The sequence below is a fragment of the Diceros bicornis genome, chromosome 8 (assembly GCF_020826845.1).
Source record: "Diceros bicornis minor isolate mBicDic1 chromosome 8, mDicBic1.mat.cur, whole genome shotgun sequence".
Lineage (NCBI taxonomy): Eukaryota > Metazoa > Chordata > Mammalia > Perissodactyla > Rhinocerotidae > Diceros > Diceros bicornis.
The window spans coordinates 55,467,280-55,539,368 of NC_080747.1; the positions used below are offsets into that span (position 1 = coordinate 55,467,280).

The 72,089-nt window shown below is 35.2% G+C and overlaps 1 protein-coding gene across 1 annotated transcript; it reads right to left on the minus strand.

Annotated features, from left to right (window-relative positions):
* Nucleotides 1–23,414: 23,414 nt before the first annotated feature.
* On the minus strand, nt 23,415–50,821 carry LOC131409660 (UDP-glucuronosyltransferase 2C1-like). The gene is made up of 6 exons (XM_058547205.1): nt 50,101–50,821; nt 44,396–44,544; nt 36,985–37,116; nt 29,383–29,470; nt 27,819–28,038; nt 23,415–23,694 (listed from the first exon to the last, which is right to left on the minus strand). Exons 1-6 carry the CDS (start codon nt 50,819–50,821, stop codon nt 23,415–23,417), a joined length of 1,590 nt encoding a protein of 529 aa, XP_058403188.1.
* Between the last annotated feature and the right edge of the window lie 21,268 nt (nt 50,822–72,089).

Genomic DNA, 72,089 nt, shown 5'->3' on the forward strand with positions numbered 1-72,089 from the left:
GGAAGATTAGCCCTGAGCTAACTTCCGATGCCAATCCTCGTTTTATTGCTGAGGAAGACTGGCCCTGGGCTAACATCCATGCCCATTTTCCTCCACTTTATATGGGACACCGCCACAGCATGGCTTGACAAGCGGTGCATTGGTGAGCGCCAGGGATCGGAACCTGTGAACCCTGGGCTGCTGAAATGGAACAGGCGAACTTAACCTCTGCACCACTGTGCTGGCCCCCTCATGATTTTCAACACATCACTACTACTAATTCCTGAGAGAGGCTGATTTCCACAAATTGTGTTATCAGGCTTCAGTAATCTCCGCTCTGTTTTGTGCTGTGAAGTTCTTTGATATCATGTAGGACCAGATCAAAAGCTGGAGTGCATTCAGAAATGTTTCTGGAAACCCTATCAGGAGTTAGCCAGTAAACACTCAGATATAAATACGTATGTATATCTCAGAAGGAATCCCTCCAGTCTAGAAACTGGTATGACTGCTTAAAGCTTCAAACAGATTTTAACATTTTCATCTGCTTGCTTTGTTTTCTAAAATGAATTCCCTTTGTTAAAAGGGTCACTAGTTGAATTGAAATCACAATAGCTAATATTTATTAAGTACAATGTGCTTGACACTGTGTAAGCTTTACATATTTAGTCGATTCTTATTATTCCCAGTAATTATGTTCTATGAAGTTTCCACAAACATGTCATTAGTGAATACTCAACCATTGCTCCCAGCAGAAACACAAAGTTAGTTTTCTGCAAGCCTCTCCTTACAGCATTTTCATCAAGTGATCAACACACAACCTTGTTTCATGTGTGTCTGCTAAAAGACACCTTATTTAACATATATTGTTGGTTCATTAGCATTGAACTCACAGTCAACAGTGTTATAACTCATGGAACTAAGTGAAACTTATCCCACAAACATATTTTCTCCCTAAGGCACGTCACAGCCTTCTTGCTTCCTCTGAGGAACACTAGAGAGCACTTCAGCACTATCCTTGAGGGCCATTCTAAACAGCGCAATCACCAACAAAAAGCAAAATTGCAAAAAAATGCAGCATTAAATAGACTGAGAAAGGGACACTTGTTTACAGTATGAGAGCTGTACAACAAGGCAGAACATTACCTTGTGTGACCTCAACTGGGAACGTGCCTCTCAGGTGAATCAGTTTTTTGCTGCTCTGTGCACAATCATGAATGATTGTGAAGACAATGCTTACATTGATTTTGGGGTTACAAGTAAATTTTAGTGAATAGGAAAATTCGAAATATGGAGTGGGCAAGTAAGAATAACTGTTTAAGAACTTTTTATTTTCACACCAATTCAATGAGATACGTAAGTATCTTTTTTTCCCCTTTTCTCTCCTTTTTTCTTGTACATCTACATTTTATAAAAAAGATATTAGTGGCAGAATTGGGGCCTTTGTTTATTTGCTGGTTATCATAATATCATGCATTAAAGCACCAGGATGGGGAAAGAAAAACTCTTTTCAAGAGACCAGTGTTTTACCTTAGGAAGGGGTTTGGCAGGCTTACACCGGAGTCCTCCAACAAATTCAAAATTAGGTAAGAGTGGATGAGGAAATTCAAAATCCCAATAGGTTCGTATCAGCCATATATCAGCTTTCCCCATCAATTCACACAATGTAGTGAGTCTTCCTGAAATAGAATATAGGGAAAGAAAAATAGGTGTATCTGTGAATTTATATCCATATTTTCTTAGAATATATAGGAATAAAGTTTCAGGTCTCTGTAGGTCAAGATGTTCAAAATATGCCAATGTTTTAAAATTTAAACAAGCATTTATACACCACCACCAAAAAAAAAAAAATCAAAAAGAAAACCATGTGAGAGACTTAATAGTTAACAAGATACTTTTACCTTTATAGCTTTTCTAAGTTCAAATATTCATTAAAGATTCTTTCTCCTTTTCATGTATTACAAGTTCAAGATAACTGATACATTTTCTTTCTATATTTCTCTGTCAACATTTCTCTGTAATAGTTTCAGAATATAGGATGAATATTACATTTTCAATGACCATCTTCTCATTTTGTCTTCATAGTCTTGGGTTTGTATCTCTTTTAGGATATTTGTGACTTTTTGACTTAATCTTATGGCATTTTAAACCTGCTTTATTTTCTTTGCTAACTGATGTTCCTCAGTCTCTGGCGAAGGCCCATGTGACAGGGTTTTGCATGGGACACGGAACAGGCTCAGAACCCACTTTGCTGCTCATTGAAATGAAGAAATGCCCCAAGATCGATGTAAGTTGGTTGAATAAGAAATTATTTTCTAAACATCGTGATGATTTTCCACGTTAAATATGGATCTGCAGCATGAAGATTTGCATTGGTCACACTTGTCTCAATGTAGTCTCTAGGTGCACCAGAGAATAAAGAGGTTACTCATGGGAAGCTGAATGTCCTGTAGGGGTATAGAGAGAGGCAAGCAGAGAAAGCCCAGTGGCTCAACAGACCTCCTTAATGATGCAGATCTCTCCAGGAAAACAACAAGCCTTCCCTTCCATAGCTTCAAGAGTCTCTCCCTGGTGTATTTTACAGAAGAAAGCTTATTACAGGACCAAAGTCCCTAACCATCTGCGATCAGGAAAGTATAAGAGGAATGAGATGCACTAAATGAAATGATATCTTTCACCTCCATCTCCATGTCATTTATTTGTTTTGTCCTGAGAAACTGAAATATTATGCCATGGATTGATTATTATAATTTAGTTACAGGGAAGGCTGCTTGATATCTGCACGGAATGAATGGGGTCCTGAGGTACTATCCCATCATTCAGTCTATCAACTATCTTCCCATACCTAATTTGTGTCTCTTGTCTAGAGAAGAATTATAAATATTGGAAAAACTAAGTATTACCAAGTATGTGGGAATATGTGGTAAGGGAGATTCACCCGCAAAAAGCTGAAAATTCTCTGACAAAGGAACTTGGCCAAGGGATCTCTTTTGTCAATTTCTATTCCTAGAATAATTCAGCCCTGCTGTGATGGGTGCCTGTTCAAGGAATGACATAAAACTTCTGGAAAGTCAGGGTGGGACACTTTGTCGTAAAATTTTATTTGTATCAATCTCTTGCACAGGTGTCCCTAATTTACCTAAAATGTTCCCTAAGTTTCTCTGTAGCTTTGAATAATTTCTTTGGTCTTACATTTCCACAGACCCTCCAACCCACTCACCAATCCCATTTACCATCCAGCTTTCTACTTTGTTTGCTATTTGATCCCTGTTTTCCTTCACATTACTGTGCATGACCTTACTATGGAATCTCATCTAAGAGCGTATTTTCTATGACCTGTGATTCTTGATTAATTTTTAGCAGATTCGTTTTTGAGACTTTGGTTTTGGGTTTTATTCTCCAAGTCACTGTCTCCTGTATTCTCATACAATATATATAGTCAAAGGTAAGTGTTTTTATAACTTGGATATTTATTTTCTCTGTAATCTTAAATTAAGCTTACATACCTTCTTATCCATTGATAATAATTATTACATTTTGCTAAGTATAGTTAAGTTCCCAAAGAGATTTTTTTTTAGGTTTCCAAATTTTTACAATACAGTCCAATGAGAAGATGCTTTATATATATGAATAAGTGGTGATGAGGGAGCACTCCTCTCAGCAAAGTTAAGTTTGGATAATTGAAAGATATATACTGGCAATGGAAAGCGTCTGTTAAAAAGATCTCCCAGACCAAGAAAAACTAACTTTCCTGGTCTTCTATATTGTAGTGTACTTGGTGCTTAGCACAATGTCTATACAAGTAGTATGTGGAGTGTCGAAGTCAGAGTCTCTCTGTTTTCCATATGTTAATGCAATATACAAATGGGTTAGGTTCAGGGGCTAGACTGCTGTGTTTCAATCCCATTCCCAACACTTCTCTCCCATGAGAACTTGAGTAAGTTACCTGAACTTTCTGTACTCTAGTTTTCACATCTGTAAAATGAGGAGAGTAATAGTGCCTATAAAAAGCATTTCTATGTGAGTCTTCTATGAGTTAATAAATATAGAGGACATATAAGATATCCTGGAAGATAGTAAATTGGCAATGAATGTTGACTTATTTTCTTCCATCTCCTGGAAACAGAAATCATAGCAGAAGCTCAAGAAATGTTTGTTATTGAATGAACTTGCTCACAGAATCATGATTAGATACCATTCAGACATGAAGGATACACTAGACCCTCATATTTTGCTTTATTTTTAAAGCTGAGTGGAAGTAGTAATTGTGGAATCAGAAAACAGACATTGATAATTCTAAAGAAATTCCCAAAGTTTTAGGTTTACTTAGGAGATGATTTTTAATGGGTGGAGAAGGAAGGAGTAATTCTAGATAATGCTCAGAGACAACTGATCCATAACTAAGCACTTTACCTTTTAACAGAGATATTAGATTATTAGACCAAGGGAAAAATTCAGATATAATAATAGATAAAATGAACCTAAAAGAGAGATATCAGAGACTGATTCTGAAAGCTAAAAGGAATCTTCGCTGTGAGCTCACAGAAGTATTTAATTTTAAAGACAAGTAACCATAAAGTTGACACAAAGTAATCATTCTTTCTTACATATAATGTAGATTTTTTACTAAAATCGGACTGGTAAAATATGTTTCTTCATGGCTGACCTCTTGATTTTTAACTGTATTTAATGAAGTTTCTTACTGTAATATATTTAAATGTCTACATATTCTTTGCAACTTCTCCTATTAAGAGGTGGAGGCTATTTTTCCATCCTTTGAATTTGGATGTGCCTCATGACCTGTTTCACCAATAGAAGATGGCAAAAGTGACATTCGTGTTCTAGGCCTAGAACATTCATGCAAGCTGTTCTGGAATTACTGCTGTCATCTGAAAAAGCACAAGCTTGCCTATGGGAGAGGCCACATGGAGGAGACAAATTGTCCTGCCAATCTGCCAAACTCCAGCCATATGAGTGACACTTTCTTTGACCATTCAGCTCCAGGTAAATTGATAGCTCCATGTAGCCTAATGAGTGAGCCCAAGCAAGGCCCAAAGAAAAAACATTTCGCTGAGGGCAGCCCAAATTGCTGAGCCACAGGTTCATGAGCAAATAATCTGGTTGCTGTTTTAAACTGTAAGTTTTAGAATGGTTAGTTATACAGAAATAAATAACAGAGACATTATGATTTGTGAAAAATATAGTTCATATGGAGCTCTTTAAATAAACAAGCCCTAAAAATATTAATAATGTAGATCAACGTCAAATGTAGTTACATCTCCCGTGTCACAGAATTCGAGAACAATTTGCAAAATCCTCTTGAATGATTGCTAAATTTTGACTGAGAAATTATCATATGTCCATTTCGATGCAAAACCTAAGAAAATATGAATTCTCTTTACTTTTATATATATACATATCCGTATATGTGTGTATATATATATATATACTCTAAAACACCCAAAGAAAGGAAGATTTCTTTCTACCTACTGTATGGAAAATATAATAAATAAACCTTGACTAACCTAATATCTTCCTGTAAAATTTATCCCGGTTCTTCTTGTTAACGGTCTGAAATGCAAAGGTGAAATATGGGAAATATAACATATGTACCACCCACTCCATAAATGTGATTTTGCCACTAAGTTCTGATATGACAACAGGTTCATAGGAAGAAGGTAATGTAAGCCCTCCACAGAGTTTTTCATATATATTGCCAATGGTAAATCAAAGATTGTAGATCAAAGGTAGGTTAAGTAGTTCAGACAGCTGCTCACCACAAGGAGAAAGGCATCTCCAAGAACAACATCAAATTTAGATTCTTGTGGTTTCTTGATTAGTTTCTTGTGTAAAACTGCATCCTCACAGAGCTTTTGAATAGAATCAGAATACTCATAATTTATTTTTTGCATCTTTGAATCATATGCCCACAATGTGCTCTTCAGTAACTCATATGACCACATCTTGATCCATTTCATAAAAAGCAAATCAAGTTCATTCTGAGTAAAGGGTGTAGGATAAACCTCAAATTTAAGAGCAGATTGATTGTTGGGATCCATGAGGATGGAAGCTGAAGATACAGCACAGTCATGTCTCCTCTGAGCAAGTTCATCCAGGATCATCTTTATATTGATCCAGGGACTGTATTGCAATGGCCACACCAGCACCTTTCCATAGAACCCACAGGTGAAATACCAGTGCAGTGCAAGAAAAGAGGCTCACTCTTAGACATCTTGGTAAAATTCAGTCTTTATAAACTTCTTTTGAATTTGATGTGGCTCTCATTTATATCCAGGAAAGAATCAATTAAGTAGTTAAATCATAACTGGTACACACCAAGTTCACAGTGACTAAAAGAGCTCAGGGTAGATGTTTTGGAAAGCAAAGAAAGAAAGAAAAATGTAAATGATCTTGTGCTTGTATGTACATATAATCAGTCCCAGGATCATTGTAAATATTACTGCCTCTAGGCTAAAAGGACATTACCTCACATGTAGGGAGTCTCCTGATAAGAAAGCAGTCAACACAAATCTATTCTGATTTATTTGAGCATTTCCAAGCAGGCTTTCTGAATTTCCTCCTCCATATTTTCACACCTGTTATATCAGCTCCATTTCATTTCCCTTTCCTTTGTTTTTCTGACTGTAGATACTCCTTCTCTTTTTTCCTTTTTATCCAAACGTGGGTGACTGTAGAGTACCACTTTAGTTTCTTTCTTTTATTTGAAAATATTGCCTCTAAATTATGATCTTCTTCTTTTCTTAACATTTGCAATATCCCTTATGTTACTCTTCCTTCCTCAAACACTTTCTCTTAGAAAGTATTTACCCTCTAAGTATCTTCTTTCGAACTTTGTTTTTTAGATTCCATTTCTCACCCAGGTAAATTGTATTTTTTTAAAAAAAATTGTACCAGGAATTCCCATCAAATTAGAAGTAGGAAGGGAGAGATGGATGTCATGCGATAGATTTGTTTTCATGCTATTAATAATCTTGACCTGAAATGAGAGGTGAATGTCTCTGAAAAAGAATTTGAACACAGATTTTAAGCAAAACATTGCCAGCAGAATTACAATACCATTCGACCCTGTTAATGCCTTTTGGTTGATGTTTTGATGTGTCACCCAGATTCTCCTTTTAAGATTATAGAAATTGTTCCCCAGCTGATGAGAAGATTGTCAGCTGACACCCTTCTTCTACCATTTTTTCTTTGAAGAGTGCCTCTGCTGAAGAGAACTATCTAGTCTCAAGTGATGTGTCCTTCCTTGGGAAGCCCATATCCAAAGCCCAGTCTCTTCATTTCAATTTGGGACAACTCTTAAAGGTGATCTTAGCTTCAAAGCTCCCAGTGGATTGGTTGAGACCTATGCTGAAACTTTATTATTTCCCTATTTTTTTCACTGTCCAATCTTGTTTCCTACCCTTCACCATCACAGACTTTATTTCCAAGGGCACTCCTTACTACTCTCCTTGCAAGCTAATATCCAGCTCAGAGTCCACTTTCTTGGGGAACTCAACCTTTGATAATTGATACCAAGGGCGGAATAAGAGAGTACACACTGAGATCAGATTTTGGAGCTGGATCATTCACCACCAGTTATAATACATATTCTATCACTGATGGTAGAATAGCCTTGTCCCACTGGTGGGACACAAATAGCCTTGGAACTCTGGTAACTGTGAAATTTTTACTATATTCAGTGGTGGTGAATTGGGACAATATACTGTTGAAAGAAAAGTCACTAGTGGTGGTGATATATCAGGTATTTGATAAATATGGGGAAAGTAGAAATTGTGAGAATGATGCAGCTGGATGATTGTTTCTGCTAAATTCATGTTTTGGAGAATATAATGGAAAAATGGCAGCTATTAAGCATCAAATTAAGGCTAATTATGAAAGAAAGAGAGACCTCCTTTGCAGCATATAAAGAGATTCTCATCCTTTTCAGAATGCCAATAAAAATCTGTATCATTCTAAAAATAAAACATTTCCAATTCTACTTAAATTCCCAACTTCATCTGATCTCTTACCAAGGTCAGGGCCCTAGTTGAGAAACAGCAGAATCCCAAGACATCTGATAAATGGTTAATGTTTAGAACAATAAAATTAAGATGGGCAAAAGCACAAAGCTGGAAAAATAAAATAAGTGGTTTGAAATACTTCACTTGATTATTAGAGTAACGATTTCTTCACATTTTTAACCCCTGTTTTAGGGCACAGCCCTATGTTAGTTGGGGGCTGGTCAGTAAGATACACGGTCATGGTCCTCTAGAGCTCTTCAGATGTTCTGACTAAGAGAAAGAAATCAAAACCACAATATCATGTAGTGATGTGTGTGTGTGTGCGTGTGTGTGTGTGTGTGTGTGTGTGTGGCTGAACAGAGCTTAATAGGGTGCTTTATTTCTGTCCGAGTTTTGTGCCTATTTTCTTGTCTCCTTGTGTATGGAAAATCTTATGTCAGACATCCTCAAGTGTAAGTACATTTTTCATTAGATGTTCTGGTTCCTTTGACTTTGAAGTTTATATTTTTTAATAAGGTGAATAATTTTACATATACTTCTCATTCAAAACTATTTCTTAAAATATGGAATTGGAATTTTGCCAAATGCCTAATCACTTTAGAAGACAAGAAATGTTAAAGGATGACTAGTTAGGAAATAACTTAATGACATTGATATTTAGAAGGCATTCTTAAGGATAATCTTTGGAAAGATCTTTAATCAGCTTAATTAAGAAGAAAATATTAAGAAACTGTCCTTTATCTTATGGATTTTATTATAGTTAATACTTGAATGAAATAATTTTTACTGATAATTTTAATTAGGAAATAGGTCAAACATATATTTCAGTTTAAAGATGTTATTCTTCTCTAAAATTACCCCATACTTTTTAGATGAACTCATGCAAATCCTGCTATAAAGTTTCCTGACAGATACATACCATTATAGCTGTATTTGAAATGAATTGGGCTGTGAGATGAAAACTATTTTGTTAGTATAGGCTGTAGATTATGATCTCCTTGATCAATTGAGATATCTGCATTTATCTCATTATAGAATTCTCATCATAAAATGTTTTTTGTGAGGAAATGTTAAAACTTTGCGAGATGGTTTCTAATTTTCCCAATACAGGGAGTCTACATTTATAATTTTCTATTTTTTTGTTTTGTTTTGTTTTGTTTTGTGAGGAAGACCAGCCCTGAGCTAACATCCAATGCCAATCCTCTTCTTTTTTGCCGAGGAAGACTGGCCCTGGGTTAACATCCGTGCCCATCTTCCTCTACTTTATATGGGATGCCGCCATAGTGTGGCTTAACAAGCGGTGTGTTGGTGCCTACCCAGGATCCGAACCGGAGAACCCTGGGCCGCTGCAGCGGAGCGTACACACTTAACCGCTTGTGCCACCAAGCCGGCCCTATAATTTTCTGTTTTTTTATTGATTACAGACATATGTTACTTAAAATTAAAATGGAGAGGATGTTATTAATATCACCTCCTCTGAAGGACTCAATGTTTATGTGTTAAAGTGGTAAGAGAGAAGAAACAAAGGTCTTCGAGAAGATATAGAAAGAACGAGAAAAGATTATCTAAATTTTGTTTATGTGGAGTAATAGCTTCATATACAACCATCTTTCAAAAACACTTTCAATAACACAACAAATCCTAAAGAAGCTAAACATTTCTCTTGTTTCAATGTGGGAAGGTATACACATACGTATATTTTGAAAGAATAAGCATTCAAAGACATCAAACTCATTAGATGAACTACATTTGAGAATATGCACAATTAAAGGTTCTGTGTAGAGGAGGAACACCAAAATAAAGAATCTCTAGAGCCATTAGGAAAAATTAAGTTGTGAAACACATGACTTACCCAAACAGCTCTATTTTGTTGTAAAAACAGGCAGGTATCGCAATAAAATTTAAAGTTTAATATAAATTTTCATAGGATATGATTTACTCTTTAAACACAAAATTCCAGCCATAGCCTTTGAAGAGATTGCCCTGAATAAAGAGTGATTCTAAGGATGGATGTAGCACCATGAGTCTCCCTGCACAATACATGCACAAAATGATGAGTTTAACAAAGAGATAGAAATCAGAACAAAGAACCAAACAGAAACTCTGGAGCTGAAGAATTCAATGAATGAAAAGAAAAATGTAACAGACTCAATAGCAGAATAGACCAAACAGAAGATAGAATCAGTGAGTTATAGAATAGAAACTTTGAAATAACCACATCAGAGGAGAACAAAGAAAAAAATAAAGACAGTGACGAAAGTCTATGTAATCCATGAGACATCATCAAAAAAATCAATATCTGAATCACTGGAGTTCCAGAAAGAGAAGAGAAGGAGAAGGAGGCAGCAAGTTTATTTAAAGAAGTAATAGCCAAGACCTTCCCAAACCTGGGGTGAAATTTGGATATCCAAGTTGACAAAGCTAATAGATCACCCCAATACTGCAGTTCAAAACAATCTTCTCCAAGACATATTATAGTGAAACCATCAAAAATCAAAGACAAACAGAGAATCCTAAAAGCATCAAAGGAAAGGAGAATTATAACCTACAAAGTAACCCCCATTAGACTCACAGCAGATGTTTCAGCAGAAACCTTACAGGCCAGGAGAGAGTGAAATCATATATTCAGAGTGGTGAAAGAAAAAAATAGCCATCCAAGAATATTCTATGTGGTAAGGTTATCCTTCAGAAACGAAGGGGAAATAAAGACTTTCCTAGATAGCTAAAAGCTAAGGGAGTTTATTACTCCATACCTACATTAGAAGAAATGCTGAAAGGATTTCTTAAGCTGAAATAAAAGAGACCAATTAGTAACATGAAAATATACAACACAATGGTAAAGGTAAATATACAGTTAGATTTGGAAAACTCTAATTCTGTAATATGATGGTGTGTAAACCACTTCACTATAGTATGAGGTTAAAGGAAAAGAGAATTAAAAAAAATACAGCTACTGTAATTTGTTAACAAGTAGACAATATAAAAAGAGATAAATTGTGACATCAAAAACATAAAAGGGCGTCTAAAAGGGTAGAGCTTTTGTATGCAATCAAAGTAAAGTTGCTATCAGTTTAAATGAACTATTTTATCTATAAGATGTTTTATAGAAGCCTCATGGTAACAATGATGCAGAAACCTCTAGCAGATTCAGAAAAGATAAAGAGAAGGAAATCAGAGCACACCATCATGGAAAATCACCAATTCACAGAGATAGGCAGAAAGAGGAAAAAGGAAACAATGGAACTAAAAAATAGTGAGAAAGCAATTAATAAGATGGCATTACTGAGTCTTTACACATCCTTATGTCCTCTAAATGTAAATGGATTGAATTCTCCAAACAAAAGGCACGGAGTGGGTGGATATTGAAAAAATAAATAAAAACACACAACTCTAGCTGCCCACAAGAGACTCACTTCAGCTTTAAGGACACACATGAGCTCAAAGTAAAGGGAGGGAAAAGATATTCAATGTAACTGGAAACCAAAAGAGAGAATGAGTAGCTATACGTATATCAGACAAAATAGATTTTAAGCAAAAAGTGGTGACAAGAGACAAAGAAGGTCATTATATAGTGAAAAATGGATCAGTTAACCAAGAAGATAGAACAAGTGTAAATATATATGCACCCACAATCAGAGTACCTAAGTATATTGAGTAAATAGTGACAGATATAAAGGAAGAAAGGGACAGAACAATAATAGTAAGAGATTTCAATGAACCACTTTCTGCAATGGGTAGATAATTCAGACTGAAAATCAACAAGAAAATGTTGTACTTGAACTATATGTTAGACCAAATGGATATGAAATCATATACAGAACATTCCATCCAACAGTTGTAGAATACACACTCTTAAGTGCACATTAACATTCCCAGGATTGATCATCTGACAGGCCACAAAACAAGTCTTAGCAATTTTGGAAGACTGAAATAGTTCCAAGCATCTTTTCTGACCACAATGGTATAAAATTAGAAATAAATAACAACATCTGCAAAGCTCCTTTTGCCATGGGTGCTCACATATTCACAGATTCTGAGGATTAGAGCTGGGATATATTTGGCAGATATTATTCTGCTCATAACAATCCTTGGCTCTCTGGGCCCAAAGATTCAAGTCCATCGTAGATGCAAAATATATTCACTACATCCTAAGTTCCCCCAAAGTCTCAACCCACTGCAACACGAAGTCAAAGTCCAAAATCTCATCAGATCAAAATCCCAAATCTCATCATCCATATCATCTAAATCAAGTATTGGAGAGGCTCTTGGTATGATCCATTATGAAACACAATTCCTTTTCTGTGAAACTAAAGAACAATTTATCTGCTCCAAAAATATAATGGTGATAGACCCAAGAAAATAGTTATTCACATTTTGGTTCAAAAGAGGAGAAAATAAAAAAAAAAAAAGGAGTTGTTTGTCCAAGCCATTGTGAAATCCACCTGGGAAAACGCCACTAGATTTCAAGACTTGGGCATGATCGTTTGTACTTTATGACTCTGTGCTCTGGCATTGTGACTCTCTCTTCTGGGCAATCCTTCCTTTTTCGTGGAAGATAGCATGTATTTGCAGCCAAGTAGTTTTATTAGCCCTTTTGCTGCATGTAGACACCAGATCAGCCAGCTTTCTTTCAGTTTTTACTCTCTTTAGGTCAAAGCTGAGAGTGTTTCTGTTGATGTGAAATTCTCAGTAACATTGTGGATCTCTAATGTATGTCATGGAGATTCACTCCCTTAGATAACAGGCTTATTCTTTCTTAGATACATCTTACTTTGCTAATCCTCTCTCTCTTTTGACTTTAACTGACATGGCTGAGGAGTAACTTCCTAGATGTTCTCTGGATCGATTGAGTCACACCCCCAATCTCTTCAAACATTCTTTATGTGACTGAATACTCTAACCCTTTGATTTTTCTGAAGTGTTAGCAAAAAATTCCATAGCCACATCCTTGGTTTTTCCTCTAGAACATGTTTTTCTCACAGTGAATCTCTTCATATAAGCATATTTTACAATTTGGACAGCTCTGAATTTTACAAATCATCAGGCCCAAATTCCTTGTATATCAGTTCTTCCATCAGTTTATCTCTCTCCTCTCACATTTTACTACAAGCAGCAGAAGAAACCAGGAAGTATCTTGAAACTTTGCTGGGAAATATTCTCAGCTAAACATATGTGTTCACCACTTACAGGTCCCGCTGTCCACATCATAATGGAACACAAGTCATCAAAGCTTTCTGACACTATCGAGCAAGGATTCCCTTTCCTCTAGTTTCCAATAACATATTTTTCGTTTCTTTGTGAGCTTTCACTGGCAGTAACTTCGATGCCCGTATATCTGTTTACAGTCTATTTTTATGATTTAAGTATTCTCTAAGGCAATTAGGTTTCTCTATCACATTCCTTGTTAAAACATTTTTTTGAAGGAAATAAAGGAGTGATTTCCTTATATTTTATTACCCATAGATATTTTGCTGAAGAGTTACATCTTTCTATGTTATATAGTCAATAATATAGTGTTGTTGACATGTAGAAAGAGGAAAGCCCATAGAAATGTAATAAATCATAATATTGTCATTGATATATCCACAAGAATGAGGATCCCACATTGTAGTCAACTGATCACCATTAACTAAAATGTGAAAATTATTAGGCTATCTTATTAGGTGATGTAATCCCACTTTATAATATGGAAAAGATTGAAAAGATGTGAATCTAACTAGAGCCTGATTCTGCAACCATATCAATGGAATAAAATTCCAAGGAATCCTAGATTACTGGAACATTTTTTTTTTTTATGGCAAGTTACTATGTACTATATTCCAGGTCAATTCTCAAACAACAGTGTTATAAAAGTAGTGTAGGTTGTTTGGAAGGAGTTCAGATAAGGCAGGAACCTAGCCTGTAGCTCAAAAGCAATAACAGAGCTGATTTTATAATTTTAGCAAAGTGATAAGATTTTAAAAGAAGGGGACATTTTTACTTTTTTGTAGGTTAGACTTGATTCCACTTGCTTTTTTCCCAAATTTATACGTATCTATTTCCACCACATTTCCAAAATTTGGAGTTGTTTATCTGATTATTCACAGGCAATTAGAGTGACTAAGTCACATTCTGAATGTGTAAGTGATGAGACATTAAATTTAGGAACCTATGTCCCAGCATTTCTGTTGCTATTTCCCAATTGAAACTAGAAAAAGTAGTAGCTAATTTGAGACTGGATTTTGGTCTCTCTCTTCTACTCCACAATCAGAGTAAAAGAGGATTCACGGTACCTATGCCATGTCTCCCAGAAGACACTTTAAGTATGCTATTCTCAAATTTTACACTGTAGTCAGTTTGGAAAAAGAGGGAATAAAAGCAGGGGTGGGAGTTGGAGATCATTTTTTACCTGGAATTAGAGCTTGTCGATTCAACTTTTGTAACAATTCTACACTGGGTAACAAGTGTTTGGAATGATAACATGTCTCCGTCTGACGTTGCTTGCAGGTTCCACACATTGTTTAGAAAATCCAGTGGAATGAAGCCTGGTTGATGAATGAATCTAGAAATTCTTTTATCCTTGGCCATATTATCCAAATCTCATCCTTAATTTATATTCATATAACTTTCCGAAAGTAATGAAAATCAAGATTTGCAAAATTTAAGCCATTGGGTAAAAATAATGCAAAAATATGTAGGAAGATTTTTGGCTACACATGTATTTTGAAATTTTACCTCCCATTTTGGAAAGCAATTTATAGATGTGATAAAGAGTTTAAAGTTTATCCTACTTTCTGTGGGATCTGAGCAAGGGACACTGCAATCATGTTCATGTTTTTTTCTGTGAGATTTTTGATCACTGATCCCAATGAAAATACCACAATACCAGATTCTCCAAAGCTCTGAACAAATTCTTCCAGTTCTTGTAAAGAAAAAATTTGCTTCTCCAGGAAAGAAATGTATTTAGGGATTTTTTTTTTTTTAATGGATGACTACACTTGTAATTAGAGATAAATGGTTAATATACTGCTAGATTCTCATATGCCAAACCATTAAATACCTTCAGAAATGGTTGATACAAAATCTTTATCCCCTAAGCTATAGATAAACAGGACTAGTAGACAAGTTATGGAAATGAAGCATATTTACCAGGAATTGATAAAGATGAGTTATTTTTCCTTGAAAGTAAGAACAAGAGATTGTCCACAGTCTGGCCCCTGGCTTCACTTGTATGCCTTTCTATGTCTGATAAATTATGATTACACTTATTATTTTTCTTCTGAGTAGCCTTTAGGGATTCTCTTTTAGTGAGTAGTTATTACGTATTTCTCTAAATAACGAAAACCAGAGAGTTTATATCCCTTTGCTTTGTTTTAAGAGGAGAAGTAGCTTTGTTAAATCACTCTGATGTATATAAGAACTTTATCCATAAATGCTCTTTCTGATGTTTCAAATTTCCACATTTCTGACACATTAAATACCCTGAATTTCTGTCTATGTTAAGAGTTCAATTCACTAACTGTTTTCTTATGATAATACATTAATTGCCTTAGAGAGACATACAATTTTGTAAATGCTTTTTTGCAGGTGAAAGAGTTAAAAATGGGCATTTCATTTAATTAACTGCTTCACATTTGACAAATGTTTTTAACAAATCAGTGGTTTGTTTCATTCATATAATTAATGAGATAACAATTTGACCATATGTCCCATGACTGGCCTAATTATTACATGGGACCTGAATTATGTTTGTGAATGACTGACACGTTTGTCCATAGATCATCAGGATGGTGGATTTCACACCTTTGGTATGAATTACTGGGTAAATCATCTAGCCAACTTTATCTCTGGACTAATATGAGTTTTGTAAGACAAATATAAGGGAAACCTGTACCTTATTTCTCACTTCAGATCCACTTTTATAGACAATTAAATATTTAACTAGACATTTCCTCTACAAAGACTATAAAAATTATGTGTTTCCAAGTATGGTAGTGGAGATTGTGTATTTTAAAGCTTAAAGTACTATTATGCATTTTATAAATACACATGACAGGAATTTGGTAATGCATGCATTTTTCCTTTTTATATTATCTTTGTTGTGGTATAATTTACAGACAATAAAATGCACCTCTATCTGTGTACAGTTCGATAACTACTAACAAACACATTCATTGATGTTACCACCAGCACAGATGTCTTCAGTATCTTGGTCTATCATAGTCAATTAGAATGCCTGTTAAACAGTGTAAGGAGCAGTTACATCTGGACTAAAGGTACTCATCGTCTACCCAGAGAGCTATGTATTTGGGTTTATAAGCACAAACACACCTAATGATCTTTCTTTTTTTTTCATTTCACTATTTTTTCTTGTGCATATTGCCTTGACATTCCTTATTCTCACAAGCAAATATTTGTCATTCAGGGTAGGATTTGGAGCTTGTTGCATCCACTAACCATAATTGGGTCCTATTATCATTGAACAGAACCCTAGACACATGATTATCTGTAGCAGAGCTTTTAACTATAGATACTCATTTTGTGTAAAGGGCACAAGCCCACATAGTATTTTAATGCCTTCTTTGATGTTTGCTTCTTTTCAGTATTTTGATTGCAAATGTACTTAATCAAAAATTTAATGTTACTTAGGTAACTATTTTTGGGCATAGGAGCAGGGTTTAGGGGAATCACCAAGGGATAATGCAGAATTTGGGGAATGGGAACTGGGGGAGCTATTATCAACCCAAATCTAAAGATCAAGAGAAGGTAGTGGTTATAACGCCCAAGTTCTTAGTGGTACCATCCTTACTGGGTGCTGCAGCTTCCCATTGGAAAGTACTATTGGGCGGGGTAGTATTAAGAGGCATCCCAGTGAATTTTTTGGATTCCCCAAATAGTGCTCACTGTTTATTGCTGAGCAACATCCTAATTTCCTTTCTTTGTCTGTTGGCTCAGGCAGAGGACAGAGAACACTCTCATCTTCCAATTTCACAGAACTACTTCCTGATGAATACATTCCTTCTTCAAGCAATAGGACCTTCCAACCCATTGAGCCCTAATGTCATGGAGACTGGAAGCAAAAATTGCTGAAAGATTTATTTCTTGTAATAGTATAAGGGGCTACTTCCACCTCTTGGTTCCAGACTTATATATTTTTGTTGTGGAGGCAATGGTATCCTATACTGACCCCAAGAGTAAAATCTTCACCACTTCCTGAATGACAGACCTCCAGAAGATGCCATCTTTCAGCTTTTTATTGACCTCTCCACTAATGTATTAAGTCAATTGTTTCAAGTTAATTGACATATTGAGGTATGTGTATTTCAAAAGATGACTCATCCTGTTTGCTTGTCATCATTTATTTATAATTGCCTTACGTGAAAGATTGCTTAGAAATGAACTTAATTTGGCCATAAGCTCATTTACTGATTTACATCACCCCAAGTGAATCTGACTATCCTGATAAATAGATGACAACCTCTCAATGGACAGTTAAGAATATGACAAGCACAGGTGCATTTAAGGAAATGACACATGTCTAATGAGGTAACCCAATTAGTAAATTTTGAACCAAAGAACGTGAGATGTCACAACAACATCTAGTGCCTACCTAATATGAAAACTCAACCTGCTACAATGTCACCAACCTATTTCCATTGAGCAATCTGTGTACTCATCTCTCTGTGTCTAAGAAACATCAATAAACAGAGGACACCTCGTGTCAGTCAAAGGGGAGAGACCAATTCGGAGATTTGACTCTCATAATTTTGTCCTGTCTTTTTGGTTTATTTAGCAACTTAGCTTTCTAAAGAAATACATTCTTAAACTGTAAGTGCTTACCATGTAGTTTGTGTGGTTTCTTACATCTGCTGTTTCAGGCAGTTAATTGATTTTTTGCTGCAACCTGAGTAAAATTAAAATTGAAAGCTCAATGTAACACATACATTCAGACCAGGTAGTCCATTTTCATGCTTCCTTTGTTGTAAAATATGCTCCCTATTCAGAGCGGATCTGTGGTACACCATCACAAGTGAAAAGGCAGTCACTAAGTTCATGAATAATGGTCCTGGAAGAAAAGCTGAAGGTAGGGAAGGGCAAATATGTACTTTGAATATGTGTATCACCCTATGACGGCCAAACGATGCACCGTCCATTCTGGAAGGAGTCCTACGTATCATTTTAATACCAATGTGTGGCTGGTCACCTCAGAAAATGATGCTCAACCTTGGTGGCTCAATATTGGTGTTAGCTATTAGAATATTAGACATATGCAATGCCAGCAACTAGTTCAGTCCTGAAAAGGGGAAGTACATATTAAGTAGCCTATGCTCTCATGACCATTTTGTACATGGGCCTATTCTCAAGAAACACAGAAGACAGGGAAAAACCTGCCTGAAATCCACAGGATGGGCTGTCATGTCCATCTAGTCACTGAGTTTCTTTTATATTGAATGCCCTCTGATAAGCATTTACATGGGCCACAAATATCTTCACACTCCAAATGTTGTATACGGTGTATATTGCCAGAATAAATCCAGACACTTATTATCTTTGTTGATAGGGATAGGAGAGAAAAGCATTTTCCAAATTAATAGCTGTATACCTGATGCCAGGGGCTGTGTTGATTTGCTTGAATAAAGATATCACATCTGAACTTGCACCAGTGATTAACTTCATTAATTAAGTTTGTGATAAATTATAGTCATTTCTATGACCATCTAACTTTTAGTACTCCAAACAGGTGTGTTGAATGAGGTGTTAATAAGATTCATCACCTCTCTATCTTCCAAGTCTTTGATGGTAGCACGAATATTTAAAAATCCCTCAGAGTTATGACAGTGCTTCTGATGTATTATCTTGCTGGAAGGTGAGGAGTAGGCTATTCCAGTGGACTCCACTTGGCCTTCTGTGAAGACCTCTATCTTGAAAGGACTTACAGGGCTCCACAGAGAATACTCATGTAATATTTTTAATACAGGAAAATTGGAGCTTATGGAGTTTAAGTAGGAGACTGAGAGTAAAGGTGAGCATCAAGAGTCCAAAAGACTTCCAGGCACAGATACCCGGGATCCTTTCTCATTTGTACCGGACACACTTTGTCTCAGGATATGAACCAAGAAGATTTGTATGATGAATTTTGATTGGTTGTACAAGACAAAAATGATTAATGGGGTCCTTTGTGCTCCTCTGGTCCTTTAACTCAGCCAGTCTATCTCATAGATTACAGCAGTTGCAAGCCATCAATAAACAAACTGGCTTGTTGACTGATGAGAAAAGTGGGGGAAGTCTTTCAAACTGTAAAGGCAAAATCATAAATCATATTAGCCACTGATCTTGTCTTGGCCCAGAATTAATACTAGACTCTAAACCTACAAGAAGATAACCATAAGGCTGTCACCATCCAGGTGAGATGAACCAAATGGAGATTCTGTCAGCTACTAAATCTACCTACATTTTGGTTTCAGAGAAATAACATAAGATGATTCCATGATCCTACTGGATTCATTGCAAGAAGAACTGAGGGTAAATCTTTACCTATCACTTGACCTTCATGAACTCTCACTCTTCCTTTTGTACCATAGTGGCATTTTGGGTTTCCAGAGATTAATGTCAGTTCAAAGTGATTATTGAATAACCTTTAGAAGATCTAGCTATTTCTCTTTCTCCAGAATGCAACTACCATGGTAAATAGACTTTGTGTAATTTAATCTAATAAAGAGATCTCATCTGGAATTGTAATTGGAATCAACTTCTGATTTAGGTTGAGATAAATTGCTGCATCACAAAGGAGCTAAGCAGTTAGAAGAGAGATGTCATAAAAGATCCTCCGAGGAAGAACTGGGAAGAAGTGGGTCAGGATTGCATTATATTCTAGCAAGGAGAAAAAAAATGAATAGTACCACATAGCAAGCTATCTTCTGGACTCAGGAATAAGGAACAGGTCCATGATTGAGTCCATGTTTGTAACCCTTCTGAGATGGGCATGATTGGGTAGTGGGGCCGTTGATCTGTAATAAACTCTGCCAGATAATGTATTCAACATACGTTTTTGAGGCTCTAAGAGTAGCAACTACTTGGGGATCAGCCTTGTAAACATATAAAAGTAACAGGTGAACTCATATTTCGAATTTTAGGATTCTCCAGAAGTATGGAGTTGGGTTTTGTGAAGATCTAGAATTGAAGCTCGCCACTAACTGCAAAGGCATGGTGCAAGAGTAGTACTAACAGAGGTGGTTTCTTCTACCTCTCACAGAAGCAATATGACACCATTATGACACCTAGAAAGTGTATCTTCCTTCAATTCCTACTAGCTATTGATGAAATAGCAGTTTTATATCAATAAAGGAACAAAGATCTAGTTTATTCTAAATTCTCCAGGAATTTTATGATCCCCACCCTAATCATTACCTGTGTGATGAGAACTTATCTCTAGGAGTTCCTGGAAAAGAGACAGGAACAATAATGAAGCATGTTAATTAGGGCAAAAGATCTCCAGGACAGTGGGGTGGCTTCCCTTCATGGAAAAATTATGAATTTATGATCTGACAATTGCTTTAAGAGTCAAAGAGATAGGTGCCTGCATTTTATGATGTCCTATGGATTACTGTATCCTTTATGAAAGGATTTTATCTTAATGAATGGAAGGACTGTCTCTGGGGGAAATGATTGGGAGGAACTGAGAGTGAGAGATTAGGATTTCAGCTTCTTTGGCTAGGTTTAGAGAGAGAAGCCAGAACAAATGCAGAATTGGAGTGGGATTCAGAAACCAAGAACCCAGGGCGAAAATGAAAGTGAGAAGTAGAAGGTAGGTAGTGATTCCATGTGCATTGCAGAACTTAGGTTCTCTGTTTCATAGGCAGCAGACTCTTCTCAGTACCAGCTGTATGATAGCTTAAAATATCACGGATACTATTCCATTAATTTAGAGAATATGGTAGATCTGGGTCTACAGGTGAATCATTATTTTTGGTAAAATACGGAAAACATAGAAACAAATATTTCCCTTATTGTAAAAGGCAAGCAAGTTCAAAAGTCAAAACATAAAACAATATAACTCATGTTTTATTTATAACATATAGAACATAATTTTCTGTTCACATATATATGCATGTGAATATGTACAAAACATTGGAATCTACCTATTAGATTTTGAGTTAAGTTATGATACCAAAGAATCGTGCACAGAGTTTCATTATATAGTCACATAAGAATTGTAAATAGTTTAAAAATAAAGTATTTTAAAATGTTATTTTAACTGACTAAGAAAGCCAGAAGTCATTAAACTCCCAATAAATGTGTTCTTATTAAAATTTAAACTGGAAAAAATACAATAATTTACAAAGGTTTAGCCTCTGCAAACCAAAAATTATCAGAATGGTAACATATTTAATATAATGATATATAGATGATTTAAATAGGTGAATATTTCAAAGAAAATAATTTGTCTCTACAAGATAGAATATATTCATCTATTTGTCAGTGTAATTCTTTTGAATAAACTCAGAAATTGCTAACAAAGTATCCAAATCTTGACTATAGTTTAACTATAGATTAACAAGATTAATCAGTTTATCTTGATGAAAAAGTGAAGCTAAATCTTGACTTTGACATAAAATGACTAAAGATTAAACTGTGATTTTAAAGATTATGACAGGAAAGAACATAATCTTACTGCCAGAATAAGTAATTTAGCACCATTGTAAATTATTGCTCTGATTACATTAATTAGATCTTACACCAAATGGCATTAGTGTTTACATGTTTTAAACTCTACACCTGAAATCATTATAATCATTTAATTATTTCAAAACCTCATAAAATTGAAGAAATATATTTTTTCTCCCATATTTCCTTAATTTCCCAGCTAAGAATAAATTTTTTACCTTCCTCTTATTTGTGTCACAGTTCCTGTAAAAAACAGATGTCTCACTAATGATTTATATTGTTCTAAAGTAGAGCTATAATTTTAGGTCTATTAAGCTTGGGTTATAAATATCAAACTCTGTGGTAAATCATTTACTGAACTTGTTTAATAGATAATATTATCACAGTTAGATTGAATGATTCTTTGACCTCAAGGATAAAGAATTAGCAAATTTGTTGGAAGAGAGTCTTTTTATAAAAGAATGGAAGAGAAAGTCTTACTTCTATTAAATTTCGTCTTATATCTTCAAGATGACTGCAGATTTCTAGCTAACTCTAGTTAACAAGAAGCCTAAGTAATTGTGTCTGGTATAGCGGTCATGGTACAGGTTACAAAAGGACCAAGAGAAGTGAAGGGGGAAAGGAAGAGGAAAAAATGGGCAAAATCACAGAGTTTCTGATTAGATGGAAGCATCACCCCCATAGCAAATAGCATTTCTGAGAAATGCATTTCCCCCCCAAAGTATCTGTAGTGTAGCTAAGTAGTTTTGCCCCTTCTTTCCAAATATGGATATTATAAGTAAAATTGATGTAGGAAAGAACTTTTGAAAAATTTCAAGTTACTTAAAAGGGTAGATATTAAATTCCAATCATTTACTTTTGCTCCAGCACACCATCAATCATGCTAACTTGCCAAAATCAGCTAGTTCTCTGAAGCCACAAAATGTTACAATATAAATCAGGTAGCATTATTAATTTCTAAATCAAAGGCAATCTTCAAATCAAAGACAAAAAACAGTGTTTTGTATTCCAGGGAGGACAAAGTCAGACGTGTCATATGAAAGTAAACTGGCGGTATAAAATGTGCTTCACAGCAGGGTAGAAACCTTGACAGTCTCCTGATAGTCTCAACTGGAAGTGAAGCTCTGTCTTGAGCGTTCTCTATCCTACTTGTCTAGTTGCTTTAGAGAATATGCGGTAATTTTAACATACAGGAACCAAAGTGACGTTAAAAGTTTAGAAAATGTTCAATATGATTGATAATGAATACAGAATTGATCATTATGTTCTTAAAGCCTAAAGCAATATCTCAATTTGTTGAACTGAAAAAAATGAATAAGTAAAGCACTAAGGTTTCAATAGTAGCAACTTCCATGCCTTTATTTGTTTATCTTCTCGTTTTAAAGAATAGATTACTTTGGGCGCTGGTCCGGTGGCTTAATGCTTAAGTTCGCATGCTCTGCTTCAGTGGCTCAGGGTTCACGGGTTCAGATCCCAGGCGTGGACCTATACACTGCTCATCAAGCCATGCTCTGGCGGCATCCCACATACAAAAAATGGAGGAAGATTGGCACAGATGTTAGCTGGGGGCCAATCTTCCTCACCAAAAGAAAAAAAGATTATTTTACACCATAATTATAAATCATGTGGCAAACTCCTTGGGGGTGTCTTTAATCTCTGACTTGATAAACTGAGGAATGGACAAGAGCTTAGAAGAGTAGGAGAAAAAGCTGTTCAATGGCTGAATTAATTTGCATGGGCCCTATCAAGATTTCTGGCCAAACTCAAAGAAAACTACTCTCTCTTTTTCTTCTTTCCTGTCTTACCAAACTTCGAGCAACAAAATAGGCAACATTTTGTGACCAGAAATATAATGGTTGCCACACACGCTAGCAGGAACCCAATCACATCCAAAGAACGGTACTGGTACCAGCTGAGATTGTGGGAGGCTGGCCGCAGGTGTTTGGCTCCTTTGTGGCGCATCACAAACTCAATCCAGAAGACTGCTCGGTCCAGGGGCTTCAGAGGCTGATCATGGTGAATTCTTGATAACTTCATAGCATTCTCTTTATAGCTAAAGAGATTGGATACATAGAAAGCAACTTGTAAAAATCATTGAGAACGTATACCTAAAACCATGTTATGTTATTAAAAGTATACTACATAATTATATAATAAATGTGTCATAGGTGATATCACCAAGAGCACAGAATTCATAGACAGTTCATTTCCTCATGAGAAATTTCTAGATGTGATGGCCTATCAGCTGGAATTTGTTGGATATTTTGTAGTCTAAGTAGTACTTGCAGGTAAGGGAGAAAAATAATTTCTATTTGGAAACAGCATTTTAAAAGTTCAGAAATAAGAACGTAGGCTATGTAGGTTGAGAATACAGAATTTCGTTCTCATTTGCTAAGTATGGTATTAGGAACAAGATAGCAACAGGAAGTACCATTGAGAGGCAGATCTATGATAACGAGATCTGGCTCTTCTCCCCACAAGGTTTGGTCTGGAGTGTTAGTGTTAACAAAAAGCTAGTCTTCAACGTGGCAGTCAATGGTGTTTGTCTATGATCTTCCTGGCTCTGACATTTCAGATCAAACCAAAATCTTAATGTGATCCTATGGGCAAAAAGTAGCGCCTGAGAGTGAATAGATTCTGGAAACTTTGCTTCAAGTTACAGAGGGATGCAAGTGCCGGTGGTGAGAAGGGACAAGGGCAGTAGCCAGATCACTAACCCTTCTAACTTCACTCGTGGAACAAAACATCAGGCCAGAGTTTTGGCTTTAGGTTTTGCAGGGCTGACCTAGAAGAAAGATTTCCTTGATTTGTGAAGGAGGTGAAGGAGGGAGGTTATTCTTCCACACTGAAGTGCAATCATCATTTGAGAATATAGAACATTAAATTGTACAAAATAGTGGAATAATATGTAGAAAGTTCTGAGGAAGAGAATTGTGAGCCGAAAAAATTATACATAGCCCTGTTACCCTTTGCTTTTGAAAAAACGAGGCAAGTTTTTCTTAATGTGCAAGAATTTAAGGAATGACTAACTCTGGATATATCTCAGGGAAACAAGGAAACAACAATAGAAGCTCCAAGACACATAAACAAATATTTGTCAGAGAACAAATTAATAAAAACAAAAAACATTGGGAATAGAAAGACTGAAGAAAAACATGAATGACATCATTAAATCCATGTAAATATCAAACTAACGTTAAACAGTGCTGGAAATTGTGATCATAGACAAGATGTATTTGTAGTAAGCCTTATCAATGTTATAATAATACATCAAACAAAACTTAAGATGTGAAGTTTAAGAGACAAGGATGAGAGGTTGAGAAGTGACTTTAGTGAGAAGTCATTCTATATTGAACAAAAGGAAACATTTAAAAAATAATTGTTCTAATCTCCAATGTCAATATTGTTAATGGATTTATATGTAATTTATAGCAGTGATTTATCTATTAAAGAAAATTTATCCAATGCCTGGTAATTCTATTATTTGATTATAGTTTTATCATAGTTTCTTTCTTTCCCTGAATATATTTGATTTATTCGAAATAGGATAACAAAATTAATGTAATCATTTATTTTTGAGAATTGGTTTGTTTATTTATGATCACAGTTATGTTTATTTGAAATGAAATAGAATTACCAAGCAACATCAAAATGAGGGATTTTTTTCAACTTTACTGAGATATAATTGAAATATAACAAAGTGTAAGTTTAAGGTATAAAATGTGTAGATTTGATACACTTACATATTGCAATATGATTACCACTGTAGCATTATCTAATATCTCCATCGCATCACATAATTATCATTTCTTTTTTGTGAGGGGAACATTTAGGATCTACTCATTAACAACTTTCAAGTATGTAATACAGTATTATTAACTATAATCACCATGCTTTACAAAGATCCCTAGAACTTACTCATCTTATACCTCTAAGTACCCTTTTGATGAATATCTCTCCACTCCCTGAACCTCTAGCTTCTGGTAACCATCAGTGTCAATTCTGTTTCTGTGAGTTTGCCTTTTCAGACTACGCATGTACATGATATCATGAAGTATTTGTCTTTCTCTGCCTGGCGTATTTCACTTAACATAATGCCATTAAGGTCATCCATGTTGTCACAAATGTCAGGATTTCCTTCTTTCATGTGGTTGAATAACGTTCCATTTTATAAAAATACCACGTCTTCTTTATCCATTCATCCATTGACAGACACCGATGTTATATCCATAACTTGGCTATTGTGAATAATGCTGCAATGAACATGGGAGCGCAGATATCTGCTCCATATCCTGTTGTCACTTCCTTTGGATATATACCCAGAAGTGGGATTGCTGAATTGTATAGTAATTCTATTTTTAATTTTTTGAGGAAACTCCATACTGTTTTCCATAATGGCTATACCAATTTACATTCACAGCAAAAGTGAGTATGTGTTCCCTATTTTCCACATCCTCACAAGCATTTGTTATACCTTGTCTTTTCATGGCAGCCATTTTAACAGGTGGGATGTTATATTTCATTGTGGTTTTGATTGCATTTCCGGATAATTAGTAGTGTCGAGCCCCTTTTCACATATCGTTTGGCCATTTGTATGTCTTCTTTGGAAAAATGCGTCTTCAGTATTCCTGCTCATTTTTGAATCTACTTCGATTTTTGTCTGTTTTACTATTGAGTTATATGAGTTCTTTATATATTTTGAATATTAACCCCTTAACAGATACATAATTTGCAAACATTTTGTCCCATTCCGTAGGTTGCCTTTCATTTTGGTGATCATTTATTTTGCTGTACAGAAGATTTTTGATTTTTGTTTTTGTTCCTTGTGCTGATGGTGTCATATCCAAAAAATCATTGCCAAGGCTCATGTCAAGGAGCTTTTCCTCTTTGTTTTCTTCTAGGAGTTTTGTGGTTTCAGGTCTGACATTTAAGTCTTTAATCCATTTCCAATTAATTTTTGTGAGTGGTGTAAGACAGAGATACAGTTTCATTCTCCTGCATGTGATATCCAATTTTCCCAGCACCATTTATTGAGGAGACAATTCTTTTGCCATTGAATATTCTTGGCTACCTTATCAAAATTAGTTGACCATATATATAAGAGTTTACTTCTGGGCCCTCAATTCTGTTCATTGGCCTCTGTATCTTTTTTTTGCCGGTACCATACTTTTTTTATTGCTATAGCCTTGTAGTATAGATTGAAATCAAGAAATGTGATGCTTCCAGCTCTGTTCTTTCTCCCGACTTCTTTGGCTATTTGGAGTCTTTTGTGGATCCATATAAATTTATGTTTGTTTTTTTCTATTGCTGTGCCCCAAATGGCTTGAGAATCTGGTCACTCAACCCGCTCTTCCTTTCCTGGTGAGGCCCTCTTTCTAGCTGGGAAGTTCCCTCTTGGCACTGAGCACTGCTGGCTTGGGGATGGAATGATGCAAGCGAAATGAAGCTGTTTTCCTTCTTTTCTTGGGCGACTGTTCTCAGTTTTTTTTGGTTCATTGTATTGCTAAAAGTTCTTGAGTAGATTCTAGAGCTTTCCCGGGGCTGATTTTGTTCATCGATAGCTATCCAATTATTGGTCTTTCTCAGGGGACAGAGAGGCTGGGTGTTCTATGTCACCATTTGGACCTCTCAATTTTACTTTATTTTACTTCTCTTGTTTTAAATTAAAATATAGCAATATAGAATATTTTTTATTAAAAAGTAGCATCATCCAATTTTTATAGAATTATTTCTATCTTTTCCTTTTTTATTTATAAATTAGCAAAAGGAAATATGTGAAGTAATATTTCTCTACTGGTAATTGGTTATAGTTGTATGAGGATAGTCAAGTGATTTTTAATTTTTGTTTCTCTATTTTTTTGTTATATTGAATAAAGTCGTTATAACAGTAATATCTGCAAGTTAAGAAATAAACAATAATTATTATTAATAATTATTTGTGTCTCTTTAACAATACCTTACTTATTCAAATAAATGTAGTGTTTCTTTGAGGTTGTAGTTGATTACCCATTAACAGTAGGTGAATCAAAAAGTCACCATTGAATACGAGAAGTATAAGACAATTGTCTTGATATTAACTATGTGCTGGTAATTATTTAAAAATAATAAATTTAAAATGAATGAAATAATTTATTTCTTTAAAAATATTAGATGCTTCCTAATAAAGGGTATACTCACGAAGGGTTGTTAATAACTGTCTTCAAAGCATTAAGCAGATCAGAACTCGTCATTGTATGCAAGTCCACTTCAACAGCTGCCCCTTTGGCCTTCATACGAGCAACATTATCAAACTGATCAGCAAATAGGGGAATTCCTACCACAGGGACCCCATGGTAAATAGCTTCATAGATCCCATTGGTTCCACAGTGAGTGATAAAAGCTCTGGTTTTGAGATGACCTAAAACAAGAAAAAAATATATGATTATTCTATGTTGTGAGTGTTTCAGAAACAGAAAATCATGACACTTGTACAAACCATGGATTCAATTAGGAAGCATCTTCTACACAATTCTGTGCTATTTGGCCAGAATTTATAGATTTATAAAATCCTATAAAATCTAATGAAAGTAGTAAATAGTTATTCTGGCAATTAAGTCATTCAATAAACTTCTCAGAATGTTTCTGTGGAGTTTAAATGATGGAGAGTACTTGTCAGGTGGACAAGTTGTTGGGGTAAGGAACACGTTAATAAAAACAAATGGAGGGACTGAAGAAATGAAACTCTTGTGTAGATAGGGAAGAGGAAGTAGGATGTGTAGGTTTTCAGTGGGAGAATGTTGGCATACCAGGCTTGAAAGATAGACTTGGGCAAGTTCCCGAAGTACTCTATTTAGGAAAATGGGATTTTACCCTTTCTTTTATAGTAATATGAAGCCATTTATTATATTAGAAATGATGAATAGAATTATCAGGTTTTTATTTTGAAATAGTTATAGTGGGAAAGAAAGAAGAGAAGTGGGAGGAAATGGATACAGAGACTCAGGAGGTGCTGCAATATTCTACGCCAAAGTTAATGAGAGCCTGATCTAAAGACATGTTAACTCTGATTCTGAGGAGGGAGAGAATGCATCATAAATGGGAGAATTATAAATTCCATATTAATGTTAGAGCTTGACAAAGATTCGCTCCTTGACCAAATTCTAGTCAGGCTCCTCTGAAATATATTCTCAACTGGGCCCTGATTTTTGGGCTTCTGTGTTTGTCTCTTCATTGTCTAATTGTAGCAAGAATACTACTAAGTCAGTTTAGCTAGACTCTCCAAGCCTCAACATCTTATCATGCTTTATATCTGATCAATTTCTTCATCCTCCACCATCCCCTAGGTTATGTTTGATCACAGTGGCCTGCCTTCAGCAATAATCCAATCAAGTCTGCTTAGCCAGTCTCCCTTTTCCCATGAGGTTTTCTCTTAGTAATTGTCCATCCAGTAACACCACTCTATTCTGCTCCTTGGCTATAAAATCTCTAATTTTCCTTGTTCTATTCAGAGTTGAGTGCAATCTCTCTGCCTCACTGCAAAAGTCCATTGCAGTAGGACCTATACTATTATGGTCTTGAATAAAGTGTGCCTTACATTCTTTAACATGTGTCAGAATAATTTTTTCTTTAACAAGCTCCAGAAGAAATGTAAAGAAGACATTAAGGGATTTTTTTGCTTGTTTTGAAAACAAATTTGTTGGATTTACTTGTTACTGAGTATCTTCATTCAACTTTGTTTAGTTTTGCTTCTTTTTGGTCTTACCAAGAAGATCATTCTGTGGAATCCATTCATATAGCCGTGTATTGGGTCCTAATGTATCTGGTTTCTTTCCTGTGTATCTCCATAGAACCTGTTAATATAATGCCTTTATTCTATCAGAAGATTTTCAGAATCACATGATTCAGTTACTTAGAATTAATCTAGTTCAAAGCCTCCCTATAACAGATTAGCAAACTGAGGCCCTAATGATTAAGTAATGGATGTTTTTAAAGCATTGAAACTACAAGTATGTTTTCAAATACTTGCAATAATCCTAACAGATAGGCTATCATCATCAGGAAAATTATCATTTAGTAGATAAAGACAAAAAAAGACAATCTGCATCTGAAATAATTATATATTGGTGTTACTAGGCCACTCTGGTAAAGGGAATTTTTAAAATGGAGTGTTCAGAAGTAAAGGGAAAGGATGTTACTTACAATCACTTTAAGAATTTGTTAGTGTTTTAAACTTTTGTTACATATTAGGCAGTAATGTAGAAGCAAGCATTATATATATATACATATATATTTTGTGTGTGTGTGAGGAAGATTAGCCCTGAGATAACATCCATTGCCAGCCCTCATCTTTTTGCTGAGGAAGATTGGTCCTGGGCTAACATCCATGCCCATCTTCCTCTACTTTATATGGGATGCCACCACAGCACGGCTTGAGGAGCGGTGTGTCAGTCCACACCCAGGATCCGAACCTGCGAACCCTGGGCTGCTGAAGCAGAGTGTTCAAACTTAACCACTACACCAACTGGCTGGCCCCTATCATTTTCTATTTTTTAATCACAGTAAAATATACATAATTATTATTTATCATTTTAATCTGTTTTAGGTATACAATCCAGTGCCATTAAATATATCCAGTGTTGTGTAACCATCGGCACTATCTACCCTCAAACATTTTCATCATCCCAAACATTAGCTCTCTATCATTAAACAATAACTCCCTATTCCCTTACTCACAAGTTCTTGGTAACCTCTATTCTACTTTCTGTCTCTGTGAATTTGAGTACTCCAGTTACCTCATATAGGTGAAATCATGCAGTATTTGTCTTGTTCTGACTGGCTTATTTCACTTAGCATGGTGTCCTCAAGGTTCACCCATGTTGTAATGTATTAGAATTTCCTTCCTTTTAAATACTGAATAATATTCTATTGTGTGTACATACTACATTTTGTTTATCCTTTCATATTAGCTACTGTGAATGATGCTTCTATGACCACTGTGTACAAAAATCTATTCAAGTTCCTGCTTTCAATTCTTTTGGATAGATAGCTAAGATTGGAGTTATCGTGTCATATGGTAGTTCTATGTTTAACTTTTTGAGGAAGCCCAAAACTGTTTCCCACAGTGGCTGCATGATTTTCCACTCCTACCAGCAATGCACAAGAGTTCCAATTTCTCCATATCCTACTGACACTTGTGATTTTCCATTTTTTGATAATAATCATCCTAATGAGTGGAGTGGTAGCTCATTGTGCTTTTCATTTGCATTTTCCTCCTGATTAATGATGTTGAGTATGTTTCTGTGTACTTATTGACCATTTGTATATCTTGTTTGGAGAAGTGTCTATGCAACTTCTTGCTCATTTTTGAATTGAGATTTGATGTTGTTGTTGAGTTATAAGGGTTCTTTATGTATTGTGGACATTAATCTATTCTCAGAGACATGATTTGTAAATATTTTTCCCAATCTATAGGCATTGTAGTTTGCTTTTATAATAGTATCTTTCAATGTACAAAAGTTCTTCATTTGATGAAGTCCAATTTATCTATTTTTTCTTGTGTCGTCTGTGCTTTTGGTGTCATTATCAATGAAATCATGACCAAATCTATGTGAGAAAGATTTTCTCCAATATTTTCTTGGAAAGTTTAATAAATTTACTCCTAATGTTTCATTCTATGACCCATTTTGAGTAAATTTTTGTAGATAGTGTGAAGTAAGGGTCCAATTTCATTTATTTGCATGTGGCTATCAAGATTTTACCAACACTGTTTGTTAAAGAGACTTTCCTTTCTTGATTGAATGGTCTTAAACCTTGTTGAAAATCAGTTTGCCAGATATGTGGTTAATTGGGTTAATTTCTGACTCTGTCTTCTATTCCATTAATTTATATGTCTGTTCTTCTGCCAGTACCATACTGTTTAATTTACTGTAGCTTTACAGTAAATTTCAAAGTTGCAAAAGGTGAGTCCTCTAACTTTCTTCTATTTCAAGATTGATTTGTCTTTTTTTTGGCTCCTGCAGTTCCACAAAAAGTTGAGGATTGGATTTTCTATTTCTACAAAAATGGCTGTTGGAATTTTGATAGCCGTTGCATTGAGTCTGTAGATTCCTTTGGATAGTGTTGAGATCTTTGATTTTGGTATTTAAGTGGTTGCTAAGCTATTCCAGTAAAGATCTACTATTTTTCTGATTTTGCCTACCTATTTTTCTCCTTGCTTCAAGCTTTGTATTCCTTTTCTTTTCTTTTTTTCAGGCATGAGGGCTTTCTTGAGTATTTCTTATAGTGGGGGTCTCGTGGCCATGAACTCCCTTAGCTTTTGTTTATCTGGGAAAGTTATTATTTCTCCATTATATTTGAAGGAAATTTTTGCTGCATAGAATATTCTTGGCTGAAAGTTTTTGTCTTTCAGTATTTTGAATATAACATTCCAGTCTCTCCTAGCTTGTAAAGTTTCTGTTGAGAAATCCGCTGAGAGCCTGATGGGAGTTCCTTTCTACGTATTTTTTGTTTTTGTCTAGCTACCCTTAATATTGTTTCTTTGTCATTGACTTTGGCCAGCCTTACCACTACATGTCATTGAGTGGGCCTTTGCCTGTTGACGTATTCAGGTGACCTCTTGGCTTCACTTACTGGTATTTCCTGCTCCTTCCCCAGATTTAGGAAGTTCTCAGCTATTATTTCCTTTAATAGGCTCTCTGTTCCTCTTTCCCTCTCTTCTCCCTCAGGAATACCTATAATTCTTACGTTACATTTCCTAATAGAGTCAGAGATTTCTCAGATACTTTCTTCATTTCTTTTTAGTCTTATTTCTCTCTCCTCCTCCATCTGGACCATAGTTGTATTCTTATCCTCTATAATGCTAATTCTTTCCTCTATATTGTCAGCTCTGTTCTTTAAAGATTCCAGATTCTCCTTTATCTCCTTCATTGTGTTCTTCATCTCCATCAGTACTGATTGGTTTTTCTTTATGATTTCAATCTCTTTTGTGAAGAAACTCCTAATCTCATTGAATTGTTTGTCTGTGTTGTCTTGTGTTTCGTTGAGTTTTTTATGATAGCTAATTTGAAATATCTGTTGTTTAGGTTATGGATTTCTGTGTCTTCAGGGTTGGTTTCTGGGTGCTTGTCATTTCCCTTCTGGTCTGGTAATTTCATGTGCCTTTGAATTGTGGTTCCTGTATTGGCTTTGTTTTTCCTCATCCTGGAAATATCTGGTTGCAATTTCCACCTGCTGCCACCATGTGGGGGTTAAGGGCTATGTAATCTGAGCCCCCTGCGCTCTGCCCCGGCTGTTCACTGCAATCTGCTGGCTGCTTAGTCTGGTCTGGTTGGCTGAGCTGCAGTGTCCGGCATGCAGGGAGAAGGGGCTCTCTCTTTTGCCTGCTGGCTCCCTGGCGTGGGAGGCTTCTTTCATGGCCCTCATTATCCACTCTCCTGGGGTGCTCAGATGTTGATGGCACCCCTGTAGCAGTTCTGAGTCCTCTTTGTGGGAGTTTCCCACTGGCTGAGAGAGTCTGAAGAGCTACGGTTTCCACACAGAGGGCCGCCCCTCCTCCCTTCTCTGGAAGCTGGCGGACCAGGATCGCTTATCTGATAGGGAGGGAGAGGGGTTCTCTTTACCTCTCCCCACTTCCTCCTGGGGCCCAACACGTTCCTATCTCAGATGTGAGGTAGTGTGGATCTTTCCCATCTAGCTTTTCACTGTCTAGGAGTCCATTGTTGGTCTGTGACTATTCATTTTGTTGTATCTTATCAGAGGAAGAGTTTACGGGAAAGCTCACTCCACCATGATGCTGACGTCACTGTGATAGTGTTGAGATCTTAACCACATTAAGTCTTCCTATCTACAAACATAGGATAACTGTCCTTTATTTAGGCCTTCTTTAATTTCTTTTAGTAATAATGTTTTGTAGTTTTCAGCGTACAAATATTTCACCCCTTGGTTAGATTTATTCTTAAGCATTTAATTCATTTAGTTCCTCTTGTAAATGGAATTTCTTTTTTACTTTCATGTTCAGTTAGATCATTGATGGTATATAAACACATATGGTTTTTGTGTGTTGATCTGGTATCCTGCAACTTTGTGGAATTTGGTTATTACTTCTAGAAGCTTTTTTAGGATTTTTGGAGATTTTCTGTTTATAGGATCATGTCATCTGCTAATAGAAATAGTTTTACCTTTTCTTTTCCAATTTGGACACCCTTTATGCATTTCTCTCATATCATACCCTAGGCTAGACCTTCTGATACAATGTTTAGTAGCAGCAGTAAAAGCAAGTATCCTTGTGTTGTTCCTTATCTTAGGGGAAAGCTTTCAGTTTTCACTATTAGGAAGGACGTTAGCTGTGGGTTTTCCAAAAATATTCTTTATCATATTGAGAAATTTTCCCTTTATTCCTAGTTTTCTGAGAGTTTCTATCATGAAAGAATATTAGATTTTTTAAGATTCATTTTTCGTGTGAAAATTGAAATGATCATGTGGTTTTATTTCCCTTTCTATTAATCTAATGTATTACATTGATTTACTATGTTGATCCACCCTTGATTTCCTGAGATAAATTCCATTTTATCATGGTGAATACTCCTTTAAATATTCTGTTGGATTTGATTTGCTAACATATATACAATTTTTTTACATCCATATTTACAAGGGATCTTGGTCTGTAATTTTATTTTCTTGTGATGTCCTTATCTGGCTTCTGTATCAGGGTAAATCTAGCTTCATAGAACCATTTATGAGATGTTCCCTCCTCTGCAAATTATTGGAAGATTTAGAAAAGAATTAGTTTAACTCTTTACTTCTTCTTTAAATATTTGATACAATTTACTAGTGAAGGTATCTGCTCCAGAACTTTTCTTTTTGAGAGGTTTGTGATTAATAATTCAGTCTCAATTTATTATGTTAAAATGTTCTATTTCTTCTTCAATCAGTTTAAACAACATGTGTGTTCCAAGGAATTTATCTATTTCTTTGATATTGTCTAATTTGTTGGAGTTCAGTTGTTCATAATACCCTCTTTATAATCTTTTTTATCTCTGTAAAGTCTGTAGTGTTCTCCCCATGTTCATTTCTGATTTTAGTTATTTGCATCTTCTTCTTTTTTCTGTTTGCCAGTTTAGTTAAGGTTTTGATAATTTTGTTGATCTTTTCAAACAACCAACTTTTGGTTTCACTAATTTTCTCTATTGTTTTTCTATTCTCTGTCTTATTTTACTTTTCACTAGTCTTCATTATATCTTTCCTTCCACTAGCTTTGGATTTAGTTTGCCTTCTTCTTCTAATTCTTTAAGGTATAAAATTAGGTTATAGTTTTTAGATCTTTCTTCTTTTTCAATATAGGCATTTACAGCTGTAAATTTCCCTCTCAGATTTCTTTCTCTGCATCTCATAAGTTTCGGTGTGTTGTGTTTTCATTCATTTTAAAGTAGTTTGTAATTTTCCCTGTGACTTATTCTTTGACTCTTTGGTTAACTTCAATAGAATGCAAAAAACTCTACACATTCATAGCTTCATCTTTCTTTCTGTTAACATTGTCACAAATTGCATATTTGTACATTGTGTTCCTAACAACATAGATTAATAAAATTTTTTGTATTTTTTTCTTTTAAATCATTGAGAAAGTAAAAAAGTGGAGTTACATCCAAAAATGCAATAATACTAGCTTTTATAATTGCCTTTGCAATTACCTTTACTGCAGATCTTTTGTTCTTCATATGGTTTTTGTGTTACTGTCTAGCAGACTTTTATTTGAACTTGAAAAACTCCCTATTGCATTTCTTACAGGACAGCTATACCGGTAATAATCTCCCCCAACTTTTTTTTATCTAACAATCTCTTAATTTATACTTCATTTTTGAAGACAATTTCCCCTGATGTAAAATTCTCAGTTGACAATTTTTCCTTTCTGCACTTTGAGAATATCAACCCGCTGTCTTTTGGACTCAGTGTTTCTGAGGAGAAATTGGCTGATCATCTTATTGAAGATCATTTATGTGACAAGTTATTTCTCTTTTGTTGCTTTCAAGGTTCTTTCATTGTCTTTGCCTTTAAACAGCTTGATTATAATGTGTCTTGGTGTGGGTCCCTGACTTTATCTACTTGAAGTTTGTTAATCTTAGATTTCTAGACTCATGTCTTTCATTAAATTTCATGTGTTTTCAGCCATTAATACTTAAAATATTATTTTGTCCCATTTCTGTTTCTGGAACTATCACAATGTGTATGTTCCTCCACTTGATGTCTCACAAGTCCCTTAGGCTTTGTTCACTTTTCTTCATTTATTTTTCTTCCTATTGCTCTGATTCAATAATTTCAATCATCATTTCTTCAAGTTTACCAGTTCTTTCTTCTGTCTGTTCATATCTATTTTTCAACCCCTCAGATGAATTTTTCATTTCGGTTATTGTACGTCTCAAATCCAGGTTTCTTTTGGTTCTCATTACAATTTCTTCTTCATTATTAGTATTTTCATTTTGTTGCTATATTATGCCTTCTATTTTCCAATGTCTTCCTTTAGTTCTTTGAACATCTTTAAGTCAATTATTTTACAGTTTTTTTCTAGTAATTCCAACATGTAAACTTCCTCTGAGATAGTTTCTCTGAATTTATTTTGGTCCTTTGTGTGAGGCATATTTTCATGTATCTTTGCAAGCCTTGTGATTTTTGTAGAGAACTGGACATTAGATTCTCATAGTGTATTAACTCTAGAAATAAGATTCTCCCCTCTCCCTGTGGTTTCATTTTTTTTTTTTTTTTTGTGATTGTTGAAGGGTGTCTCTTTCCCAGGAATCACAAATCATCTACTATATTACTCAAAATTTTAACTGTTTAAATAAAAGAATCATTATTGAGGAGTACTTTAGGAATCTAAGATGACAGTTCCATGCTCAACCAGGACCTGGTCCAGAACTATTAATTATAAGGACCCAAAGGATCTTGTGAATTGAGGCTATGTTTCTGAATAACTTTTCCTGTACTCTCTGTCCTGTTAGTGGTAACTTGAATGTCTGCTTCAGATTTAAAAAATGTAACAAGAACAACAAAACGAGCTTAGATTACATGGAAGCCTTAAAATCTAGCCATAAAGCCAAAAGATTGCTTAAGATCAGTGAATGGTTTAGTTTTAGTCCATTATTTAAAGAAAGCACTGGAATTTGTTTTCCTGATAGTAATGCCAGTTTTAAAGCAAGATAGCAGTCAAATGTTTTTAGCCACCCTCTTACAACATTTAATACTTTTACTTTAAGGCTCAGTTAAATTGACAATAACAATATCAATAGTTTTTTCTATATTTTTGAAATTCACTTTTAAGGAGACCTTCACAGGTTTTAAAAATAGCTAACTTCAAAATATAAGATTATCTGACCTTCTGTGGAATCTGGGCAAGGGCTGATGCAATCATGTTAGACTTTTCTTCTGTGAGGTTTTGGACCATTGATCCCAGAGTAAATACCACAACTCCATCTTCTCCAGAGCTCTGGACAAACTCTTCTAACTCCTGTAAAGAAAATAGTCTTTGTAATATGAAAATCTAGAGTTACGAGAATAAAATAGTCACACACTTTTATGAATGTGTGCAAATTATTAAAACAGGTCTGCCTTTTCATATGTTAACAATTTTAGAGTTTGAAATATGACCTGAAATCACTGGTAATTAGGTAAATTAAAAATTATTTAAATTGGAGGTTTACATCCCACATGTTCTAAACATTTTTAAGTTGTGTGTGTATGTGCTTGTATTTACAAATTATTGACTACTTATTATTTTCTGCCCTGTGCTGAGCTCTCTACATGTATCATTTAACTTAAATATATGGTGAACTTAAGAGATATGTATATATTGGCAGATGAGATACTTGTCTCAGAGAGAGTAAGTACCTTGTTCAAGGCTACACAGCAGTAGGTGGCAAAGCCAAATTTCAAAGTGAAGCTTGTTGATTGTAAAGCCAATGACAATATTCCATACTCTCTACTGCCTTCCAACTCTCTCCACGATGCTCCAGATGAGGAACACTTGAGTCCTACTTTAAGATAAATAGCTCCAGTACTTCACTTCATATTTAGCCTTGGAGACTGAGAAGATTACTGTTAACATTTATGCTGAATCAGTTAGTATAATGACATGTCAATGGTCTGTTTACTTTTTTTCTGTTTTTTAAATTTAAATTTTCTTTTATTTTGGTTCCATTTGTTTCATATATAAGATTCCACAAACACATTTAGGTATGAGGTAGCCATATAACTTACTGACCAAATAAGTAACGCAGAAATACCTATACTGCATACGCTGCAGATAACAGTGATATTGTTGAAATATACGGCTTTGCATTCAAAATAAAAATAGCATATTTAATCATGTTGAACTAAAAAGAAATCTTTTCTTCCTATGTTTAGGTCCTAACCAAACAAAGCCAGGCAAATAAGACAGGAAAAAATTGTTTGAGGATTGAAAGGAGACTACTTAAATTTTGTTATACATACATAACAATATTGGGGAAACCAAAATAAGCAATATATAAAATATTATAAATTATGGTCAGATTCATGATCACTACACAAAAATCAATAGTATTTTTTCACAACAGCAATAACCAACCTGAAAGTTTAAAATGATCATCATTCACCTTAGTAATTAAAAACATAAACTGTTTAAGATTATAGATACATGCACTTTTATTGAAAAATCTTTCAAATTCTGGTAAATGACGTAAAGACCTTAATAGGTAGAGAGATATATTGTTTGCTTTAGTCAGTGTCCTCCAGAGAAACAGAACCAAGAGGATGTGTGTGTATCTGTCTATCTATCTATCCATCTATCTATGTACCTATATATCTATCTACAGAGAGAGATTTATTTTAAGGAATTGGCTCATGTGATTATGGAGCCAGGCAAGAGCAAAGTCTGCAGGCTGGAGATCCAGAGAAGAGCCAATATAGTTCAAGTCTCAAGGCCATCTGCTGGCAGAACATTATTTTGCTTGGGAGAGGTCATTCTTTTGTTCTATTCAGACCTTCAACTGATTGAGTGAGGCTCACCCACATAATGGAAAGCCATTTGCTTTACTCAAAGTCCACTATTTAATGTTAGTCTCATCCAAAAACACCCTTGCAGAAACATCCAGAAAATGTTTGACTAAATATCTGGGTACCTGGCCCAAGCAAGTTGACACATAAAATTAACCATCTCACTGTGGATATAAATGAATTGACTTAATATGTAAACCTATCAATCTTTTTAAATTAATTTTCAATTATGGCACAATTTCCTTAAGAAATTGGCAAATATTTTTAAATTTATATAGAATACCTTTTCATAAATGATAAATGAACTTTAAAAAAAGAAAGGTATCACTGGGAATTTCTTAAACCAGATAATAATACCTAATAAAATATGAATACTACTAAGCTACTGACAGACAACTGAACAATAGAATAAAGTAGTGAGACAGACAAAAAACCATTAGTATGTAAAAGCCTGCTACATATAAAAGTGATATCACAAGTCCTGAGATAACCAGTGAGAAAAATTCACACTGAATAGATCATTTACTATTAGGTGGTGCTATAAATATATATTCACTACTTTGACAAAAAAGGGAGGTGAATCTTTACCTCACACTATACATTCATATAAAATCAAAATTGGTTAACTGAATCCATATTAAAGTAAAATATTATAATTGTAAATAATATGTAAAATAATATATTCATAATCTTAGAAATGAGAAAAATGTTTTAAATGAGACTTTGAAGAGTACAAACCATAAGATAAAAGAGGATGGATTTGATTATATCAAATTTAGTAATTTATATTTAAAAAAGGAGGTCAGGGGCAATATTAACAGATAAATAAATTCATAGAAGAAGATATTTGCAATGACTAAAAGAAGGATTAATACTTTGATGTTCTAGATTAAGGAAAGAATTTGTATCAATTGGCAAAAATATAAATAAATAAGAGATAGATTATCCAAAAGAAAAATGTACCAAGTATATAAGTATAAGAGAGATAAAATCAGAATACCTGGTAAGTTTCTGGAAAGATATTCAACTTTGCTATTCATTAAGATTATCAAAGAAATGCAACAATATGATACCACTTTACCTTTATGAAACTGACACATATTAGAAAATAGAATACTATCAAGGGCTAGATATGATGTGGAAGATGGGACCACTCAAGCACTCATGAAACTATACATTTGTACAGATATTCAGTGAAATTAAATGCACAATGAAATTAAGTATGCATGTACCCCATGACCCTACAATCCCACTATTGGGTATATATCTCAAATATATGCATAGGTCCATAAGCAATATGTTTGAAATTTTTCTTCACAATATTCTTTGTTGTAGGTTAGAGATGGAGACACCTAACTGTCCTTTATGGAAAATAAATGAATAAAAGGTGGTAAGTACATACACCAAAATTCTCAGAAAGAATGATATATATTTACAAATAGAAACTTGGATATATATTCTAAAAAAACACAGTAATAAAAGAAAGATAATGTGAATTATAACATAACATCATTTATATAATTAAACTCAAATCAATGCTATCTACTGCTCAAAGATCCACAGTTATCTGTGCAAATTGGAATGAAAGAATAAATGTTACATGCACTTGACTAGGTGTCTACTGGCTATGGGGTAATGGAAGAGAAGAGGATAAAGAAAAAATGTAAGAAAATAAATCAAAAGGGGTATCTGCTATGGGCTGATTAGGGAATTCCATGAGTTTAGAGTATGATTAACACTTGCTGTGGACCTGAGGTTGAAACAAAGCAAATAAAAACAAAACATAGTTCCGTAATTCCACAAACATAATATTTTAGCATTCAAAACCAAATTGACATTTTTTACCATGTTGTAGTGGGAGGGAAATTTTTCCCTCCTCTTCCCCACCTTTTCCTATGTCTTCCTTAGAAAGAAGAGATGAAAGTCTGTTTGAGTCTTACTTCAAACCCTGATTGGGTCCCATTTCAGAGGAGAACATTTTACTGAGTGTGATAAGAACACATAGAAATGGGTGAGGGTGGCTCTTTCTCTACTTCTCCCCTCATAGATGGGGTCAAAATTTACAAAGAAAAGAATCTGTTTCAAAGACAGGCCTTGTATATTGTTTTCTTCTTTTCATGTTTAAACTGATGTCATTACTTTGGCTTAGCTGCCCAATTATTGATAAGGTTTTGACTCAAGGGAAGATGAAGCTATGTAAAGCTGAGTCTAATGAAATGATCCAACTAATTTACTGCATAGTGATTAACTCATGAACACAGTTTTAAAAAAAGGGCTTCCCCTTATTTATAATGTGCCATTGTACGTACACTACCACAAAAACAGCACGCAAATATGGTTAGTGTTTGTGGAACGATTCAAGTTTTACCAGGTTCTGCCATCATGTTTCTGCGTATTAGAGCCTCAAACTTCATGATTACTTTACTTTTCACCCTCACTATGGGTTACTTTGCACATTCACATTGGCTCTTGTATGTAACATGTAGATTTAGTGTCATTATTATGCTTTTAATAATTAGGATTATTATGGAAAATCCTGAAATACCTAAATTCTAATACCAAAATTTAATATGAATTATTCAAAAAATTAAATGTTAGGAAAATACTTGCTATCTTAAAGAATCTTTACCGCCGTCATAGACTTAGGAATCCATTTTTTCATGAGCATGAGAGCATGTGCATTATTTGAATGCAGAGATTGTGATTGAGCTTTTGTCATGTCCCCAAGGCCCTTCTGTGCTCTGGTGGGAGGACACAGGGGAAGTAAGATTTCACTAGAAATACTTTAAAGCTCTGACCCTTTCTGGGTATTCTTTTTTTTATTTTTGTGAGGAAGATCTGTCCTGAGCTAACATCTGCCAATCCTCCTCTTTTTGCTGAGGAAGACTGGCCCTGGGCTAACATCCATGCCCATTTTCCTATACTTTATATGGGATGCTGCCACAGCATGGCTTGCCAAGCGGTGCGTCGGTGCACACCCAGGATCTGAACGGGCGAACCCCAGGCCACTGCAGCAGAGTGCTAACTGCTTACACCACCGGGCCGCCCCTGGGTATTTGTAAAGGTCATACAAAATCATTAGATAGATCCTTAGTGCCACGCTGTTGGTAAAATAAATAAATACATGAATACACACCAAGATATAATACATACATGTGTGTGTTATTGGATCAAAAATAAGGCAATAGGAGGGTTCTGAATATATTGGAATTGTTAAGATATAGCAAATATGCATATAAGTAAATCTTACGCTATCCCAACAGTTGACTTCTATGCTTTTGGAAGTGAAGCTTTACAGTGCACGGCTGTTTTGCCAAAAAATAAGAAATAATATGAAGAAGGCTCAGAGTATTTAAGTGACTACTTTCTGAGCACAAGCAATGATTTAGAACAATATAGAATGGATATCCAGTATTATTTAACTTGTCAAAATTATATTAATATATTCATATAACGAGAAGAAGTAAAAAGTTCTGTTAACGTGGTTTAAAAATTCACTGATATTTTCAGCCTCTTCAATGAGTATTTTATATACGTCCTGGTCTTACCTGAAACTTGGGTCTTGCCCTATTATCCTTTCAGTACACTTTCCTCATTTTACCCTACCTGCATCAGGGTCCAGACAGAGGCTTGATTTGTGTCCTCCCCTCTTCTGACTGCATTTCCAATCATTTCCTTTTCTATGCTTTTAAAAATATCTTCATCCTTATGTGTTTCATCCGTACTAGCAACTGCCCATGCTCACTATGCCAGCTGTCAGACTTTCAGGAACACCCCTGTTCACAGGAGCCTTTCGCATCTGGCTCACAGTCTTCTGTATCCCAAGTTCTCTTTTGTTTTGTTCTGCTGAGGAAGATTCGCCCTGAGTTAACATCTGTGCCAATCATCTTCCTCTATGTCGTGTGTTGGCCACCAACACAGCATGGCGGCCAACTAGTAATGTAGTTCCATGCCCAGGAAACAAACCCGGGCCGACAAAGCCGAGCACGCCTAACTTAACTGCTACCTTATGGGGCCGTCCCACCAAGTTCTGTTTTTACCCCAGGTGACTTAGCCAATACTAAACCATGTCTTCTTATTCCTTGACGTCCTTAATTTAAAACTACTGCTTATTGAAAAGGGAAAACTATGGAGGGAGTGAAAAAAAACAGTGATTTCCAGGGATTTAGGAGCAGGGAGGGATGAATAAGTGGAGCACAGGGGATTTTTAGGGCTGAGAAACTATTCTGTATGATACTATAAGGGTGGATACATGTCATTATACATTTATCAAAATCTATAGAACGTACAAGACAAAGAGTCAACCTAATGTAAACTATGTACTTTGGTTGATATTGATGTGTAAATGCTGGTACATTGATTGTCACAAAAGTGCCACTATTGATGGTGGAGGAAGCTGCATGTGGGAGAGGGACAGGAGATAGATGGAAACTCTCTGTTCTTTATGTTCAAATTTTCTGGGAATGTAAATGGATCTAAGAAAAGTCTACTAATTAAAAAATTAAAAACACTACATGGACCTGTCCCCTGAGATTAAGACACTGTATTCAGTAGCTGCTTACTAGACATTGCATTGGCGCCTCAAATTCAGCACACCATACAGAAACACAACATTTTCCCTCACAACTGTTGCTCACCTTACTAAACGCCAATATTCTCCACTAAATTGCCCACACAAAGAAACAAATAAATGAAAGACATACAAAGAAACAAAAAGCCAAGGATTCATTCTTGAACTCTCTCCCTTAACCTCCACCTCCAGCCTATCACCAAATACTATTGACTTTCTTTGTAAATACTTCTTAAATCTCTCCTCTTCCACTCAAATCACTATCATAGTGATGATATGAGTTTGGATCTCTATAATCTCTTGCGGGAACTTTACAACTGTACCTTAGCTCATTTCCCTGCTTTAAATCTTGGTTCATTCCAAAAAATTCAATAGCCAAGGTTTCTGAAAATGTAAGCTGTATCGCGTTATTGCTTTAAAATTATGCATTACTCCTTCACTGACCTTAAATTTGAAGTAAAGAATATTTAGTATTGCTTATTTGTTTTTCATAACCTGTGCCCCAATTATCTCTCTAGTCTAATTTGTCTGCTCTATTCAAACCAAACAGTTCATCATTATTGCATTTCTGCCAGATTTTTTGGATAGGTCGTCATATCTCTATTTGATCTATTTTCAAAATACTATAATTTCCCCACTATTGTCCATTCCTAAGATGAGGTGATGCTAGATAATACGCAACTACAAAATCTCAGTGGCTTAAAACAACAGATTATTTCTTTCTCATGCCATATATGAATCTATTGAGCTGCAGTTGGTACATATAGTCTTTAATCCAGAACTCAGGTGGACAGAGTAGCCAATATTTGGAACGCAGCCTGTTGACATATCAAGGGAAAAGAGAATTCTGGAGTGTCTGGATTTGACAATTAAGTGTGGCCTGGAAGTGATCCATGACACTTTAGCTCATAGTTATTGCCCAGAGTGTACTTTATGCTTCCATTAAACTCCAGTCTGAGAATTTCATTCCTATCAAATATCTGGCATACCTGATGAACATCAATAAGGAATACCATGAAAATGTTAAAATATACGTATGGCAGTATAATAATCTAAGAAGATAATGTCCATTAATTCCTGTGTCCATGTTTTCAGTTTGAGGGTCAAGCATTATAAATACTAGACTAGTAATCATTCCAAAAGACAAATACTCGAACAAGCAAAAATAAGGACATTTAATTACCTTAGGTAGGGGCTTTGCAGGCTTGCAGTGTAGTCCTCCAACATATTCAAAATTAGGTAAATAAGGGTAAGGAAATTCAAAATCCCAGGAAGTTCGAATCAGCCACATTTCAGCTTTCCCCATAATCTCACATAATGTGGTAGGTTTTCCTGAATAAAAATGAAGGATAATAGAGGGAAAACAAACATATGTTAAGTGGGAAATGTTGTACCATTCAATTTTCTAAGAAAAATCCATAAAGAATCAATATTGGGCACCTGCAACCCATGTGAAATCAATAGGCCTCCCCTCACCTGGAATATATCATAGTGAGATTATGAATAACCAAACAAGGATATACATCTAGAACAAGGCCAAAAGCCTGCTGAAAATAGTCTTTCTGCTTGAGCTAAGCCTGAACCCAGGTCCATGTACAGAATTGGCAAGTATTCCCAGCAGGAACAAGAAACTCAGGCAGTGATCCTCAGCTCACTATGGTACAGTGTCTCCTCTTCTGGAATTCCAATTTATCTCATCCTTGCTGTTCCAAAAGCCTTTGGACATCTTTGAAAGATGACTTTTGCAATTTATTCATCTTTTTCTAGTGTTTTCAAGTGTGTTGCCATAACTAGCTACATCCTACCAGGAAGGGAAATCTTTTAATAAATTTTTGAAAGTGATTATCTCCTTTTCTATACAAAAGGAAAGTTCCTGTTTCACAAGACTGTCCTCTTTGATGAAGACATGGCATCAGCATAATAATCTAGTGGCAAAATATTTGCTATTCTGTCGTAATTATGCGGCAAACAGTACAAAAGGGTACTTTTCAACTGAAGTAGCAGCCGTTAGATGTTAACAGAGGAAGAACTCATATTAATGACTCTGAATTAAATTGTTTTTCCTTCGTTTGGAGCCAGAGCTTCATTTCTAAATTCTATTCAGTTATTGTGGTATAAGGAAGCTTACCCAGAGGTTTGGTGTTCTTTTGAAATATATATTTAGTGTTACTGAGATGAGGAAATTGTAATTACTACATGGTTTTCACCATATGGCTTTTTTGAATATTCTCTTTGATGTTCTAAGTGCACTAAAGTTTTGATCAGAAAATAAGAGGGATTTTGAACTGACCAGGACAATCTATCCATATTCGAGATCACAAGCAAATATCAATACTTTATGGGTTTGAGTCTGATAACAACAATGACATTCAAAATTCAGTTTTATATTCAATACTTTCCCCATTATGGTGTCCTACTGGTGTCAGCCATGGGTATAATCTTATTTTCTTTGTGTGATGATTCACTCCCTCACCACTTTTATGATGGTTTTATTAGGATGTAATTTATATACCATACAAGTCTTCCTTTTAAATACACAATTGAGTAGTTTTTAGCATATTCATAAAGTTGTGCAACCATCACCACTATTTAATTTTTGAATATTTTCATTATCCCCAGAAGAAATCCTACATCTGTTGGCAATCATTCTCCATTTCTCCCTCTTCCCAGCCCCTTACAACCAATAATCTAATTTCTTTTTCTATTTGCCTATTCCAGAATAATCTTATTTCATTTTGTATAAATGAAATCATACACTATGTAGTCTTATGTGCTATCTTTTTTCACTTTGCATAATGTTTTCAAGGTTCATCCATGTTGTAATATCTATCAGCGCTTCCTTACTTTTTATTGCTGAGTAATATTTCTTTGTGTGGATATACTTCATTGTATTTATCCATTCATCAATTGATGGTATTTTGGGTTGTTTCAATTTTTGGCTACAATGAATAATATTCCTATAAGCATTCATATATATGTATATTTGTGTGGACATATGCTTTCATTTATCTTGAATATATATCTAGGAGTAGAATTGCAGAATCATATGGTCGATTCACTCTCTTTTATAACAAGATAAAACCTTTTTCCTGTGAAGGCCTTACTCATTAAATAATAATCTAGTGTGCTGAACGCATCTTATTGAAATGAAGACAATATGGTATAAGAGGAGTGAAAAATAAAGGATAGGATTAAGAAGATTATTAGAAAAGATTCCAAATTTGAAAATCAAAAGAAACTACAGCATGCCCTTTTGATATCATGCTGGGGCACTGTTACACAATGAATGAAGGATTATTTAATTCTTTAGGATAATGTGCCCATGTTTTACTTTGATTTTTATTATTGGTTTACTGTGGGATTTTGAGTCCAGATACAGTGATGTTAAATGTTAGCTTACATATTTCAGTCCGGTAGAAAATTTCATGCCCCAAGTTACAATTTTATTATCCTATTGGACATTAACCAGTTTTGTGTCTAACCTAGTAATATTATCTTAACATTCCTTATTTTCCTCAAAATGTTTATAAATCGTTCCTAAAAATATTTTTGGACCAGATTTGCCATCTTACTGATTTCCTTCTCAATGATTTGAATATATCAATGATATATTCACTTAATAATTCTGAGACTTATGAGTAATATTTCTAAAAATTTGAAAAATATACTTAGAATACATTATAAAATGAAGATCCTAAATTCTGAGTAAGCAAATGGCAATCTATAGTTAATATCACTATTAAATTTATGAGAGTCAAAAATCTTTTTTTTCTAATTACCAAGTCTTCATTCTTCTTTCTCAAATTATTGATATATTCCCAAAATGAATATTCTAGAGTGCCAGGAGTTAGGAAAGAAGCAGAGACAGAGTCATATCCTATCACTAATGCTTCACTGTATAAGAGGTTCCGAAACTGAGCACCAAACTGCTGGAATCAGAAGTAAATAAACAATTTTGGTCCAGCAGTAGATCGGTCACTGCCATCTTTTCTCAGTTTTGCCTTTTGCTGCTTGAACTCTGACCGTGGATAAGTGATGGGTGCAGCAGTCTCTGCCCTCACTTCTTTTAGGGTCAAGTCTAGAAGAAATAAGCACCTGCTTCTCTCAAAATGCCCAGAAAAATTCTCAATGCAATGTGTTGGTCTTGATTAGGTTGTATGTCTTCCAGAAGATATGGGATATTCCTGGGGACCATATTTCATGAGAAGCACTCATATCTTTTGTGAGTTTGTGAGGAAATAATTTCTAAGAGAAAATTTAGAACAGATACCAGAAAAAAGGAAAAGGATGCTGTTTTATAAAATAAGAGATCAAAACTACAAAGGATAATTTTAATTTTTTAAGGACTAAACTTAAACTTTAGTAATGAAAAGGTATTACAGATACTTCTGTTAAAATCAGTAACAGATAAAACAAGCCTAAAATTCATGTGGAACCACAAAAGACTCTGAACAGCCAAAGCAATCCTGAGAAAGAAGAACAAATCAGGAGTCGTCACATTTCCTGATTTCAAGCTATATTATAAACATATAGTAATCAAAATCATATGGTACTGGAATAAAAACAGACACATAGACCGATGGAACAGAATCAAGAGCCCCAAAATAAATCCATATATATACAATCAACTAATAATTCACAAGAGACCAAAGGATACTCAATGGAAGGAACACAGCCACTTCAGTAAACAGTACAGAGAAAATTGGATATTCATAGGCAAAAGAATGAAACTAGACCCCATTCTCCCTCCACTCACAAAAATTAACTCAAAATAGATTAACTTTAAGACCTGAAATTGTTGTTAAACTCCTAGAAGAAAACATAGGGAAAAAGGTTCTTGACATCAGTTTTGACAATAATTTTTGGGATATGATGCCTAAAGCATAAAAAGCAAAATTAAAAACAAACAAGTGGGACTACATCAAACTAAAAATCTTCTGCATAAAATAAATGATCAACAAAACTAAAAGACAACCTAATAAATGTGAGTAATTATTCGCAAACCATATATCTAAGAAAGGGTTAATATCGAAAAATTATAAGAAATGCATACAAATCAATAGCAAAAACCCAAATAATCCAATTAAAAAATGAGCAAAAGACCTGAATAGATATTTATCCAAAGATATTCAAATGGCTAACAAGTACATGAAAAGATGCTAAACATTACAAATCATCAGGGAAGAGACAGCCAAAAGCACAATGAGATATCACCTCAAACCTGTTAGGATGGCTATCATCAAAAAGACAAGAGATAACAAATGATGGCAAGAATGTGGAGAAAAAGGAACTCTTATGCGCTGTTGGTGGGAATGTAAATTGGTGCAGAAAACAGTATGGAGGTTCCTCAAAAAATTAAAAATAGAACTACCATAGGATCCAGCAATTCCTCTTCTGGGTATATCTACGAAGAAAAGGAATTCACTCTCCCAAAGAAATGTCTGCACTCCCATGTTCAATGCAGCATTATTTACAATAGCCAAGACAAGGAAACAACCTAAGTGTACATCGATGGATGAACGGATAAAGAAAATATGGTTATATATACAATGGAATATTAGTCAGCCATGAGAAAAAAGGAAATCCTGCAATTTGCCTCAATATGCATGAACCTTGAGGGAATTATGGTAAGTGCAGTAAGTCAGATAGAGAAAGACAAATACTGTATGATATCACTTCTATGTGGAATCTACAAAAAACCAAAACCAAAAAACGAAGTGATAGATACAGAGAGTAGATTGGTGGTTTTCAGATGCAGAGGTTAGAGGGTGAGTACAATAAGTGAAGTTGTTCAAAGGATACAAACTAAAATAAGTAAGTCTTGGGGATGTATTGCACAGCATGGTGACTATAATTAATAATACCATATTGTCTATGTGAAAGTTGCTAAGAAAGTCGATCTGAAAAGTTCTCATCTCAAGAAAAAGTAATTTGTAACTATGTGTGGTGATGGATGTTAACTAAACTTTTTGTGGTGATCATTTCACAATATATGCAAATATCAAATCTCTATGCAGTATACCTGAAATTAATGAATGTTATATGTCAATTTTATCACAAAAAACTCGCTAAATAATGTAAGCAAGGTACTGCTTCCTGAAAGACAACTAATATCTTAGACAAAATCATTCTTAAGACAATTATAAGAACATTTTTTTAGATAAAAATATCGATTATGCAAAAAGAAAAAAGAAGGGGTAAATGGACGTGCTGAAATAGAGAGAAACATTGTGCTCAGGGTCAAAGCTCACTAGTTGAACGTCCAGTACATTTTTGAATAGAACAACAACAACAAAATAGTGAGATGATAAGTCAAAAAATCTGGAAGCATGGTTCTTCAGAGAAAAATCGTTCATTTTTTCCTCTTTGGGAGACAAGGACAGATGAAACCAAGATATATTTATTTATTTTCTAGTTTTGTACTCACCACATGACAAGCCCTGCAACCAAACAACTAACTCTAGATAGGATGCAAACAGAAAGCCTAAGAAATAGCAAGTTAATCAGAAAGAAAACAGGGTGTATAAAAGAAGAAGTAAACAAGAGAGAAATAATCCAAAGTTTTGAAAATCAAACATATTGTTAGATGTGGATAACCCAGATATTCAAAAAAATTAGTAGCAGCAAGTAGGATTGTTGTATAAATATAAAGAATATTCCTTCTCTGATATGTTTTAAGTGCTCAATCATCTAAGGCAAACAAAAGAATCTTTTTTTTTTTTCACTTAAAATAGCTAAGCTACTGTTTAAAAGGTTTAGCTACTCTAAGACCCACTGGAGTTTAGGTCCTCACTTAAAATTACTTTTGTAAAGTTTTTGTACACTCATAAAATTATTTACATTTTACATATGAGATAATAATCCTTATTACATGCAAATTTCTCTTACCTAATACTTTGCTATAATACTCATCCCATTCCGGAAATAGAAAATATACATGCATCACATCACTCGTTATGTACAATAACCAATTCTCCAGCCTCTGTACAAAAGTCATATTGTCTGTCAGTCCTGATGTGCTGACAGGAACAAAAGAAGGATGAATGGGAAGCCCACCACACAGTCTCTCAAAGACATTCCCATAAGAAAACCGAAAAGAGTATATAAATGGAATATTGAGAAGCTCAGCCAACAGTTCCCCACAAAAGCTTAAAGGATCAGCAATGCAGATATCAAACTTAGCTGCCTGTAGCCTGCTCAGTAACTCCTTATTTGTGATAGCACTGTCACATACTCTTTTTAGTATCCTGAAAAACATTTTGTTCATTTCTGTCAGTTTTACTTGCGTGTCCCACCATGAAAGTTTAGGCAGTTCAAAAATAATTGTATGGAGATCGGCATTGAGCTCTTCCACGAGAGTTTCTTTAGTTACTGAAAGTTGAAGGATCTCTACATTAAAGGGAATCTTGGTATGATCAATCGTAAGGCTAGGTGAAGGTACCAGGATGGTTATTTCATGCCCGTGGAGATGGAGTTCTTCCAGAATAACTTTTAAATTAATCCAATGACTAAAATCCGTGGGCCATACAAGTACTTTCCCAGCCCTTCCAGAGTCGAAGAAGCACAGATGCAGCATGAAGAGGATGCAGAAGCCTTTCACAGTCTTCATGATCAGCTCCTCTTCCATCTAAACCTGAGCTTAAACCACATACATGAAGTTCACAGTCCACAGATCTTTTCCTTGACCGTCTCAAACAATTAATACTAGGTTGGGCTGAACTTTGAATAGCAGACTTTGTATTATTGACTAAAATCAAATGTAGCTGTTTGATAAAGAAAAGGTCAATAAAGTCAATAAAATGACTTAGGAAGATAATCGTCAAAATCAGAGTTTCAAAACTTCTTTTGGAGGATGTGATAACAGAGGCTAAAAGGTAAATACAAAGCTAAAATAATTTCTAAATGATGTAAAGAAAATCCATTACCATGTGATGCACATTCAATTAAGAAAGGATTTTTTGTATCTTTTTCTCTGGTTGCATTTGACATTCAATTGAACAGAATTGTCTCTCTGATATTTCTCTTACTGATAACTGCTAGATATTCTAGACATGAAGGAGCCTATCATCCACTGCTAGAAGAAGAGAATATAAGCACTGTATGATGTGTTAAGAGAGAGAGAGAAGAATTAGATCTAAATATTCTACTCGTAAGTTTTGTACGCTTTCTGCTAAATCACATCTATCTTTAAGAGAAAAATAATAATTTTTTTTTGGTATTACTGCAGATATGACTTCAAGTTCTGATTCTAGCTTAGATTAATGTTATGTTGAGAAGGGATGTCTTGGAATAGAAAAGGCAAGTCATGAAAAAGATAACAATAAACTTATTGTTCCTTCCATCACATCCATTCTATTTTCTTTGCTTTCTCAATCTTAGAGACTTTTCATAATGTAAAATTACATTATTTCACTTGGGTCTCTACACAAGGAAGCCACTGTTCCATGTAGAAATGAGTCCAATGATATTTAGGACAATAACTTCATCAACAGTTTTTTGCTTAAAATGTTGATTTTCCTCAAGCAATTAATCAATAGGAAAATAGGATGATAAAAACACTATCATTGTTATTATTATAAGAATAAAAAATAGGATTGAGTAATTTTTCAATTGAACACATATCTATAAATTCTACCCCCAAATTATACATCAATCTATTCTCCTTTATCAGTCTTCACTGTCATCAATCTAATCCTGGCTGTTTTCATATCTAACCTAGACTAACTGTAATAGCCTTCTGATATTCCTGCTTTCACTTTTGCACACCTGAAACCACATTCCACAGAGGAACTTCTCTGATGTTCAAAAAAATCTACTTCAGAGAATGTCATTCTTGAGCAAAATACTTTAATAACTTTCTTTTTTATGGGTGTTAAAATCTACACTGTCTGAAATGGGCCCCAATATCCTCACTAGTTTTCTAACCTTATGTTATTACACTTACCTCTTCTAATCCGTGTTAGATTCCTTTGAGCTTTTTGATTATAAGAAATTCATTTCTGTAGTGACATCAGCAGATTGCACAATAGTAGTTCTCTACTGTCATCCTCCCTGAAAGAAAATTGATTTTGACAGTCACCCAGGGATGAGAGTAACTTTAGGAATCTGGGAGTCCAATGGAGAAGTTTCAAGTCACCATGGAATAAATAATTCCAAAAACAGATACATCGAAGAGGGTAAAAGGAACAGTTTCACTTTGTCTGTGTTCCTCCTTCCTCAAGGCAGCATGACTCAGCACCAGGAGAGAACACTGTGGTTTGTGAATTCTGCTATACCAGGAAGTGTGATCATGTGCGTGAGTACCTAGCTTCCCCAGTCATGCAGAATGCTGCCCAAGAGGCCCACTTCTTTCTGCCTTACTCAGATTATTTAGGAGATCTGCAAGACTGAGGAGCTATAAGAGGCTGGGATCTGAGTTAGAGCTCTAAACTCATCAAAGTGATGCTACAAACCACTTCATGGTTCTTCCTATTAAACAATTTGAGGACTTCTTTAGAAAGCCTGCCCACAAGCCACTGGGGACACATCACCTGCAGACCAACCCCAACTGGCCCACAGATTCCCCCCATGCTCCATGCTCTTCACCGCATTACTATGATGGCTTCAAGTGTGCTCCCAGTGACGGTGAGAGTGAGCCTTTGTAGATAGCTAGTGAGCAAGTGCAGAAGGCCGGCCCAAATATGTGAGTTAGGAGAATTCTCACAAACTTGAGCGTTTTAGGCCTCTGCCCTAGGAAAAGCAAACAGGAGGCTCTCAAAACTGGGTTAGCTTTCTGGGATCCAGAGAAGGTATATAATCTGAAGAAATCCCCCTTAACTGGGAACAAGAAGTGTGGAGCAAGGATATCCATAGAAAAGTTCTGAGAAAGCCTCAGAATTCCTAGTCAGACTGACAGGTGAAGAGATCTCTCTCCCAAAGCAGGTCAGTAAAGACTGGAGGAGGTGACTGCTTCTTTAACTGTGAACACCAATGCAAGACTTCAAGGGATGTGAAAAATCAAGGAAATATGACACCATCAAAGGAACAAAATAATTTTCCAGTGACCAACAGCAAAGAAATGCAAATCTATTAACTGCTTGAAAAGAATTTAAATTAAATTGTTTAAAGGAAGGTGAGTGAGCTATAAAAGAACACAGAAAGACAACTCAACGAAATCGGGAAAACAATGTGTGTACAAAACGGGAGGTTCAACACAGACAGAAATCATAAAAAGATTCAAACATAAAGTGGAAAAAATTAAAGACACTATTTTGTTTAGATGAGGAGAAACAAACAGAAATCTTGGAGCTCAAGAATACGATGAATGAAGTAAACAATGAATACAGCTCATCAAGCACAGACTCAACCAAGAAGCAGAAAGAATCTGTGAACTTAAAGACAAGTCATTTAAATTATCCAGTCAAAGGAGAAAAGAAAACTACAGACTAATATGCCTGATATATATATTAGCAAAATTCTCAACAAAATATTAGCAAACTGAATTCAGGAGCATATTAAAAGGATCATACACTACGCCCAGGTGAGATTTGTTCATGAGATACAACCATGGTTCAACATAAGCAAATTAATAAATTTGATAACCACATTATTAGAAGGAAAGTTGAGAATTATATATGATCATCTCAATAGATGCAGAAAAAGCATTTGAAAAATACAACATTCTTTCATGATAAAAACGCCCAATAAGTTGGGTATAAAAGGAACATACCTCAACATAATAAAGGCCATATATGACAAGCCCACTGGTAACATCATACTCAATGGTGAAAGACTGAATGCTATTCCTCTAAAATTAGGGAACAAGGCATGACCACTCTCACCACTTTTATTGAACATGGTAGTAGAAGTCCTAGCCAGGGTGATCAGGCACGGAAAAGAAATAATAGGCATCCAAATTGGAATGGCAGAAGTAAAATTATCTTTGTTTCCAGATGATATGCCCTACATATAGAAAATGCTAAAGGCTCCACCAAAAAATTATTAGAGCTAATCAGTCAATTCAGTAAGTTTTCAGGATACAAATATCAACATACAGAAAGGAGTTGTGTTTCTGTATACTAACAATGAAATGTGAAAAAGAAATAAGAAAATTTCCCATTCACAATAGAAACAAACAATAAAATGCTTAGGAATAAATTTAATAAAGGACATGAAAGATCTGTATACAGTCATGCACCACATAACTTTTTGGTCAATGATGGACCACATATACAACGATGGTCCCATAAGATTAGTACCATAAAGCCTAGGTGTGTAGTAGACTATACTATCTAGGTTTGTGTAAGTACACTCTATGATGTTCGCACAATGACAAAATTGCCTAATGAGGCATTTCTCAAAACATAACCCCGTCATTAACCAATGCATGACTATACCAAAAAACACAAGACTTTGATGAAAGAAACAGAAGACAGAAAAGATGAAGTGATAGTCTCTATACATGGATCAGTAGAATTAATATTGTTATAATAATGTCCATACTAACCAAAGCTATCTACACTAAATACAATCCCTATAAAAATTCCAAAACTTTTTCACAGAAATAGAAATAACAATCCTAAAATTCATATGGAATCAAAAAACAGCTCGAATAGGAAACAAAATCCTGAAAAGCAAGAACAAAGTTGAAGACATCACACTTCCTGATTCAAAACTTATTTTATACTACAAAACTATAGTGTTCAAAAGGTATGTTACTGGCACAAAAATATGCACATAAGCCAAAGGAACAGAATAAAGAGCCCAGAAAAAATGTCTAAATTATACAGTCAACTAATGTTCGACAAGGGAGCCATGATACTCAATGGAGAAGATATAGTTTCTTTAATAAATGGGATTTGAAAACTGCACAACCAAATGCAGAAGAGTGAAACTGGACCCCTAAACTACACCACTCACAAAAATTAACACAAAATGAATAAAGACTTAAATGTAACACCAAAAACTGGAACCCTCCTAGAGAAAACAAAGACAAAAAGCTCCTTGACCTTCGTCTTGGCAATGATTTTTTGAATGTGACTTCAAAAGCACAAGCAACAGAAGCAAAGAAAAACAAGGGGAACTCCATCAAACTAATAATTCTACACAGCCAAAGAAATAATCAACAAAATGAAAAGGCAACCCATGGAATGGGAGAAAATATTTGCAAATCATATACCTGATGAGGTGTTAATATCCAAAATATATAAAGAACTCATACAACTCAATAGCAAAAAACAATCAGATTAAAAAATGAGCTAAGGAACTGAATAGTCATTTTTCAAAGAATGTGTAAAAATAGCCAACAGATACATGAACCTATGGTTGACATGACTAATTGTCACACAAATGCAAATAAAAACCACAATGATGTGTGACCTCACATCTGTTAAAATGGCTATCATCAAAAGACAAGATATAACAAGGGCTGGTGTGGATGTGGAGAAAAGGGAATACTTGTGCAGTGTTGTTGGGAATGTAAGTTGGTACAGCAACCATGGAAAACAGTAGCAGTTGTCTGGAAAAACTAGAAATAGAACCCCTATATGATCCAGCAATCCCACTTCTAGGCATTTACCCAAAGGAAATGAAAATAGGACATGGAACAGATAACTGCACTCCTGTGTTCCCTGCAGCATAATTCGCTATGGCCAAGATATGGAAACAACATAAGTATCCATCAACACATGAATGAGTAAAGTTGACATAGTATATGTATACAACAGAATATTAATCACCATGAGAAAGATGAAAATCTTGCCATATGTCACAATGTGGATGGACCTTGAGGGCATTATGGTAAGAGAAGTAAATCAGGGAAAGGAAGACAAATACTATGCGATCTCTCATATATGTGGAATCTAAAAAAGCCAAACCCATAGAAAAAGAGAATAGGATAGTGGTTTCCCGGGACTGAGAATTGGGGAAATGAGATGTTGGTCAAAGGGTACGACTTTCAGTTATAAGATGAATAAATTCTGGGGATCTAATGCACAGCACAAAAATTATTGTTAACAATAATGTATTATACTTGAAAGTTACTAAGTGAATAGATTTTAGATTTTCTCACCACAAAAAAGAAATAGTATTTATATGACATGATAGAGATGTTAAATAATGTGAAGGTAGAACTTATTTGCAATGTATAAGTGTATCAAATCACCTCAAAATAACACAATATTACTTATATTTTAATAAAGCTGAGAGAAATTTGAGATTTTACAATAATGAGAGAATATTATTTTAAAAATCCCCTAAATCAAGCATTCTTCTGAATTATATTTTCTATGCACCACAGAGGAGCTAAAGACCTTTGTCCCACACCAATGAATTCATTCATTATCAGTATTACTCTCTCAATGTTATTGGGTACATTCTCACCTGGGTGTTAACCATTTTGTTCTCTATTAGAAAAATTTGAAAAAGCCTGCTTATTTTTGTTCTCATAATTTTAGTAAGTCTGGAAAAATAAGAGGGTTTAAGGTTTCTTAGGTACACTCCATGTCTACATTATGAAAATTCCTTTCTTTTTACAAAGCTTCAGCTTCTGCTTTAATTTGTCTACTCAAAGAATGTTCCAAGTTGTTTGGAGTGCTTAAGAATTAAGGTATTGACTTCCGTTTCTGGTCATGATCATGTACCTGGAGCCAGACTAACCATCTCCCATAAACAACTAGAAAACTGGACAAATTATGTATAACAATTATTTTCAGATAGTGAACATTAGATGTCACAGAAACATGATAACTAAGAGAAGGGAAACTAATGAGGTGAACTCAAAGATCACTCCAGCTGTCTGACAATAGCCACTTTTCAGACTACATTGCAAGGAACAGGATCTCCATCAGAAACTGGGGGTATCACTGCATGAGGCAAACAAAATGGAGTTTGAAGCGACTGGATATCTGGAATAGGATCTATATAATTTAGAATTTCAAGATAGCCCACACTATTGTCTAGCAAAAAATTAAGCTACTCAGATAAGCCTTTGTTTTGATATGCTAAAGTCAATTTTCACACATGGCCTTAAAGTATCTTCTCTTTAATATCGCTTGTATATCTTTCAGCCTTGTCAACTGTTTGCTAAAATTCCAGTATTGTGATCTAGTCACGGAGACCATGCAGATAATAAGATAAAGTCATTCCCAGTATGAGGGGCTGTTACTGTTAGAGTAAATAGCCAGAATGAAAGGGATCCAATTTAGAAATCTGGCCTCCAACTGTCCAGTTGATCTACTCAAAAAATGGTGCCATGTCGAGGACTCAGTGTTTGATTATATTGCTAGCAGATTTGATACTCTAGATACTCGGTGTTGAGAGTAGTTAGATCAGCTGTGCTAAATGGGAGCCCATTCACCTGGGCCCACGCATACCTCATTCTCTGCAACGATGGACACTTTGCTAATTTTCTCTTGGGGCCAGAACTGAGATGGCTGATGATAGAGGCTGGCTGATGTCAACTGGCTGAGTCAGTTTATTGTTATTTACTACTTTAGTGTTTATCATCTATTCTGTGATGGATATTCTCTGGTGAGCATTAACATGGTGTCCCATGCTTGTGTGTTTCATATCTAACAGGGCCCCATAGCATGCCAGAATTTGTTTTTCCAAATGCATGTAATTCTTCAGTCCAGATGACATTGTCTTGTTGAATTGTGATTCTCTTATTATGCTTGTCATAAATTCCACACAGACTCTTCTCTCACCACTGGCATTTTTAATACTATAAAATTTAATACCATAAAATACCATAAGGTCTACCTAGTAATACAGCCCTTCACAGGCTAGACCTACTGCAAAGTCCTTTCTTGCTCTAGGCCTGCTTAGAGCTAGTAGTCTTTTGTGTTACCCGGTATAAGAGCCATAATATGGAACATACATCTTTCAATTTCTGAAAAGGCCTACAGTTCACTGTCTTCCTCCTTTGTGCAGAGAAAGGAAAAATGTGAAAATCTACTCTCTACTTGGAAATGATGACCTCAAATACCCATGACCACTGGATCTCAATTTTATTGATGTGGCAGATACTTTAATGTTCATAGAGTTTCTCTCTCACTTTCCGGTCCTCATGTATCTTCACAGGCCTGCAAAATACCAGCGACTTCTTGCTCATCTTTTCTGATTTGCATGATATCATCAACATGGGGGGTTAGTGCTATTTTCTGAAGAATGTCCAGAAAATCTGTATCTCTTTGGGCTGTCATATGAGAGAAGGCAAGAAAGTTTGTTTTACATAGTCCTGAGGCAACCTGTAAATGTGTGCCATTGTGTGCTCCAAAAGAATGAGAACTATTTTTGATTCTTTTTTCAGATAAGAATGGAAGAGAACACATTCACCAAAACAATGGCTTCATACCATGTATGTACATGAAGATGAGTTAATCTGCTCTAGCAGAGATACCACATCTGCCACAGAGGCTGAGAGTGGAGGCAGTACTTGGCAGAATTTTCAGGAGTGTATTATAAGTCTCCAAGATCTGTTGGTTTTTTAGTGGCCAGACTGTTCATTAATGCAGATATAACAGAGTCTATCATCCTGCATCCTTTAAATCTTTAAGATCTTTAATTTCCACTATCCTCAATGTTGTGATATTATTTTCTATTTGTGCTTGGCTAAAAGACAGGGCAGTGCTGAGGGGAAGCTGTTTAAAGAATATAGTGGGTTGAAAAATGGCCCTCCCACAGTATTTCCAAGTCCTAACCCACAAAAACCTATGAAAGTGATTTTTTATGGAGAAATGGCCTTTGCAATATAGTTAACTTAAGGGTATCAAGATAAGATCATGCTGAATTTCGGATGGACTCTAAACCCAATGACGGGTCTCCTTATAAGAAGAAAGATGGAGAGAGATTAGGGACACACAAAGGAAAAGGAGATGAGAATACAGACAGAGATTAGAGGGAAGCCACAGCCAAGCAACACCAAGGATTGTCAGCAGCCACCAGAAGGTAGGAGAGAGACATGGAATGGATTCTTGCCCAAAGCCTCCAGAAGGAATGGATCATGACAACACTTTGATTTCAGACTTTTGCTTCCACAACTATGAAGCAATAAATTTCTATTGTTTTAAGACTCCGAGTTTATGGTAATTTGATACACCGGCCCTACAAAATTAATGCATCATTCTTCTGGTTGGCCTTCCCACTATGATAGACTTTATCCCATAGGCCAAGTATGCCTTTTGAGGCTTGTACAAATGACAAAGTGTGTCTATTCGATTATATGTTTCAGAACTGAGAAAATCATCAGTTGTTCCAGGGATGCTATTGTCTCTTTGGGAAAGAATTGAGGGAATCATTAGCCTGTACATGTACCATGATGTTACAGGATTCTTTCTCTGGAGGACCCATTCTCTGTATCAGTCAATGAGTTCCAGGCCTGAAAATGCTCAGGTCCAGAAACCTGGCAAGTGACTGTGATTTTAGGGGAGAGATTATCCTCAATCTTCAGATACCTATCTTTGTACTCTTCTGGTAGTATAGACTAAGCAATGCTCCTGTTAGTGGCTCATCTATTTTGTCTCTAGGGTTGCCTGCTCTATAACCATATCCATAGATCTTCACGGGTTTGATCAGCCTGGCTGCCACTCTGACCTTACTGCTCATTGGGATCATCGTGACGACTTGACTTCTGATGATTGAGCACCATCACTTGGTCTCCTAATTCCAGTTAGAAGATCAATAAGTTCTAGGGATCTTTGTACAACACGGTGATTAAAGCTAATAATACTTTATTACATACTTGAAAGTATGCAAAGTGAGTATATCCTAAATGTTCTCAACACAAAAAAGAAATGGTAATTATGAGATGTGATGCAGGTATTAGCTGATGCTGCAGTGGTAATCATATTGCAATATATAAGTGTATCAAATCTACACAGTGAACACCTTAAACTTACACATTGTTATATTTCACTTATATGTCAGTAAAGCTGGAAAAAAATCTTTTCGTTTTGATGTTAGTTGATAACACTATTTCATTTCAAATAAAAATAACCATGATCATAAATAAATAAACAAAAATCTCAACAATAAATGATTACATTGATTATATTATTGTATTTCAAAGAAAAATTAATATATTCAGGGAAAATTAGAGTAAAATTAAAAGAATTACCAGGCTTTGGATAAATATTTCTTTAATAGAAAAATCACTTACTAAAAATTACATATAAATCCATGAGCAAATATTGACATATAGATCAGAGTAATTATTTTTAGAATGTTTACAATTTTGGACAATATAGATAGACTTCTCACTACAAAGTCGCTTTTTAACCTCCCATTCACGTCTCTTAAACCTCTGATGTTAATTTTTATTTGATATTATCATTATTTCATTGTTAAGGTGTATAACATACACATCTTGTCAATGACCACAATTGGTAGTACTATTTAGCCTTAGTTTGGTATTTATATGGATTTAATGATACCATTCGTGTTTTACCTCAGTCTTTTTATTCCTAAGGGGTTTTGTTTTTCATAATCTGTTCTCTGATGAATATTTTCTTTATGTGTCTTGGAGATATGTCATTATTGTTCCCTTGTTTTCCTGAGATATATCCAGAGGTACTTATTCCTTAAATTGTTGCATATTAAGAAAAGCCTGCTGTATTTTTTTAAAAGCAAAGGGCAATGGGATTTGTGTAATTTTTTGACTCCAAAATTCTCTTCCTCAGAACTTTCTACACGTTGTTCCACTATTTTCTACAATTTAACGTTCTACATTCTCCTCAAATGATGATTGCACTTCAGTGTGGAAGAATAACCTCCCTCCTTCACCTCCTTCGCACGTCCAAGGAAATCCTTCTTCTGGGTCAGCCCTGCAAAACCTTAAACCAAAACCCTGGCCTGGTCTTTTTTTCCGGTGAGTGAAGTTGGAAGGGTTACTGTTCTCCCTCTTGCCGTTGTACCGTCTCGCCACCGGCACTTGCATCCCTCTGTAGCCTGAAGCAAAGTTTCCAGTATCTACTCAGTCTCAGGCCCTACTTTTTGCCCATAGGCTCACAATAAGCTTTTTTTTTTTGGTCTGAAATGTATGGGCCATGAAGATTATAGAAAGAAACCATTACCTGCTGCTATTGAAGACTAGTTTTTTTGTTAACACCCACACTCCAGACCAAACGTGGCAGGAGGAAGAGGAAGGTCTCTTTATCATAGATCTGTTCCTCAATGCTGCTTCCTGTCACTATCTTGTTCCTAATACCACACTTAGCAAATGAGATCAAAATTCTGTATTCTCAACCGACATAGTCTACATTCTTATTTCTGAACCTTTTAAATGCTGTTTCCAATCAGAAATTATTTTCTCCCCTACCTCCAATTATTCCTTAGACTATGAAACATCAATCAAATTCCAGCTGATAATCTTCCATATCTACAAATTTCTCAGGAGGAAAACAACTCTCATATGCAATCTGTGCTCATGGTGATATTATCTATGACATATTTATTATATAATTATGTAGTATAAATTTAATAATACATAACGTAATTTTAGGAATATCATGTTCTTAATGAGTTTTTCATTTTGCTGTCTATGTGTCCAATCTTTAGCTATAAAGAGAATGCTATGAGGTTATCAAGAATTCACCAAGATCGGCCTATGAATCCCCTGGATCGAGCAGTCTTCTGTATCGAGTTTGTCATGCATCACAAAGGAACCAAACACCTGCGGCCAACATCCCACAATCTTACCTGGTATGAGTACCATTCTTTGGATGTGATTCAGTTCCTGCCAGCCTGTGTGGCAATTATTATGTTTCTGGTCACAAAATGTTGTCTATTCTGTTGCTGGAAGTTTGGTAAGACAGGAAAGAAGAAAAAGAGAGAGTAGTTTTCTTTGAGTTTGGCTGGAAATCTTGATAGGGCCAACCAAATTAATCCAACCACTGATTTGAACAGATTTCTCTCCTTCTCTTCCAAGTTTTACCCATTCCTCAGCTTATCAAGTAGGAAAGTAGAGACTCTTCCGAGGAGTTGGCCGTATGATTTAGAATTAAGGTTTTAACTAATCTAGTCTTTAAAAAGAGAAGATAAATGTATAAACACATGGAAGCTGCTACTATGGAAATCTTAGTACTTTATTTTATACATTTGCTTCAGCTCAACAAATTGAGATACTGTTTGAGGCCTTAGGAACATAATGACTAATTCTATATTCAATCAATCATATTGAACATTTTCTAAATATTTTACATCATTTTGGTTCCTGTATGTTATAATTACTTCAAATTCTCTAAAGCCACTAGACAAGAAGGAGGATAGAGAATGCTATAGCCAGAGCTTCCCTTCCAATTAGAAATATCAGGAGACTGCCAAGGTTTCTACTCTGCTGCGAAGCATGTTTCATACCACCAATTTCCTTTCATATGACACATCTGACTTTGTCCTCCTTGTAATACAAAACACTGTTTTTGTCTTTGATTTGAAGGTTGCCTTTGATTTGGAAATTAATAATGACAGTATTTGACTTATATTGTAACACTTTGTGGCTTCAGAGAACTAGTTGATTTTGACAAGTTAGTATAATTGATGGTACAGTGGAGCAAAAGTAAATGATTGGAGTTTAATACTTTCCACTTTAAGTAATTTAAATTTTTTAAAAAATTCTTTCCTATGTTAATTTTACTTATAATATCCATATTTGGAAAGAAGAGGCAATACTACTTAGCTACACTGCAGATACTTTGGGGGGAAAATGAATTTTTCAGAAATACTATTTGCTATGGGGGTGATTTCTCCATCTAATCAGAAATTCAATGAGTTTGCTCATTTCTTCCTCTTCCTTTCCCCCATCAATTCTCCTGCTCCTCTCATAAACCGTACCGTGACCACTACACCAGACACAAGTATGTAGGGTCTCATTAACTTGCATTGGCCAGAAATCTACAGTCAACATGAAGACTGAAGTTAAATTTTACTAGAAATAGAGCTTGCTCTTCCTGTCTTTTCTAAAAAGACTCTCTTCTAATATATTTGCTGATTCTTTGTCCTTGAGGTCAAAGAATCATTCAATCCACCTGTGATAAGATTATCTATTAAGCAAATTGAGTAAATGATTTACCAAAGAGTTTTATGTTTATAACCCAAGCTTAGTAGCCTGAAATTATAGCTTTGTCTTAGAACAAAATAAATCATTAGGGGGATATCTGTTTTTTACAGGAATAGCAGCACACTAAGAGGCAGACAAACAATTTATTCTTAGATGGGAAATTAACTATAAAGAAATATAGGATAAAAAAGATATCTTCACAATTTTATGAGGTTTTGATATAAATAATTATAATGCTTTAAAGTATAGGGTTTAAAAAGCTTAAACACTAGTGTTGCTTGGTTTAAGATCTATTTAATGTGGAGCCTGCCGGATGGCATAGTGATTGGTTCACAACTCTGCTTCCACAGCCCAGGTTTGGCCATTTCAGATCCGAGTGCAGACCTACACACTGCTCATCAAACCATGCTGTGGCAGCATCCCACATACAAAATAGAGGAGGATTGGCACAGATGTTAGCTCAGTGACAAAGTTCTTCAAGCAAAAATAGGAAGATTCGCAACAGATATTTGCTCAGGGCCAATCTTCCTCACCAAAAAAAAAAAATTAAAAAAATCTGTTTAATGTAGTCAAAGCAATAATTTACAATGATGCTGAATTATTTATTCTGGCAATGAGATAATGTTCTTTAATATACTAGTTTTTAAAATAACAGTTCAATTGTTGGTCATTTTATGTCAAAGTCAAGATGTCCCTTCCCTTTCCCATTATTATAAAATAAGGTAACCTAAAAGACTTAAAGCAAACTCAAGATTTGGATACTGTGTTAGCAATTTCTGAGTTTATTCAAAAGAACTGCCATGACAAATAGATGAACATATTCTCTAGAGACAAATGCTTTTCTCAAAAACAAATATTTATCTACTTAAATCATCAATACATCATTATATAAAATATATTAACATTCCAGTAATAAGTTTTGGTATGCAAAGTCTAAACCTTTGTAACATATTATATTTTTTCCAGTTGAAGATTTAATAAGGACACCTTTCAGGAGTTTAATGACTTCTGGCTTTCCTAGTCAGTTAAAATAACATATTTTAAAATACTTTACTTTTAAACAACCTATAATTCTATGCCACTATATTATGTAACTCTGTTCAATTTTTTTCTGTATCATAACTTAATTGAAAATTTAATAGGTAGATGCAAATATTTTGTGCATGTTCACATGAATATATATGTGAACAAAAAGTTATGTTCTATATTTTATGAATGAAGAGTGATTAATATTGTTGTATGTTTTGATTTATTTATTTATTTATTTTTGTGTGTGAGGAAGATCAGCCCTGTGCTAACATCTGCCAATCCTCCTCTTTTTTTTTTTGCTGAGGAAGACTGGCCCTGGGCTAACATCCATGCCCATCTTCCTCCACTTTATATGGGATGCTGCTACAGCATGGCTTGCCAAGCAGTGCGTCGGTGCACTACCGGGATCCGAACTGGCGAACTCCGGGCCGCCGCAGCGGAGCACGTGCACTTAACTGCTTGCACCACTCGGCCGGCCCCTGTGTGTATGTTTTGATTTTTAACTTGCTTGCCTTTATAACAAAGGAACAATTTGTTTATGCTTTGTTTTACATATTTTACCAAAAATAATGATACACCTGCAGCCTTAGATCTATCACACTACCTAAATTAATGGAATGGTATCCATGATATTTTAAACTACTATACAGCTGGGACTGAGAAGAGTCTGCTGCTTATGAAATAGAGAACATAAGTTCTGCCATGCACATTGAATCACTACCTACCTTCTACTTCTCACTTTCATTTTGTCCCTGGGTTCTTGGTTTCTAAACCCCACTCCATTTCTGCCATTGTTCTGGATTCTGGATCTAAACCTAGCCAAAGAAACTGAAATACTATTCTCTCACTCTCAGTTCCTGCAAATCAATTCCCCCAGAAACAGTCAGTTCATCAACTCAGATGAAATCCCCTCGCATACAATACCAGTAATCCATGTGACAACATGAAATGCAAGCACTTATCTTTCACTCTTAAAGCAGTGGTCAGATCATAAAATCATGATTATTGCATGAAAGGAAGCTGCCCTACTGTCCTGGAGATCCTTTCCATTAATTAACATGCCTCATTATAGTTCCTGTCCTCTTTTCCAGGAAGTCCTAGAGATAAGATCTCATCACACAGGTAATGATGAAGGTGGGAGGTTGTAAAACTCCTGGAGAGGTTGGAATAAACTAGATCTTTATTCCTTTCTTGATATAAAACTGCCATTTCACCAATAACTAGTAGGAATTGAAGGAAGATTCACTTTCCAGGTGTCATGATATTAGCATATTGCTTATGTGAGAAGTACAAGAAACCACCTCTGTTAGTACTACTCTTGCACGATCCCTTTGCAGTTAGCGGCGAGCTTCCATTCGAAATCTTCACAAAACCCAACCCATCTGGAGAATCCCAAAATTAGAAATGTGAATTCACCTGTTACATTTATATGTTTATAAGACCAGATGATGAGGATACTGGTCCCCAAGTAGTAGCTACTCTTAGAGCCTCAAAAACGTTAAGTTGAGTACACTATCTGCCAGAGTTTATTACAGAGCAATGGCCCCACTACCCAATCATGCCCATCCCAGAAGGATTATGAACATGGACTTGATCATGGACCTGTTCCTCATTCCTGGGTCCAGATGATAGCTTGCTATGAGGCGCTACTCATTTTTTTCTTCTCATTGGAAAATGTAAAGCAATCTCGACCTACGTGTTCCAAGTTCTTCCTCTGAGTATTTCTTATGGCGTCTCTCTGCTATTGCTTGTGAAGTAGCATTTTATCTCAACCTAAATCAGAAGTTGATTCCAATTCCAATTCAAGATGAGGTTTCTTTACTGGATTGAAAATTACACAGAGTCTGTTTACCATGCTACTTGCATTCTGAAGAAAAGGAAATGTCTAGATCTGATAGAGGTTATTTGATAATCACTTTGAACTGACACTAATCTCTGGGGACCCAAAACACCACTAAGGTACAAAAGGAAGTAAGAGAGTACATAATGGTCAAGTGACAGGTAAAGATTTGTCTTCAGTTCTTCTTACAATGGGTTCAGTAGGATCATGGAATCATCTTATGTTATTTCTCTGATCTCAGAATATAGATACACTTCATAACTGACAAAATCTTCATTTGGGTCACCTCACCTGGGTGATGACAGCCCCATGGTTATTTTCACGGAAGTCTAGAGTTTAGTATTAACTCTGGGCCAAGATAAGGATGAGTAGCTAACTAATTATTTATGACTTGGCATTTACAGTTTAAAAGTCTTCCCCTCCTTTTCCATTAGCCAACAAGGCCAATGGATGTTGCTTGTTTATGGATGGCTTGCAACTGTGGCAATCCATGAGATAGACTAGTTTGGTAAAAGGAGTAGGGGAGCTCAAAGGACCCTATTAGTCATTTTTGTCTTGTACAGCCAATCAAAATTCATCATACAAATCTTACTGGTTCTTATCCTAACACAAAATTTGTCCTATACAAATAATAAAGGACCCCAGGGATCTGTTCCTGGGAGTTTCTTGGACTCTTGATGCTCACTTTTACTCTCTTTCTCTTACTGTAACCCCAGACGCTCTAATTTTCCTGTATTAAAAGCGTTACAAGAATTCTCTGTGGATTCCGGTAAGTCCTTTCAATTACCGAAGCTAGAGATCTTCACAAGATGCCAAGTAGAGTTCACTGGAATTGCCTGTTCCTCACCTTCCATCAAGATAATACATCACAAGCACCTCCATAACTCTGAGGGGTTTTCAGATGTTAGTTCTACCATCAAAGACTCGGAAGATACATAGGTGATGATCCCTATCACAACCTCATTTAACAGACATGTTTGGAGTACTAAAAGTTAGATGGATCATAGAAATGACTGTAATTTATCACAAATGTAATTACTTAGTGAAGCCAATCACAGGTGCAAGTTCAGATGTGATATCCTTAGTGAAGTAAATCAATACATCCCCTGGCATCAAGTACTCAGCTACTAACCTGGAAAATACTTTTCTTCCCTATCCCTAGCAACAAAGTCCGGATTTAATGGAGCAACATATACTAATATAGAATATTCAGAGTGTGAAGATATTTGTGATCCATGTAAATGCTTATCACAGGGTATCCACTACAAAAGAAACTCAGTGACTAGATGTATGTGACAACCCATCCTGTGGATTTTAGTCAGCTTCTTTCCCCAGCTTCCCTGCTTCTTGCAAATAGTCCCACATAAAAAATGGCCATGGGAACATGGGCTACATAATATGTACTTTTTAGATCTGAACTAGATGCTGCCATTGTATATGTCTAATATTCTAATAGCTGGGGCCAATATTGAACCCCAATATTGAGTATCATTTCCTGAGAAGACAAGCCGTACAAGCCAAGCATGTATGATTAAAATGATACATCGGACTCCTTCCAGCCTGCAAGGGCTGTGTTTGTGTATCACAGAGTGATACACATATTCACAGTACATATTTGCCATTCTCTGCCTTCACTTTGTCTTCTAGGATGACTATACATGAACCTACTGTCTGCCTTTTCCCTTGCGACTGTATACGACACATCACCTCTGAATAAGGAGCACATTTTACAACGAAGGAAGCATGAAAATGGACTAGCTGGTCTGAATACATATGTTTCACTGAGGTTTCAATTTTAATTTTACTCAGGTTACAGCAAAAAATCAATTAATTGAGATGCAGCAAAAAATAATAGACCTAAGAAACTACATAAACCACATAGTAAGCACTCACAGCTTAAGAATTTATTTCCTTAGAAAGCTAAGTTGCTAAATAAACAAAACAGATGGGCCAGGGGTATAAGACTCAAATCTCCGTATTGGTCTCTCTGCTTTCACTGACACCAGGTGTCTTCTGCTTACTGATGTTTCTTAGAGAAACACAGAGAGCCGAACAAAGGGATTGCTCAATGGGATTAGCTTGGTGGTGGTGTGGCAGGTTAGGTTTTCACACTAGTTAGGCACTGGATGTTGTTGAGACATCTCATATTCTTTGGTTCAAACTTTTTAAATTGTATCTCATTAAAGTTGCATCATTATTCTTAAATGCACCTGTGCTTGTCATATTCTTAACTGTCCAGTGAGAGGTGGTCATTTATTTATCAGTCATTATCTATCAGGTCATTTATTTATCATGGATCAAATATTTATCAGTCAGATTCACTTGGGGTAATATAAATCAGTAAATTATCTTAAGGCCAAATTAAGTTCACTTCTAAGCAATCTTTCACACAAAACAATTATAAATAAATGATAAGCAAACAGGATGAGTCGTCACTCGCAATATTTTGAAATATGCTTACCACAATGTGTCCCATCACTTAAACCAATTGATTTGATACATTGTTAGACTGGTCAATTAAAAGTTAAAAGGTGGCATCTTCTGCAGGCCTGTCATGAAGGAAGTTGTGAAGACTTTGCTCTTGGGGTCAGTATAGGATGCCATTTCCAGAGGTGGAAGTAATACATAAATCTTTCAGCAGTTTTTGGTTCCAGTCTCCATGACATTAGGGCTCAGCGAGTCTGAAGGTCCTATTGCTTGAAGAAGGAATGCATTCATCAGGAGACAATTCTGTGGTTTGGGAAGCTGAACCTGGACTCTGTTCTCTGCCTGAGCCAACAGACAGAGAAAGGAAATTAGGATGTTGCTAAGCAATGAGCAAAGAGCACTATTTTAGGAATCTAGGAGATTCACTAGAATGCCTCTTAATACTACCATGCCCAATAGCACTTGACATTGGGAAACCACAGCACCCAATAAGGACAGTACCACTAAGAACTGGGCTCTTGTAACTACTACCTTCTCTTGACCTTTAGATTTGGGTGGGTAATAGCTCTCCCAGTTACTAGCCTCAAAATTCTTCATTATCCCTTGATGATTCCCTTAAATGCTGTTCTCATGTCCAGAAATAGCTACATATTTAACATTAAATTTTTGATTAAGTACATTTGCAATCAAAGTACTGAAAAGAAGCAAATACTGAAGAAGACATTAAAATACTATGTGGTCATGCATCCTTTACACAAAATTTGTGTCTATTGTTAGAGGATCTACTATAGATAATCATGTGACATGCTCTGTTCAATGATATTAGGAGTGAATTACAGCTAGTGGATGCAACAAGCCCCAAATTCTACCCTGACTCACAAATATCTCCCTGTGAGAATAGGGAATGTCAAGGAAATATGCACAAGAAAAAATAGCAAAATGAAAAAGAGAGAAAGATCATTAACTTTCTTTGTGCTTATCAACCCAAATACATAGCTCTCTGGGAAAATGATGAGTGCCTTTGGTATAGCTATAACTGCTTCTCACACTCCCTAAAATACATTTAAAATTCACTACCAGTGGCCAAGATACTGAAGATATCTGTGGTGGTGGTAACACTAATGAATGTGTTTGTCAATAGTCATTTAACTGTACACATAGAATGGGTACATTTTGTTTGTAAAGTATAATTCAAGAAAGATGATGTAAAAAGGAAAAATGCATGCATTAAAAAATTATTACCATGTTTACTTTTATAAAACCCATCATAGTACTTTAATCTTTAAATTACACAATCTCACACGCCAGACTTGAAAACATATATTTATAGTCTTTGTGAAGGAAATATCTAGTTACATATCAAATTGTCTATAAAAGTGGATCGTAAGTGAAAAATAAAGTGCAGGTTTTCTTTACCTTTGTCATATAAACTCATATTCGTCCAGAGATAAAGTTGACTAGATAATTTACCCAGTAATTCATACCGAAGGAGTAAAATCTACCATCCTGATGATCTATGGACAAACTGTATCGATCATTCACAAGCATAGTGTTCAGATTCCATGAAATAATTAAGCCAGCCATCAGATATATGGTCAAATTGTTATCTTATTAATGATCTGAATGAAACAAAATGCTGAGCTGTTAAAAACATTTACTTAATGTGAAGCAGTTATTAAACAGCATGTCCATTTTTAACTCTTCCACCTGCATAAAAAATCATTTTCGAAATCTTATGTCCCCCTAAGGCAATTAACGTATTTTCATAAGAAAATTGGTAGTGAATTGAACTCTTAACATAGACAGAAATTCAGAGTGTTTAATATACTAGCAAGGTGGAAATGTGAACCATCAGGAAGAGCATTGTGGATATGGTTCTTATTTATACGCATCGGAGCGATTTAACAAAGCTAATTCTCCTCTTAAAACAAAGCAAAGAGTTGTAAATTCTCTGTTTTTCATTACTTGGAGAGATATATAAGGACTATTTTTAAAAAATAATCTTGAAAGCCTATACAGAAGAAAAATAATAAGTGTAATAATAATTTTATGAGACATAGAAGGGCATACAAGTGATCCTAGGCACCAGATTACGGACAATCTCTTGTTCCTGCTTTCAAGGAATAAGAACTCATTTTATCAATTCCTGGTGAATATGGTTCATTTCCATAATTGTCTACAAGCCTGGTTTATCTATAGTTTAAGGGACACTATAGTTTATATAGTTTAAGGGATACTATAGTTTATATAGTTATCTGTATATATATAGTTATATATAGACAGTTATCTATATATAACTATATATATAGTTATAGATACATATATAGTTATCTATAGTTTAAGGGACCTATAGTTTAAGGGATACAGATTTTATATCAATCATTTCAACTGAAGTTATTTAAGAGTTTGGCATACTAAAAGGCAACAATGTACTAACAATTTATCTTTATTTAAAAGTGTATGCTCCATTTCTTAAAATAAAAAAGTCCCTATAACATGTTTCTTTCATGGATGAGCAAACTCTTTTTATATAGGAAATGGAAGAATTTGTCCGGAGCTTTAGAGAATGTGGTATTGTGGTGTTTTGATTGAGAACAATGATGAAAATCTCACAAAAAAACACAAACATTATTGCAGTGGGCCTTCCCCAGATCCCACAGAGAGTCAGATAAGCTTTAATCTCTTTATCATATTTATAAATTGCTTTCTACAAAAGGAGGTAAAATTTCAAAATACATGTGCATCCTAATATCTTCCTATTTCCATTTTTCATTATTTTATACATTTGCTTAAATTCTGCAAATCTTGTTTTTCATTGCTTTCAGAAAGTTATATAAATATAAATGAAGGATGAGATTTTGATACGATAGCCAGGAACAAAAGAATTCTAGATTCAAGAAGCTTCATTCCAATGGATTTTCTAAATAAAGTGTGGAAACTGCAAGCAGCATCAGATGGGGTCATGTTATCATTCCTACAACTTGTTACCCATTGTAGAATTGGTAAAAGGTTGAGTTGATAAGCTCTGACTCCAGGTATAAAATGATCTCCAACTCCTGTCCCTGCTCTCATTCCCTCTTATTCCAAACTGACTGCAGTGTACAATTTGAGAATAGCATGCTGAAAGTGACTTCTGAGAGAGAGATGGCATGGGCCACCATGAGTCTACTTACACTTTGATTGTGGAGTAGAGGAGAAAGACCAAAAGCCAGCTGAAAATTGGCTAGTCGTTTTTCTAGTTTCAAGTGGAATACAGCAAGAGAAATGTTGGGACATAGGTTCCTAAATTTAATATCTCTTCACTTGCACATTCAGAATCTGACTTAGTCTAATTGCTTCTGAATAATCAGATAAACAACTCCAACTTTCTCAGAAGGAGTAGGAGTGGACAGGTATAAACTTGGGAAAAAAGTGGGCAGAATCAGGTCTAACCTGAAAAAAGTAAATAAGTGCCTTTACTCCTAAATAGGAGTAAAATTATAAAATTATAGGATCAGATCTCCCAATGCTTTTGAGCTACAGGCTAGGTTCACACCTGATCAGAACTCC

Bases quoted from the DNA above. Each gene is read 5' to 3' on its own strand.
- LOC131409660 (XM_058547205.1), bottom strand. From the start codon at position 50,821: ATGAAGACTGTGAAAGGCTTCTGCATCCTCTTCATGCTGCATCTGTGC. The intron at 37,117-44,395 runs GTAATTAAATGT...TTTTCTTTACAG, and splicing joins CTGCAAAGCCCCTACCTAAG to GAGTTAGAAGAGTTTGTCCA. The intron at 29,471-36,984 runs GTCAGATAATCT...TTATATTAACAG, and splicing joins TTGCCCAGATTCCACAGAAG to GTTCTATGGAGATACACAGG.